This window comes from Apodemus sylvaticus, chromosome 1 (genome assembly GCF_947179515.1).
Source record: "Apodemus sylvaticus chromosome 1, mApoSyl1.1, whole genome shotgun sequence".
In the NCBI taxonomy this organism is placed as follows: Eukaryota; Metazoa; Chordata; class Mammalia; order Rodentia; family Muridae; genus Apodemus; species Apodemus sylvaticus.
Genome location: NC_067472.1, coordinates 965,982 through 1,038,070, shown reverse-complemented (window position 1 = coordinate 1,038,070; position 72,089 = coordinate 965,982). Strand labels below are relative to the sequence as shown.

The window sequence follows — 72,089 nt, the reverse complement described above, 5'->3', positions numbered from 1 at the left end:
CTCTCTGATACCTGTCGGGAATTTTCATATAGAAACTGCCTTCAGCATCTAGGTAGCCCTGGCAAGTTCAGCACCATTAATACCTGCTAGCAACGCATTGGTTTGAATGAATGTATTCAATAAGTGCTTTATACAATTTGAAATTTAAAATTACAGTTCCACTAAGAATATCTACAAGATCTCTAAAAAAAATAAAAAATAAAAAAATAGGCACACTCAGTAGAATGCATTCATATGCAGAGAAATTCATCAAAATGGCTTTTATCTTAGCTACTAAGCGTCAAGTCCCTCTCCCCATTCACTGAAAGGATCATTTGAATGCGAATACATTTTTTTTGGGTTAGGTTATTAGATTTAGTTCAGATTGCACAAATAATTATCATACATGGTTCAGATGAGAAATTGCTCTAGAAGTTTCTCAACAGGATGAAACTCTGATGAAAGAGAGAAAAATCATTTGTCAAGATGCTGACCCAAACTTGCCCAAAGAAAATCAGCATTGCCTATACATACACGTGAGGCTTGCTGGAATAGGGTGGTTTTTTGGTGGGTTTTTTTTCTTTCTTTCTTTCTTTCTTTCTTTCTTTCTTTCTTTCTTTCTTTCTTTCTTTCTTTCTTTCCTTTCTTTTTTTTTTTTTTTTTTTTTAGAAAGAGAAAAGTTATTATCTTGGAAAGAACTGAGTAGCCAGAAATTGCTATCATGGTCCAGAATGAACTAATCACTTTACCCTCTTCTCTGAGCGCATTTATCCACCTTCTAATTCCTCACCTAATTAGAGGGAAATGCAGAGCTGTCCTGGTCAAGGAGGTAGGGATTAGGGTTAAGAAAACACTTGTGTTTGGAACCCCCTGCCTCCCCTGGTCAGTGTGAAAGATTCTCAAAGAGTCTCCCAGCCTTGCTAATCCGTGACCCTCAGCAGGGAGGAAGTGCTAACAATTTAGTTTAAAACTCACACTCTCACACACATGCATCAAAAACGGCTTTTCTTCTTTGATTTGTAGGTATTAGTTGTTTTTCCAGGCCCCATTAAGGGCTCTTCATCCTGTCCAGCAAGAGGCATTAAGCTTTCGAGAGTTAAAGTTGTTCCCAGCTCGGTGTTATTCAAAGGCAATTTACACTAATTATTCGAGTCCACAGCATTACCCATATTAGCAGAATGAACCATCTCAGCAGGTAAAAGTACTTTTGAAATGTTAATTTATTACCGGGGTACAAAAATGTCCCTGAATTTGAGGTTTTTGTTTTGTTTTTGTTTGTTGTTGTTGTTTTAAAGCTATTTTAAAGGATGGAACTGGAGGCATTTGGTACCTTCCTATTACTTATATAAATGCTTTTCTAATTATTTGTCTTTTAAACATGTAGTCATCAAGGTAATGCAGTGTGTGTCTTCCAGTCTTGTGGATGAGATGTCTCTCGTCTGGGTTCACTGTTTTCATTTGGCCAAGGAAAGTCAAATGAATCCCCAGCCCGGTTACATGAAGTGTCCATGTAAGGCTTTTTATTGTTTGGGGTATTTTTGTTGCTGTTGTTCTCATGCCTCAACAACTCTGCTCTAGGGCGCTGGATCGTAATCACTAGCGTTTCCAAAACCTCTTTTATATGCTGTTGCTTGTCAAAATAGGCTCTCTGCTCTAAAATAAGCTGGTAAGACCGAGACAAGTTCTGCAGCTCATTTGTGACTTCCCACAAGGTGTTCATGCTTGGTGGCCTGGGGGGCTTCCGTTTATGGTTTCTGGAGAACCCTGGGCCCCAGGCATTTCACTATAAAGTCAAGACACTCTGGTTTGCCTTCTGGACTTTATTAGTCTCTTACTCATTCCAAAGCGATTGAAGAGAATGGAGAAATAAAAGGGGAGGTAAATGAAGTTAGACCTTTCCATGTTGGGAAAGCTAGATCTCTTTTAAGAAAGAAAGAAAGAAAGAAAGAAAGAAAGAAAGAAAGAAAGAAAGAAAGAAAGAAAGAAAGAAAGAAAGAGAGAAAGAGAGAGAGAGAGAGAGAGAGAGAGAGAGAGAGAAAGAAAGAAAGAAAGAAAGAAAGAAAGAAAGAAAGAAAGAAAGAAAGAAAGAAAGAAAGAAAGAAAGAAAGAAAAAATCCAACAGAAAAATGCTCGCCTTTACAGGAAGTTTCAACAGCGACCCCTCCTGGCGACCCAAGCAGCTTACATGGTACGAAACAGTGACTCCTCTCGGTGACCTGAACCATTAACAAGGTACTAACTGCAGTTGGCCAAAAATGAGTGTGACTTTCACTTCCTCCTTTCATCCAGGAGCTCTACAAGCATACAAGCATTCTTATACAGATGCAAACGCACACGCTCTGCCCTCCGGACGCTCAAACCATGAAGGTTATAAAGGTGGAAAACATCTAGTGAGATGGATGGAGAGGAGAGTGGGGCCTACCAGGAAGTGAGGTCACAACTGACCAAAGAAGTATGGTAAACTATTCACAAAGATAAAATTAAAAAAAAAAAAATAAATCAGGAAGCACGGGAAAAGAGAACCCAAGGTTGAAAAATAGCAGATGTAAAGACCCCGAGGCACACAATAACATCACGCATTCTGGGTCCTGGGAATTAAGTGGAATATCCCAGTAGTCCACAGCTATCCACCCTGACAAGATAATAAAGGGGAAGGAAGCTAGAGATAATACAGGGACTCTCCACTCATATGTCCTGGAGATATTGTGGGCCCTGCATTTTTTGAGGTCTCCAAACTCTTAGATCACCTATCAGCACACACCCCTCACAAAGGTTGGATCATCACCATACTATGTAGTTATTATGTGTACTTTAGTTTCAACCCACCTAGTGCTACCCAGCATTAATTGCTATGCTTCCCAAATTTTGGTTCTAATATTTCCCTCATGTCAATGGAATGTTGGCCGGGTCTAATGCCCCCAGGTCGATGGGTCCCAAGGACATTCCCTGATATCTTTACTGTCTATCTCTGCAAGACTTAAGTTCCTCCATCTCCTCTTGCCACCAGAGGCTTGCCCAGTCTCTAAGGGTCCTGACACAGTCAGAGCAAAACCAAATGAGGTCCAAAGCAATTCCAGTCAGTAGGAAAGCCTGTCCTATATGTCCTCTGCCCTTAGGGGAACCTGGGTCTACATCCCAGATTATCTCTTCCCTTCTCTTTTGAAGTGAATGCCTTTGTGAACCACTGCCAAGATCCCTAAAAGTATCCATAAATTCTAGAATCTAGACTATAGCCATATATATAACAAGTCCCTATGGGTTAACATGTAGGTCAAATGAATTCTGGTACAAATAAAAATATAAAAGTTAAAATAAAGCAGAATCTAATTAGTACTTTCCAGTTGTCTACTAAGCAGTCCTTCTTTAATGAAGTTCTCCAAATGAGATGTTTAAACACACACACAACTCCACTTCACTTTGCCTATTACCTAAGCTATCCCTGAATGATATTAGCATCCCATAATAGACTTCTGAAAGGTGCACAATGGGTGAACTACTGCTAGAAGCCAAGAGTGACTTTTCTCTTCTAAAACTTTGCTGTGCACTAGAATTTGTATGAGGTCATTGAAAGGATAAGCATCCCTTTGGAATCTTAAATGGATAATGGAATAGGATGCCTGATGCTGCACTAATCTATCATGTGTACACCTACACAGAACACATGGGGTTTTTTTTGTTGTTGTTGTTATTGAATGTCTTCTGTGTCAAGCACCCATATTCAGTATTTATAGTTACAATGGAAGGGACATGTTTTCACCTAGTATTAAAGTGTTACTTACTGGGAAGTACTAGGAGGAAGAGAACTAAGTGATCTCACAAACTAAGTGTGCTTCAGCTGCAACCCTAATCCCTCTAGAATCAGTGTTCACTTTGCACCAGGGGTTGAGAAAGTCCTTTTGAACCAGACTGTCTAGTTCTATGCAGAGAATGCAGTAAAGAGACAGTGCTATCTGAACTAGTTCTCCTTGAGTTTCCAGGAATGTTTTTCCTGTTGTACAGAGTATAAAGGAATAGGGTCTAGACGAGACAAGTGGGTATAAAAAGATGCTGAAAACACTTAGAGGGAAAAATTGCTTCCCATAACCTCGTGATACACCTTTGTCAGCAACTAATGGATAGTGGATCACAACCAATTGATTTAATCCTGTTTCTTAAAGACCTTTCCAGTCCCAACCCAGCTTTAATTACGCAACATCCATGGGTGTCAGAATAGTACAAGCACATAAAAAAAAAAATCTTTCCTGTGGTTCAAAGTGTTCCCTAGTTAAGCTGGCCACCCCCCACCTCACCACTCCCACCATTTAGTTTAAATTAAAGAGGGTAGACTCCCTGATGAAAGCCAACAGTCTTCTCCATCCTGATGAATATAGCCATTGGGAGCAACTCTTTAAAATAAATGGAATGCTGGTAGGGCTGAGGGTGATGCTGCTGGGATCAGGGCTGACGGCAAGAAGAGACTAAAGTTAAGTTGGAGCTGATGTTCCTGTTCTTCTTGGAAGGAAGGAAGGAAGGAAGGAAGGAAGGAAGGAAGGAAGGAAGGAAGGAAGGAAGAAGGAAAGAAGGAAAGAAAGAAAGAAAGAAAGAAAGAAAGAAAGAAAGAAAGAAAGAAAGAAAGAAAGAAAGAAAGAAAGAAAGAAAGGAAGGAAGGAAGGAAGGAAGGAAGGAAGGAAGGAAGGAAGGAAGGAAGGAAGGAAGAAAGAAAGAAAGAACCAGCACATTTTTCTTCCTATCAAAAGAAACATTTAAAAAAAATGATAAAATTAAAGGCCTGAAAATCTCTCAAGAGTCATTCATGAGCTTTGGACCAATGGAGGTGGGAAAAAGGTCCCATATGTAAGTATGAAGTTTGATGATAAAAGTTAGAGTCATCATTTTATGTATACAATGTGTGTGTGTGTGTGTATGTGTGTGTGTGTATATATATATATATGTGTGTGTGTGTGTGTGTGTGTGTATGTGTGTGTGTACACACCTTTAATGATGGCTTCCATTGGTAGTTGGGTGGATTTCCTAGGAAACTGCATTAAATAGTCTTAGTTCCTGCTTTAAACACATTCAGTATCACCCATTAAGAAAGACAACACAGGACATGGAGTGTGGGAGGGTGGAGATGAACCTGGAAGAGGTCCAGATGGACCGGGCTAGACAATCAAAATATGTTGAATGTACATGCTTCTAAGAATTAATAAATATATAGTTTAAAAGTCAAAAAAGAGAAAGAAAGAAAGAAAGAAAGAAAGAAAGAAAGAAAGAAAGAAAGAAAGAAAGAAAGAAAGAAAGAAAGAACAGTTCAGAGACACTGGGAAAGCTCTAGGTCTGGAGGCTTGGAGGCACAACCCTCTACTGAGCCAGTAAGGAGGTAATAAGCAAATTATTGAACCCCATCAGTCTCCTTTGAGTCTCACAGAAAAATAAAGATTTTTTTTATTAGCTTGGTCCTTGCATTCTGTTGACTGTAAAATTGTCCAACATCACAGAAGCATTTGGTATAACTATCAGAGGAGAGCTGTGTGCAAAAGTAAGTAGTTCCCAACCACACAAAAGGCTTTCTAACTTTTATACTTGTTTGCATGATACATGCATGTGTATGTTTACATGTGTACAGGAACATTTATCTATGAATGCACACATGAAAGCCGGAGATTGACTTAACATATCTTCCTATATGCTTCCCACATTATTTCTATTTCCCACAAAGAATTTTTCCCATATTCAATTTCTCTGAAAGACAAAGACTTTCACTGAACCTGAAGTTCATCATTTTTGGCTAGACTGGCTGGCCAGTGAGCCCCCCAGGACCAGTGTCTCCAAAACCCCTAAGAAATACTCAACCACTACTGACTTTTTACATGGGTTATAGGAATCTAGATTCAGGTCTTTATGCTTGTGCAGTGAATACTTTATATTGAGCCCTCTCTCTAGCCCTATATTTGAGTTGAACACATCATATGTACATACACACAGGCTTATAGCACACGTATTTTATAAGACCCAGGAGTTGTGTCTTTTTCCTAGTTGAATAAAATGTGGTTTTGCAGATCCTGTTGTAGCTATGTGTTCTGAACAAGGATATAGGTTCAAGCCAGCCTGTAATCTAATTAATACAAGTGCAGTAGAATCAGAGGGTGGAAGAAGAAGAAACTCAAGAGAATGAGACATTAGCTTAGATGCCTATCTCACTGCAAGTATCCATTAATCTGCATGCTAGTAATGATTCCCAATATGCAAACAGAAGTTTCTCTCATTAAATTGTATATGCAAATACTACTGGTGGCAGTGGAAACGTTGTCTCAGGGTTGAGAGGTCGTCGAGGGTAATTAAAGGTTAATCCGGCTTTCGGTTCATAGACTAGACAGCAGGAATAGTTGCAAGGAAAATTCATCATTTAACCTCCAACTCATCACCAACAGTGCATGGGTTTCCTGCTAAAATAACATAAACATGTGTGTGCTAATCATTACCCACCCATGTCTGATCAGAAGCAACCAGCAGTGCAGCCCTATTCATTGTATTGAGTGTTACCATACAGAACACCAATAGGAAAAGGCTGTGTCGCCTCAAAAAATGTTAAGCACCCATCCAGAGCTGTCATCTCCAGATCCTAACAGAAAAACACCCAAATGACAGAAGTCACATTCTGTAGCATGGCTTCATACCCTGAAATGTTGGGGCTTCTAATGCCTTGACCAAAATCACTGTTTGTTACTATGGGGTGAGTTGAAAATGTAATGGTTTGGTACTCTTTTAAATGGAAAAGTTTAACTCACTGGCTGGATTACTTCCATTTTCCATTTCGAGAGGGGGGTGGGAGAAACGTCCAGCAATTAAGGTCAGAGAAGTTTCACATTGGCAGGTCTGCAAGATTTGCAAGGCCAGTAGAAACTGTGCAGGAAGAGCTGGTGCAAAGGAGGCTTCCAGCATCTGTGGAATTACAAAGGAGGATTTATTCCCCAGATCAACAGTTACAAAGAGCTTACCTTTGGTTTAGTGGAAACCCGGGTGCTCAAATGGTAATCTCTTCTCTCCCCTTTACTTAGTGCTTGATTCTACAACAAATGCACAGCTATTCACTGTGCATAAAGACCCGCATGCAAAGCCAGCACGCAGAGTATCTGAGGTCTCCAGGCTCCAGTAGATGAAAAGCATGCCTTCTGCCCTCAACAAGCATGGAGCCCTACCAGATGCCCATCAAAATGAAATCGAACACTTCAGGGGCAGGCCGATCCCTAACTTGTAATCCTCATTATATGTTGAGGGCTTTTAGCTAAACCCAAATTTAATTTGAGTGCTATGCCACCAGTAAACCAAAGCTGCTTTCATGATCACAATTCTTACACTAAGCCAAACTCAAGTCTTGGAAATAAGACTAAGAGGTCTGCCTTCAACAACTCCTGAACTTTCTCAAAAGAAAAGTGCCAACTGCCAAGGCTTAAAAAACAAATGCCTTGAGAAAATGTATGTTTCCCAAGAAAATGGTCTATGGCTGCTTTGCCCTGAGCACCCTTTTCATAAAATATTAACAGCGCTGACTGACAAACTAGAGTTAAAAGGCAACCACTGTAGTCAAAGGGGAGGGGGAAAGTCTCACTATCCAGTTGTGAAGTTTTGTTTGCTTGGTTGCTGACCCATCAAACAATTTCACTTCTTTTTGCCACGATTTCATATTTACTGATGAGTTTTTCCTTCTTATGTACTTTTTTTTTCTCTGTTTGTCCTTTCCAGACAGAATCTGGGGCTTTTCAGTTTAAGAGAAGAAAGCCCATCCAATCACCATCCTTGGAAACAGAAAGGACCTTGTTACAGACCCTTCCAACGTTCCTAAGTATCTCTTAGCTGGAAGAGAAGGAGGGTGGCATTTTTCAGGACTGTGAGCCCTAAGTAAGCACAGCACAACTGCATCAGCAGCACATAATACACACGTGTTCCCTTGGGCACATATTAAAGAATCTGATCGCCTGCCCTCTCCAGGCTAATTTTGGATAACATTTGGAGATCTCCAGCCATACTCTCAGGAGGCTCTTTGGAAATAACATGGCCCTGTGCTTCTCTATTTGTTAAGTAATTGAGATGTAATGGTGATTATTACATATTAAAAAGAAACCAAATTCCCCTAGCACAGAGCAGCCCCCTAAGTGCTGTACTGCTCAGAACAGTAAAGGGATAGATAGCATCAAGACTAGATCTGGGGAGCTAGACCTTGGTTAGCAGTCTTCAGACAATGACAACTTGTTTTTATTAAAAATACCGGAAATATCTCCCTCCTATGACAAAGAGGAGGCTCTTGGTTTTGCGTAATTCTGCTCCTGTCCCCAGTACTCCAAAATATAAGGGTTGTTTATGGTTGATTTAGTCCATGTCTTGATATGAACCTTTTTATGGCCCTGTCCCTCTGCCCAAGGCAAGTTAACTTGGCTTTTTCCTAGATATGTGAAGAATCTAGGACATTTGGAACCCATCCAAGCAAGACTATAAAGACAAACAATAAAGCTAGAACAGCCCAATGGAGGAGTCTAGCTGATATAACACAAACTGCCCCAAGAGAATATCCCTAGGTGTCCCTTCCCCCTCCAGCATCGAGCTAGGCTTTCTAGCCTCTTCAGTCAGCTCCTCCCCCCCCCCCCCCAACTTCTTTCCACTTGTGTTATTCCTGGCCTTTGTTCTTCAGAGAACAATACAGCTGCTTTCACCTGGAAGTCATAGCAGCCTCAGGCCAGTCTCACCTGGAAGCATCCTTGACCTGTTAGACATGAAGTGCTCTGATCTTAGAAGGCGACTTGCTGAGACTGGGGCCAATGAGTTCTCGGATCTCTCCTTGAAGTCTGGGGGCAGGGATTTATTCAGAAGGCTATATTGACTAAATATTATTAAAGCTTTGGTCATGATCGGCTAATGTCGTCCTGACTCAGTTCTCTTTCGTCGCCTTCCTGTATATCCCCAGAATTTTCTTTCAGGTCTCCAGTTCACCTGTAGCTGCAGGCAGCAATACCTAGGGACCACTATGACTTTACCATTTCATTGGGTTTCTCTATATAAAAATACTCCAGGCTCTATAACTGAGATGACATAAGATGACATCCCTGAAACAAAACAAAACAAAACAACAACAACAACAACAACAAAACCAGCCAGTTTCACACAGCTAAAATGATAGCAGTTATTGACAAAGATGATGACATCATCCTAGATGGTGGAATAGATTCACTTAGAGCATCTAAGTTTCTGGAAGCTTCTAACATGTCCACTGTATTATCTCTGCAGAATGGAGCAAGTTCCTCTCCCCCTTAGAACCAAGCACCTTGTCATATTGTAGGCACAGCTACCAGAGATTTCCCCCCCTCCTCCCTGCCCCACACCATGCTTTGCTGACTGAATTTCAGGAAGAGATTATCCGCCAGAGCTAAATCAGATCTTTAAGTGGCATCACTATGGAAGCTCACCTTTCACCTGGTATCAAGCTGGACTCTGTGCAAACATCAGAAGAAGTCCAGTAAGTGTTAGGCACAAAGGCAGGTTCTCCAAGGTCCCCACCCCACTCCCTTGCTGGTCTGATTGGGCACAATGCCTCTCCAAGCCTTGATGTCCTCATTTGCATAATGACTGGTCCTCACAGCAAAAAATGGATGGAAGGATAAACAGAAGAGGTCAGGGAAAATGTTATACCAAGTGTCTAAGTCTTTCAGAAATGGCAGGGCAGCTGGGTTCTGTGCATACAGAGTTTCATCCTATAGTCCAGCATCAGTAATTGGTCCACTGTGTCCACATCAACATCACTATTCTTAACCCTAATGGTGTGTTAATTTAACTCATTAGAGGCTCTTAGCACTTGAAAGAGTGTTTAAAAACACAAACCAACAATTAGTCTTTGGGGATCAAAGAATAAATGCAAACATAATGTATCACTTTTCCTGGCTCAACAAACACCATTTTGATGTGCTAATGGCCCCTAGTGAAGGCAGTAATTTCCAGTTAATGCAAGCCAACAGTGCCAATACTGCCTCTCTGAGACCACAATCTACCTGATCCTAAGAGTCCAGACACGAATAAACATCAATCCCATACAAATAACATAAAACTGAAGTCCTTTGTGCACTAGAAAATGTGCTGTGAAAAAACCAGCCTCACGTGAAATGGGATCATTGAAAGCATTGGCCAGGAACTCAGGAACAGGGATTTGAGTTCACCCTCTGACATTCCTCTGTCCAGTGTCCTAAGAAACTGACGTCAGCACTAGCAAGAAGTAGCCCTCAGCAAAACGGAGGCACTGTCGCACATGGTCTACTCTGGAGGGTGGTGAGAAATCTGGTTCAGTGTGGGAGGCTTAGGATGGAAAAGCTTGCGATATTGATGGGTTCATATTTAAGATAACTTGATAAGATATCAAGAGAGATGAGTAATCTTAGAGAAGAGTGAGCTGGAGAAAGATGTTTGGAAAGTCTGCATACACAAATAGTTTAAATTGTGATGAAATACATGTAATACCCAATAAACTATTTTAACCATTTTCAAGTTTTTGCTTTCACAATGTGCAGCCATCATCTCTACCTTCTTCTAGAAATTTTCATTCCTCAAAAGGAAACCCTTGACCCATTAAATAATTACTCTAACCTGCTTCTGCCTCTATAGATTTTCCTGTAACGGACATTTACTTAAAAAAAAAGTATCATAATGCACGGCCTTTGGTTTCTGTGTTCTATCATCTGGCATAACTTCCCAAAGTCCATTGAGTCTAACATGTACAGAGTATTCATAGGTATCTTCAAACTACACAGTCAATAAAATAACCTATCATTACCAGGTACTGAGTACTACATTGTGTGTGTGTGTGGGGGGGGGGGGGCTAATGGCCCCTAGTGAAGGCAGTAATTTCCAGTTAAAGCAAGCCAACAGTCCAAATACTGGCTCTATGAGACCACAATGTACATACATGCCTATACTTGTATACTCACATCATCTTTATCATAAAATAACTATCATTTCCATTTTATCATGAGGAAACTAAAATTCAGAAAGGTTTAATGTCTTGTCTCAACCCTGGGTTGTCATATTCCAGAGGCCCCCCCACAACATGAAAAGAGACCACTTTTTAACCCTGCAAGCCTTCTCCTGGCTGGTAACCACAGCCAGTAGAAATGTTAGAGGCATTGTCTCTGAGGCTACCATTAGATCGGACTCTTGCTGAACAAGGCACTGTTCAGCATCCATTCACTTGGTTAAGTGCTGTGGTCCCAGCCAAGATGGTAGCACACACCTTTCTTCTCAATACTCAAGAGACAGAGACTTGAGGATGGCCAGCATGAATGATAGATAAATGAAAACCCTGATTCATCTTTCTGCCAAATGCTGTGGCCTTATTTCCAGGAACCCCCTGAAATTCACATTTGACTAAGTTGATAACATTTAGTTCTGAGAAACAATGTTTCTGCCTCTGCTAAATGTCCTGCTCACTTTCCCTTGCATGGCATACATATATAGACACCCAGAAGTGGAAGAGTAAAGAAGGAAGTCTAAGTCTAATTATGTGCCTTGAAGAAACACACAAAGACCTAACAGTCATGGGGATGGTGAGTGGTGTGTACAGGGACTAGGTCAGGATTTACCAGGACACTTACATAGGAAGAAGAGCTGCTTTGATCAGTGAAAGGCTAACATTAAATGGAGATCTGCAAATATCTTCATTTCCTTATGATGTTAGATGTGTAGGGGCCACATGCCATTCATCTCAAGCAACCGTCTTTTTTTCTCTTTTTAACTCCATACAACTGGAATGAATTTCAAAGATATTCACAGAAACATGGTTTCAGTGTCAAACAGGATGAGTTTAAAAGGGCTGCAGTTTAACTCCTGGGTCTACACCACATGCATGGAAAAAGACCTTGGGGAATTACTGGCTTCCTTGCAAGCTTCTCCCTCCAAAATGGGCCCAAGGAAGGGATTTGTGACTCTTTGTAGTGTGGATATTCCAAGATTTCAGTAGCCCAGTTTCTAGCAAGAACTGATTGCTCACGTGTCTCGCTGTATCCATTTCTTCTCTCTGGGAACACAACACCAAAGGAGAGAAGGAACAGTAAGCCTCAGATCACTTAATGCTCCTCAGACACCAGTTTCTCAGTTTTCTGGAGAACAAAACTGTGCATCAGTGAGACCAGACTCATGATCTCCCTATTTTTTCCTCAATGGTGCTGAGTTGAGATAAAACTCTCAGTTGGAGAGACTGAACCTATGTGGAAGCAGTTCAAAAAAAAAAAAAAAAAAAAAAAAAGAAAGAAAGCACATCTTGGTGTTATCATATGCAGTCTGGCTCAAGTATAAGGACTTGAAAAATTGACTTTTTAAAAAAATTACATGTGGTAAAAGCCAGTTTCTGACCTCAGAGGCACTGTAGCTGGAAAACGAGAGAGAGTGGATAGTTTCTGACACTTTACTAGGTGAGATGCTTCAGTGTGCTAGGAGAACTTTGGTCAGTTTATTCAGCCTGACTGATTACAGTGCACACCAAGGATTCAAGCCTAAGATCATAACTGATGGAAGCACATTGACTAGTGACAACTAAGATCCTAATTTCATGGGCATCAAATGAAAATCAAGTACTTAATTGAAAGCATGCCCTGTGATTATCTTCTATTCCATGTATCGGTCTTTGCATTGCAAAGTAAAAATATCCAGTTTTTAAAAATGTGGTTCTGTGTATGCCTATGTGCATGTTCATATGCGTGTGTACATTCATGTGGAGGTTGGTGTCAAATGTCTTCCTCAGTCACTATCCATCTCATATACTGTAGAAGAGTCTCTCATGTGAACCCAGAGCTTGCCAATTCCGCTAGCTAACTAGCCAGCTTGACCCAGGGACCTGCTTCCTAAAGCCGTGGGAGCTTTTTTATATCATGGCTGGCGATCCAAACTTTGATCCTTTGATTTTTGTGGAGAAACTGCTTTACCCACTGTCTGTCTTTTATTCTTATTTCCAGGAGATCTGCAGTCAAAAGAACCAGAAGAAACCAGATTGGGATTGGAACTGAAATCATCATTGTTTGAATCCAGTCTCCAGTATTTACTTATCTCTGTGACTAAAACAAATCATGCAACTACTCTGATATTACATTTTTTTCATTTATATAATGAGGACACTTAATATCTCCCGAGGTTGTCTTGGGGGCTTAAATGAGGGATGTCCAAGTTCTGCCTGTAAAGTCTTGCCCAACCTGAGGCATTCCTGAACTACACTTGGGGTCAGTAACCACATCAGTGGTTGGGGGTGGAATTCAGCATCAATTATTAAAAAAAAAAAGCTTTACATGATTGTTCTCCAAAATGATGTGAGCATATGTGTGAATGTGTACTGCTGGGCTATAGTGTGGTATGTCTATGTGTGATGTGTGTGTGCTTTGGAGTGGTATGTGTGTGGTGTGGTATGTGTGTGTAGTGTGTGTGTGTGTGCTGTGTGTGGTATACTGTGGCATGTGTATGTGTGTGATTGGTGACTGTGGTATGTGTGGTGTGTGTGGTGTACTGTGGTGTGTGTGTGCCTGCATGCATACACCATGCTATAGTGTGGTATGTGTATGGTATGGTGCGTGTGTGTGTGTGTGTGTGTGTGTGTATGTGTGTGTGTTGTGGTGTGTATGCTTTGGTGTGGTATGTATGTGGTGTGATGTAGTGTGTGTATATGTGTGTGCTGTGGTGTGGTATGTGTGTATTGTGGTGTGTGTGTATGGGGGGGTGTGGTGTGTGAGGTATACCGTGGTATGTGTGTGTGTGTGTGTGCGTGTGTGTGTGTATGTGTGTGTGTGCTCCTGTGCGCTGTGGTGTGTGTGCTTTGGTGTGGTATGTGTGTGGAGTGGCGTGGTATGTGTGTGTGCTGTGCTGTGGTGTGTGTGTGTGTGTGTGTGTGCTGTACTGTGTGTGTGTGATGTGTAGTATGCTATGGTATATGCGTGTGCTGTAGCATGTGTGTATGTGTGGGTGCACATGTGCATATGTTCATATATGTGCATGTGTGTGCTCTGAAGTGGATGAAATTTACCAACTTGCATCTTTACTAAAAAGAGAACTTCTGTACTTCTAATTGCAGGACTCTGCAAAACAAAACAGATCTCTTACCTGCTTCTAGGCAAGTCCAAGGGGGTTAATTTGCCACTCCTCAAAACAACTCTTTGGAGGGATCCCTTCTTGATTCTCTATTCTCACATTAATTAGAAGAAATGCCGCATGTACTTGTAATAGGAGACTGAGGGGGGGCACGCCACCCCTCTGGGGACAGTACTCAGCGCAGCTGCCACCTGGTGTGGGAGAGGGATCCTGGGCAGAATGACCATCATCCTAGTCAGCAGCTCTCCTCCACACTCCTCAGGGACACTCGGGCATCTTTGTTTGCAGGAGAAGTCCCATAGCTGGTATTTAGTAGGAAGACTTCTGTTTAAGTCTAATCTTCAGGGACAAAAGCTTTTGAGAATAAAATGGAAACTCACTGATTTCTTCTTTTTCAGCAATGGTGGAGGAGGATGAGGACTTTGCAAACAAACCAAGACTCGGGCACCAGAACCCGAGACTATTGTTGAGATCAAACATTGGATACCACTTGTACTTTTGATAATCTTCGGATTGTTGTTTTTCTTTTTCCAGATCCAAAACCTTTCTTGAAGGTTTGTGTTGATCAGATCTGAGATCTGCTGGAGATGTTGGCATCCTCTTGTTACCTTTCTTGTTGTTCGAGCAAAGTTTATATTGGTTCAGGACATTTCTGTATGAGTCAAATGTAAACGACTCTCTTTTGGAACATTCAAGGCAGTTACCAAACTTTCAATTCCAAGTAACAAAAGCCAGGGGTTGGGGTTGCAGCTCAATGGTAAAGCATTTGCTTGGCAATATAGTAAAATCCAAATAATGCCCAATTGCCAACTAATAAAATGAGGTTTTCTGATTAGATAGAGCATTTCTGCCACAAATTGGGACAGGCCACATTGTAAAGTGAGTGAGACTCTCCCTTACTGCCCACCTGACAGAAGCTAGCAAGGATGGATGGACACCAGACAGCCCGGTGTTCTCAAGCTTTTCAGGAGCCTGTGCCAGGAGGTCCTGGGCCTGACCTGATTACTTATGGTAATTACAACACAGACTTCCTCCTGCTGCCTCAGGAGAGGCAGCAAGTACTTCAACATTCTCTTCAGTCATAAGAATAGAGGGAAAAAATCTGGAACACAAACACCAATTCTCCTTTGCATTCAAAGGTTCCGGGTGAGTTTGAGAAGAGCAAGCCCAAGTTGGCAATCAGGCTAATGAGTGTGCTGTCCACCAGAGGAAGTCCTTCAGCCAGCCAGAAGGCAGGAAGTGCCCAGGTTTTTGTTCTGCAGTTGGTAAATATTGGGCCTTTATTTACATACAGTAGTTTTTCAGTCTCAAAATATATTCAGGGCTGTTTTTGCAGTCACTTTACATGCAGGGACATACATATATGTAAAAGTTGAAATAGATTTAGCCCTAATTAAATCTGTGCTGCCCTGAGAGTCTCAGGCCCCAGGCTCCTGGGGGACAGGAGTACTTGTTAAGCAGGTGAAGGTGGTAAACAGAAATGCTCTCCCTCTCTTCCTCTCTCTCTCCCTCCCTCCCTCCCTCTCTCTGAAATCCGAATTATTCCAAGATGCCATTTGACCCTTATCCTGGGCTCAGAGAAATCCCAAGTAGGTGAGTTTAAGAACTTTGAACTCCTGTTTCTAAAGGGCATTTCCCCTCCTGATACAGGCAAGTATGCTTAGCCCCAACCTGGCAACCCCATTCAAAGGGCCAGACTTTCCAGAGTTCCAGTTGTAAGCTTGTAGTAGAGAAAAATCTCTTGTAATGAGTCCCCACCAGTGACAGAGTTCTGCATCTAATTTGTCCACCCTCCCGGGTCGCCCTGCCCAGTGAAATGGTTTACAAGTCTTGAGCATCCGGGTGGGGGAGGGGAGAGGGGATCTAAAGGAATTCTCTGGAGAAGGAATGAAGTGCTATCATTGAAATCTTTATTTATGTGAAGAGAACTAGCTAAAACATTACATCAGCACGCAAGATTACAACATCAGTGGGATGTAAAGTAAATCTATTCTTAGTGCTGACACACCAGAAACCCATAATCCTTTCTCAAAGCCCTTTTGTTATTTTAATGTCCAACAAATTATCTTTTTTTTTTTTTAAAGAAGAAATCCACTTAGATTTGAGAGGTTCCTTTGGCTCTGGTAAAAGTAATTTTAGCTAAAAATTAAAAAAAAAAGTTTTAATTTTCTGCAACTGAGTCTTTATTGGGCTGGCTAACATACCAAAGAGACTTAACTAAGGTGATTTCTAGCTTCAGTAAACTGGGCACAAAATAGCCACCAGTATTGGCCTCAAGTTACTATGGTAACATAGTCCTAAAAAGTACTTTAGCAGGGTAATTTGGGTGGCTAAGTTAGCCATTCTGGTTGTTTTTAAGTGGACATATATGAATGAGTAAGTTGCAGGACATGGTGAATTTTCTGCCTTTTTATGTCAGTAACATCTAGACTAATTACCCTACAAATGATTCTAGTAGGTATCCACTAAGAGATCTGAAAACTGTCCAAAATGATTGGCATATCTATATGAAGTTTAGCCTTGTTTGTTTGTAATTGTATATGTGCGCATGTGTGTATGCATGTTCACATAGTGGGGCACATATATGCAGGTATACATGTATGTGTGTTGGTGGTAAGTGTCTTCCTTGATTTCTCACTTGATTTGACTTGTCTAGATAGTCAGCTTGCTCCAAACATCCCTAATCTAGCTTCTGAGCACTGGAATTATAAGTGGGCTGCTAAGTGGGTGCTGGGTACACAAATTCTAGCAGTGAGTGGCTGAACCTCCAGAATTCATCTGAGCAGCGAGCGTTCCACTCACTAAACCATCTTCCTAGCTCCTAAGCCTGCTTTTCTCTAGAAGCTATTTTGGTTGTCTTGGGGTCTGTGAGAATAGTCTCAGGTAGCAAGGCCTCTAGGTACCAACCCTGGCTTGTAGCAGAGAAAGATGATTGAGTCCTGGGATGGAAGTATGTGTAAATAGACACTTACAATGTGACAGATAAGGCTGGAAGATTGGTGGGAGAGGGGTGATCTCTAGGACCTGCCAGAGACCTGGTATGGGGAAAAGACCTCAGGCTGTCTATGGGGGCAATTCTGGCGAGACTCCTCTAGCTGTGGAGGATATGGCTCCTGAAGTGGCCACTTCCTGTAGCTAGGCAGGACTCCCAGTGGAAGGGTAAGAACAGTAATTCACCTGAAAAATCTTTGACCCAAATGTAAAAGATGTGCAGGAACAAAGAGCAGAGAAAGAGGGAATGGCCAACCAATGACTGCCCCAAATTGAGACCCATCCTGTGGGCAAGAACCCATTGCTGGCACTATTAGCGACACTCTGTTATGCTTGCAGACAGGAGCCTAACATAACTGTCCTCTGGGAGGCTCTTCCTAGCAGCCAGTAGAAAGAGATAAAGAGACCCTCAGCTAAACATGGAGCTCAGGGAGTCTTGTGGAAAAGTTGGGGAAAAGATTGAGGACTCCAAGGAGGACAGAAACACCACCTGAAGACCAACAGAGTCAACTAACCTAGACCCTTTGGAGCTCCCAGAGACTGAATCACCAACCAGAGTGAACATGGACTGGACCTAGGCTCCCCTGAAATATGTAGTAGATGTTGAACTTGTTCTTCATGCAGGTCCCCAAACAACTGAATCTGTTGGCTGCATGTGGATGCCATTCCCCTAACTGGGATGCCTTGTCTGGCCTCAGTGGGAAAAGATATGCCTAGTCCTGCAGTGACTTGATGGGCTCCCCCTTCTCAGAGGAGAAGCAGGGGGATGGGGGAGGATCTCTGTGATGAGGTACTGGGAGGAGAGGGGGCTGATACTGGGATGTAAAGTGAACAGATAAATTTTTTAAAAAGGACTAGAAGTATCATTAAGCATTCTGGTTTCAAGGATAATGATTATGGTTTGATTTTTCTTTGAAAATTCAAGAGTAGGAAGTCAATGACAGATATTTATTGAGTGTTAACTAGATGATCATTAAAAAAAAAAAAAAACTCTTGCACTAATGAGCAAATGTTTGAGACTTGAAAAAATCCATAGTAAATTGAATGGTGATGGAAAGGATGAATACATACACACATAGATACATAGATATATACATACATACATACACACACACATACATGAGTTGTCAGAAGACCAGAAGTCCTATTCTAGAGCCAGAACTAGGATGTGCTTAAGATAGAGAGGCCAAAGCAAGCCTTCTTGAGATTTAGGTTAGACAGAGGCTAGAAGATGGTGAGGAGTTACAGGAGGCAAACAGAGGGAGGGTGTGAACTATAAGAGAGAACTGATGGTCTGGGGAAGGGTGTGCACTATAAGAGAGAACTTACGGCCTAGAGAGGTATGCACTGTGAGAGAAAACTGATGGTCTTGGGGAGGTGTGAACTGTGAGAGAGAACTGATGGTCTAGGGGAGGGTATGCACTGTGAGAGAGAACTGATGGTCTGTGGGAGCATATGAATTGTGAGAGAACTAATGGTGTGGGGGGTATGCACTATGAGAGAACTGATGGTGTGTGGAGGGGGTGGACTGTGAGAGGACTGATGGTCTGGAGAGGCTGTGAACTGAGAGAGAGAACTGATGGTCTCGAGGAGGGTGTGAACTGAGAGAACTGATGGTCAAGGGGAGGGTGTGCAATGAGACAGCACATGGTTATAAAGCACTTTCTTTGTCTTTTACACATGAATCCCTTTGTGTTGGAGGCCATGCAACATCATAACTGGATTCCTTCATGTCCAGTTAACACCTTATACAACACTGTTGGTGAGTGAGGCATGAGGCAACCTGGAGAGTTTTCTTGACTCCAATGGTGCCCAACCCTCACCTCATGATTCTCAAGGATGCCAGAGAAGTGAGAGCAAAAATGACAACAAGCTTGCATGTTGAGCTGGACATTTCCACCAGAGCATCTTCAAATTCATTACCTCACTTGGCTTATAACAGTGACTCCCTCCACTAAACTTCACAGAGAATATACTAGTCCCCCATTTCCAGAGAGGTTGGGAGATCAAAATAAGTCAATCAGATTTGGCAGGAAAGAAACCCCAGTAGGTCTAGAAGTACTGATTCTTAACTCAGCACCCATTGCATATGATCAGAGGCTCTGTTTATTATGTACAATACCATCTAGGATAGCAGAAGCTTGGAGGTATCACAGAAATATGCTGGTCATGAGCAAACCTAGTTGCATAAGTTGCAAGAACCTATCATGTAACTGCAATGTATGAAAATGTGCCTAGAAATGGAGGTGGACTGTGATGCTTGGGAACTTGGGAACCTGATTGCTGATCTTGACAAGGTGAGCCATCAACACATTCTTGAACACAGTATTCCCCCTCTCTAAGAGTGTTTCCTCTGCAGTAAGAAGACAGGCCTTGTTAAACTACCTTTCTCAGATTATAGGAAGCAAGCAAAACTGAGAATCTAAAAACACAAAACTGCAGGGAGGAACTCCCAGTCTGTGCTCAACTTGAGTTGCCTGAGGCTCTGAGACTAAAATGGGCAGCATCAAGCAGCAAAAATGTAATAACATTGTTTCTAATGAATTATTTTTCATATCAAGATTCCTTTGAAAACAAATAGACTTAAGTACAGTGAATGGTGGAAAAGGAAAGGTTAAAATGCTGAAGGTGACTGGGGGAGGGGGATCCTGGGAAGGAAAAACACTGGTTCAGAAGACCTGAGGGACTCTACTCCTCTGAAAAGCAATGGAGAGTCATGCTTCCAGACCTGAGCTTCAGAGCTGCACCCCTGGACATTTGCTTATACATCTGGGCATTCACTTACACATCTGGAAGACTCAGAGACATTAGCCTCTCAGTACATCTGTTTCCTGCCTGTAATATTGGACTAATATCTCAAGAGAATGCTGAGGAGTGTTCTTAGGATAAACCTAGCTAACTATGCAGTTCTATGTGACCTGGGTCTGGCCTTCAAGGAGTCCTTGATCAGGCCATAGTCAAAAGGCTTTGGGAATCAAGAGAAAACCAGTCAGTATCCACAGACAACAGCATTCACTTACCAGAACACACTTGCTTAGATACACTACTTCCTGTTTCCGAACACACAAGGCCAGTGTTCTTCCTCTCTCCCCCTTTCTCTTCTCATGGGAAATCGAAGGAATGGGGTGGAGGAGTAAGGCCATCTGGCCTATTCCCTATCCACACAGAATTGGAAAAAGGTGTCCAGGTGTCACCTGTCTGCTCATCGTCTATCTAAGGGCCTGCAAAAGTCAGCTGTGAGCCACATGTTCAATCATTTGCTGAGCCAAGAAGACAAAGAAAAAAGGGTTGAGAAGCCAGAGCAGCAAATATGGCAGCTTGCCCACTACCCACTCTCCCAGGCTCTTCTCTCCACACCCACATCCTGCTCTGAGGGGCACTTCATATTTCTCTGTGACAAACTCTGGTCCTTGAAGGTTGGCATGCTGCCTCTTCTGAGTCAAGAAAGGTCTCAGAAGGAGGTGGACTGACCCTGCAGGTAGCCATATGCAGAACCTCAACCATGTCCATTTGCAGCTGGTCCATCCAAGCCCAGCTCTATTTCAGGGGCCACAGCAGTAAGCAGTAAGCAAAACTCAGAAATACAGTTGCTTTCTTCTGGTGCCCCGTAAGTTCCTCTGAACTCAAACACATGGGTAACATCCTTCTAAGCAAGTCCTGCCAACACTCAGCAAAAATAACAAAACAGTCATGCCTGTCTGCACTCCCTAGTGGCAGAGAACAAGAACCTGTTTTGTTTGTTTGTTTGTTGTTGTTTTTGTTTTTTAAAGGGACAGGCAAATCATACTCTTTTCCAGGAAGTGTGAAAAACCCTGAGAAAGCTCAGTGGTAGCATCTGTGGGCTTGTCAGAAGCCATCTTAAGGGTGTTGCTGGCAACAGTAGGAAGCAGGAAGCCTGCCACCAGTGGAGAAGAGAACTACAAACTCCATGCTCATTGTGATCTCTAGCACAGCAGGGGCTTCCAGATTCTGGAACACACTATTCTTAGCGGCAAATAAACCATCTCTACTACACTGCCTCCCTTTTATCTTTGATATTTCCTTTCATACTCCCACGAACAATTGCACAACAGTCATGGGAGCAGAATTTATGACTTAAAAGCAGAACAGTACAGTACTGATAAGGATGGCTTCTAAAGATAGACTAAGGGAATTTCACTGATGAGTTTCCTCCTACTAACTGAAAAACACGTTTAGCCTCTTGTTTTCTCATCTGTAAAATGGGAACAACAGTATCCACCTCACAGAGTGGTTGGAGAGCTTGAGTGGACAGACACATGTGAGTACTTTCAGTAGCACCTATAATGTAGCAAATACAGAAAAATGTCAACAACTGTTGTTTGTTGGAAAATTCTTCCATTAGACAAGTATCTCATAACTTGAGTGAAAGAGCCAGCCTCCAGAATGGCCCCCAGGTCTCTCTTGGATATCCCGAGACAGACCCATGGACTGTAACATTATTCTGTCACAATTTCTTCCATATTAAATAGGGATGACTGCTTGACCACTGGGTCATGGGGGATTAATGGAGTGACATCTGAGAACAGCTATAGAAAAAAACTTGAGGCTAAAACTGCAGGAGAGAAAAACAAGACTGAGGTTTCCTTGCCACCTGTGCAGGGATTTCAACAGCGCTGCTTAGTATGGCTTTAAATTAATATATTAAACATTTTTAAAAATTGGGAAAAAAACCCCACAGTCCCAGCCATAGACATGATTCCCTTGGGACATTTTTGGGTTTATTTGGATGTGATTTTGAAGCCAGCCTGTGAATTAGGCAGCACCATGCACTGCCATGTGCAATACAGTACACACACCCACAAAGTACTGCTTAGGTACCCTGCCCTGAGCTTGGGACTGTGGAACAGCAAGGGGTAGGGAAAGGAGTAGGCTGGCCCTTCTGGAGTTTGAAGTCTACCAAGGTAAAAGAACATAGAACAAGGAATTAATTACCACAAAATGGGTCAAGGTTTTTGAGAAGAGGTATGGGATTATGTGAGTACATGAGAAAAGGCCACCTATCTAGGTTATAGGGACAGAGAGGGCACCTGGAAGGAGCATCTACTCATAGGATATATAAGATTTAGACACATGCATACAAAAAATCCTGAATTTCTAGTTAAGTGGAAAGCAAAGTAAGGGTGTCCAGTAGGCAATGGGCTAATGGCACGAGCAGAAAAAAATGAAGTAATCCAGGCATCAAAACCCAGAGTAGGGGGACTTAGGAGAGCTGCCTGGGGAGAGTCTTCCTTGGCTCCCAACCTGTAAAGGCTTTTGCCTGCTTCTTGCAGCCAGGCTTCCTCTCTCAGGGGTTCATTGGCAGGCTCAGATTTGATGGCTCAGACTTGATAGAGGGAGACGCCCCCAGAGAGCTAGATTCCAAAGAATCAAAAAATGTTATCTTGGTGATACTAAAAATTTTGTTTTGAGATTTGTATATTACAGAATATACAGCTTTGGTGAGGTGTCATTGTCAGACATGCTGAACTGACCTGCTTGAACTCTTGATATATTGAACTTTCAGCTAGATCTAGTCAGGACATAGACATCAGAGATTAATACAATCGTTGCTGTGGCCTTCTTGAGGACAACCAACTCCCTCATTTCCCCTCCCCTTCCCCTCCTCAAAAATATCTCAGTTTCCATAATGAAATTATGAAGAGTCGCCATCCCAGTTCCCTGGGCTTTGGGGCTGGAGATGGTTATTCTAAGGTTTCCTTTCTAGGGAATTTAGTAATGATCATAATTGAAACAGGGAGGAAATAGCTAGAATTGATTGTACAGCCATAATCTCATTTGGTAGAAATCTTCATAACTAAGTTGAAGTCATAAGTTCTTATTTTGGTACAGAAATTATTTTGATGCAAAATCAAGGATTTCATTGGTATAGATTTCTATTGATACAAAAATTTAAAAGTACAGGGTTTAGACTCAGCCCTTCTATAACTGTTATTATAAACTGATCTCATTTAGTAGAAATCTTCATAACTAAGTTGAAGTCATAAGTTCTTATTTTGGTACAGAAATTATTTTGATGCAAAATCAAGGTTTTCATTGGTATAGATTTCTATTGATACAGACATTTTAAAAGTACAGGGTTTAGACCCAGCCCTTCTATAACTGTTATTATAAACTGATCTGTGAGTTAAGGGGCAAATAGCAAATTCATGGCTGTGAGTTTATTCTTAGAGTATTTTCAAGATATTTAATTAGAGTAGTTAACAGAAAACAGTCCAGATTACATAGTTGGTTTTCAAAACATGTCAGAAATCCACAAAATGTGACATTTAATTCTATTTATTCACTTGTTGAGGCAAATCTGCTCCTAACAGCTTCCAATTTGTGGATTCAAAGAAGCAGCTGAGCATCTATACCTCCAGGTGAGGCTGTACACTGTGGCTAGGTCGCCACTGGGCAGAAAATTGCCAATCTGTCCTGCAGATCTGTACTGTTCTTAAAAAGACATAATTTACAGGTTAGGACAATTTAGTTCTGCTGTGACAGAATAGGCTAGTCCTTAATAACTCCTGTTTTTCAAAGGTCTGTCAGATGATGCTGGGCCAGAAGGCTGAAGACAGATGCTCCAACTTCCTGAATTACTGGGACTGTATAGGTAGGCAGCTGTCTCTACAAATCAGTTCTGGAAGTTATGTTAGGCTTCCTATATATTTTCAGTTAATGTTGGTCATTCTCCAATTTCTGATGGGGTTGAAAGACTACTTATAGTCTTATAGCCAACCCAGGCTATTTACATTGAGAGAACAGATTCCAGAGGATGGTTTTCAGAGGGCATACAATACAATAAAATAAAGCCAGGACATAAGTCAAGTGTAAAATTCTAAGTTTTTAAGTTAGGATAAATGACAATGCTCTATTTTATTGACAAAAATGATGGACTGGATGTTAGATCTATCTTTTACCTTATGAATTATAAAATGATAAGTAGTACTCAATTTGTATTTGAGAGAAAAGTTTTTTTTTTTTATTTGAACAGGAAGGGTGATATGTGGCAAGATTTTTCCCTGTTCAATTAATTTAAATATTAGTGCAGCAGGAGGCCTGTGGTTGGACAGGGAAAAGAGAGGCAGAGCTAAGAGTTGCAGAGATGGAGCAACACAGGAGGCAGAAGAAAGAAGCAAGATGGAGGACTAACAGGATGATTCAGATTCAGCAAGTAGCCACAAGAAGATAAAATATCATACAGGGATAGAATAATTGGGGCAACGATTAACCTAGGTGGGAAGCTTGTATTATTATCAATTGTCCCTGATATAAAAAGGTCTGAGGAAAAAGCAGTACTTCCTGGCATGCCTACCTTCATTTCTTGCTGCATGCATGCCTGTCCTGTTGCTGCTGCCATTGGTGCTGCCAACATTAGCTGATGTCAGAGACTAGCTTTTGCTGATCCAATGTGGATGGTGCGCTCTAGGAATACTTCAGGCCTTCAGCACCAGACTGGGGACTACAGAGGATCCAGCCTTATAAACTGAACAATTTTGAGTTTCTTAGCCTTTCCAGTGTTGGGTTTCCTACTTGTGGCAGTTTAAATAGGTATGACCCCACAGACTCATATGTTTGAATGTTTGGCCCATAAGAATTGGCACTAGGAGGTATAGCCTTGTTAGGAGTAGCTGTGATCTTGTTCGTAGAAGTGTGTCACTGTGGAGGCCGGCTTTAAGGTCTCATTTATGCTCAAGCTAAGTCCAGTGGGACAGTCTCTCCTTACTGCCTGCTGCCTGTAGATCAGCTCCTTCTCCAGCACCACATCGGCTAGCATGTTGTCATGCTCCCTCCTGTGACGACAATGAACTAAACCTCTGAAACTGTAGTCCCAGTTAAATGTTTTCCCTTGCAAGAGTTGCTATGGTCATGGTCTCTTCACAGCAATGAAACCCTAAGTAAACACTCCTTATCTAATAAACTCTTTTTCACACCCTAACCCTAACCTATTCATTCTGTCAGTTCTGTTCTTCTAGGAACCTTAATAGATCAGGGGATATGTCTGGGTACTCTCTACCTATTCCCTCAAGTAACCTCAAGAGGTCAAGAGCTTTGTGGTTAGTGGACAGAGTCATTCTTAGAGGCTCACATAGATAGCAAGAGTCAAGCTACCAAACCTGGAGACTCTATACTCCAGATACTCAGGGAATGCTATCAAGGATGAGAACAACCAGCTAACAATGCTGATTTTCCAAGGTATTAAGACATACCATGCTCCAACAACCCTGACTCCCATTAGTTGCCCTCGGACCCCTATGCATGTGCTATGGCACAAAAATAGCCACAGACTCACACCCATATCCATACAAAAATAAATGAATGAATAACAAACAATTAAATCCCAAGTGGGTTAAGGCAAAGACAGGCAGATCCCTCTAAAAAGATTAGCCTATTTGAGAAGTTCCAGACAAGTGAGATATTCTGTTTTGACCTTTCTTGACCCCCCCAGTGCAATGATAGGTCTGTACCATGTGGAACCTGAGCATCTTTGTCCACAGTCCTTGGTCTAAACTTGTCTGACTGAGGCTGCTTCTCCAAGTAAGAAATCAGCAGGTCTCTTACCCCTCTGATCAGCTGTACAATGTGATACCTCATCTGCTCAAGAGGGCAAATTCAAGTCATTGCTTGAAAAATCTACTTAATGAAGGATTGTAGACTTGGAACTACCAAGAAAATAGTATAATGAATGCATTATAAAAAGAGTCCAGAGAAAGGCTTCTGGGGGCTGCCTCCCTCTACTACACACATCTTTAAAACTTCAAAACAAACGCCTTTCATTTCCAAAAGGACAGAAAAAACATGCAGCTAATGTTGCCTCAACTTCAGGATTTGCCTTAACAGTACATATATTCAATATAGACTATTATCATATTGAATGGTAGTATCCAATAGTCATAGGCTAGGAGATTCTATATTTTAAGTTGTCTTTGTAATAAAATTAGATCTGTGGTAGGAAAAAAAAAGAAATAGAATCATGCCTACCTAACACCCTGCCAGTGTGACACTGACTCTGCCACCAACGGGTCTACACACAGGAACCAGCTATTTATAAATCTAAGTCTTACTGGAACTTTTATTGCCAAATAAAAAGTGACCTGAAAATGTGCCAAGATCTGAAAAGGTGTGAACTCTGGGCTGAGTCCACTCTCTGACACTTTTAGTAGCTGAGTACAATAGAGATACAAGTAGACAAAGGGTTGTCCATTCCTTCCTTTGCCAACTTCTGGTATGCTTCTCAACGTCACAGTCTCAAGTACATCATGATAAGGAGAGCCACAGCTGCAAATATATGCATACTGAGCTATGAATATGCTTCCAGAAACCCAGATACCCAAAAGGTAGAATACATATTCCAAATTCCATACTCTTACTCCAGAAAGTAACCTGTGAAGGAAGATCAGGTCTGCATCAGAGGTAGGGGCTTAGGTTCTGGCTTCCCTGTTTTTGCTCCCAACTAGCATTCAAAGGTTTCTTTCTGTGTTTTCTCTGTGTTTGGGATATAACCTACAGAACTGACAAGTAGCTCTCCTTAAGCATTTCTTCAGTGTGCCTATAATTGCATGGAAAATAACATGACCTCCACCTTGAAGAATCTGACACAACTGTATAGTTGAGCAAAATTCATTGTCTTTACTCTGGTAACTGACTTTGCAATTTATAAAGAAGACAGCATTTATTGCAATAGAAATGTATAGCCTAATGGAGAACTGAAACAAAGTCCAACAGGGCAGTTGTGTATGGGAGTGGGGTTATAAAGGAGCAACTCTCTGAACCCACAACAGCCCATTGGACAGCCAATGGCTACACTAAAATCTACAAACGGTGACTACAGTGACTATCCTAACATAGCAAAAGACCCAAATTATGTCCATTTCATTCTGACTATGAAAGCACAAGACATTAGTAACTCATTCTAGAAGTATGTCTGTACAAATGGATCAGTGTTATTTTAAATGCTAGTATATTTAAGTTCCCTAAACTGTTCAATGTTCTATGTCCCATCTCAGAGGCATTGACTAAAATACATTCTTCTGTGTATGTGCCATATAGAATCATATGGGCACTCACATGTTAATTTGGAAGGAGAAAGAGAGCCAACTCCTTGCAAAGCACCACCAAATCTACCACAGCATAAAGGAAATGTGGGAATAAGAGTGACACAGGGACACATGAAGTTCAAGCAAAAAATGACTTTTCTTCTACACCAGTCATGGTTGCAGGACATTTGAAGTACAATGATGGAAGAAGGCCTTTCTGGAATAACAGGACAGACCAAAAGTAGAAAGCAATCAGAAGAGAGAAGGGTTATAGCTTATTTTAAGGGGTGTAGAAAAATGTCCATGGAATTTTGACATTAAAAACTGAGACACCACTGAAAGGGCAGTAAGCTCAGAGGTTTATCTTTGGAAGAGGAAGTGCTATATAGGTTGTATTGATGTTGGATTAAACTGCAGACTTAGGAAAAGGCTACTAAAATAGTTTGACTAAAAACTAATGAACAGGTCAGCTTCATAACAGCTTGTTGTGACCTGAAATCTTTTATGTCCTCAAAGGTCATGTGCTAAAGGCTTGAGTTCCACAGAACAGTACTATCAGGAGGCAGAAACTTCAAGACATGAAATCTATTCTGGAAATAGGTGATTCCAGTCACATGCTTGAAGAATATATTGGGATCTTCTCCTTCCCCTTGCTCTTATTTCATTGCTACTTCATAAATGCAATTTTGCTGTTATGAATTGTAATATAAGTATCTGATATGTAGGTATCTGATATGCAGCCCCAAAGGGGTTGTGACTAACCAGTTGAGAACCACGACTTTAAAGAGTATCAATTCAGAGTGATAGCCACCATGCATCTATTACATAAAGCTCAAGAACTATGAATAAGACAGTCTCATTTCCTCAGTGATATCCCAGTCCCTTCCTAGTGAGGTCACAACTCTACTGTAATCCCTTCTGGAAGCACAGATGTTATCCCAGGCATACTTTTTAATCTTTGTGGGTGATGAGTGAGTGATCTTTTAGTGAGATCATGCTTCTGCACTATAATATAAGCTAAAAAGAAATGACTGTAAGACTGTACTCTATCCTGTAACAGATTGGCTCCTAGAAAACTGCTATGTAGGACTAAGGTTGTGTTGAAGAAACAGATCACTAAAAAATTCTTCTGATTTTGCTGAATCAAGACACCCAAATCCTCTGCTTCTGATTTTTTCTACTTGTCTTGACTATTCTGCACCAAACAACCAATCATCCTCGGCTTCTAGTCACCTGCAGGATTTCAGATGCACATTCCTGTAGATCTTCCTACAGAGGACACATTGCTAACTGTGAGCTAGTAACATGAACTGGTTGCATGGGAAATGATGATGATCTAATCACATAGATGCTGTTTGTCATTTTTTCTCTGGGTGCGTCTTCTAGTTTTATGCCTCATTGGCACACCAGGATATGACTGGGTCCTTAAATTTTATGCAAACGTGGTTTGCACAGGCCTTCCCCTTATTCCTAGAAGGCCTAGCTGGCCAAGGCTAGGAACACGATGATAATACAGTCCTGCTTTGCCATTTACCTGAGTTTAGTCTTGGAAAGTTCTAAAACTGTCTTGCATATGTTTCTTATGTATAAAAAGAGGATAATTATAGCTATCCCACTACTTCACAGACTTTTAAGATTAAGGAAGATAATGCATATGTTTTCCATTGTGATATCAAGGAGAAAAAAGAAGAAATAATAATAATAATATAATAATAATAATAATAAATGTGGTGGTGGTGGCAGCAGTAACAGCTATCTCAGCACATGGGAGCACCTGATGTACAATGCTGTCATCTGTTCTGACAGGGCCTTGCACCACCATTGCAGGCATTAATATACTGGCCCACCACTGTGTGAAGGACATCATACTCCATAGAACAGTGTCCACTTCTGTTAAAGAGCCCTTTCAGATGGCATTTGGGAAAGAGACAAAGGGCAACCTGAATTAGCATTCAGACACATAAACAGCAACAACCAGGCAATAGTTATTATTACAAGTGATCAACATCTATGTCTGTTGTTAAATCCTCAGGACAGCCCCAACAAAGTAGTTATTATTATCACTCATACATGAAGAACGAACAAACAAACAAAAAACCTTGTCCAAGGCCTCAGAAGTAGGAAAATCAGAATCAGAACACAGCTGTCCACATACAGTTCTCCACATATAGTTCTCAGGCCACATAGCCATTTGGTGTGTGTTTTATCAATCAAAGAGCTAACTTCATGTGTATAGTAATAATTTTTAGCACCCAGTCCATGGAATCAACCACTGACTTGCCCAGAATCCCTTCCAAGAAAGGTCCAATAAGCAAAATGCTGAACCCGCTGATACTTACAAGCACAGGCTATGAACAAAGTAGATGACAGGCTAGAAGGAAATCTTTTGTAATGCTGATTGTATATACATTTTTGTTGGTGACCTGTTTTGTCTTATACAGGTCATTAATGTCTAAAACTGGAATGCAAATAGGTTCCTAAATAAAAACGATTCTTTTCCTAACAGATACGTTTCTCTTTATGAACCTGAAGCATTCCAGGTGCAGACAGGTGTTGTTTTCACATTCTTCTTGTATCTATGCATCCTATATCTTCAGGTGTCTACAGAGTGAGCAGGCTGAAAGGGCATGTTACCTACTGCTGACCAAACTGTACTGAAGGAGACACTGCTTTGGGTCAAGCTGTAGTGAGGAACAGGGTATAGCAGAGGATGGAGAATATTCAAACTAGATCTTGGGCTTGAGTTCCACAGTATCTGAGACTATCATCATTTCTCATGTGTGTGTGTGTGTGTGTGTGTGTGTGTGTGTGTGTGTGTGTGTGTATACTATGAAATATGAGAGGACAGGTGATAAAATGTTTTTAAGATTTCAGCCAACTGTCACTATCACCAACTATCCCACCAAGAGTGATATAACCTTTATAAAATCTTCACATTTTTCACTGTTAGTATCACTGCTAATTCTGCTGCATTACCTTTCTTGTTTAAAAGTAAATTAAAACAATCTAAGAAGGCAGATAATGTTTAATGGAAAAGGGCAGCAATGGGCTAATGGTTGCTTAGCAACCACTAGATACTGTTTGCTGCTTCACTCCACAGAAGCCACAATGGTGGCTGTAATCCTTCTGCAGCCCCCTGGACAGTGTACAATGCATGACAATTCCCTCTGGGCCCAAATAATTCCATTCTTTGTCTTGTGGATGATTTCTTTTTCAACCCTAAATGGAGAAAACTCACTGCTTAATTCCTGAATATCTTAATGCTTCTATCTTTACAGAACTCCAGCTAAACTTTCCAGATCTTCCTTTGGGTGGCACTACTTAAGGATTTGCATTCTTCCTCCCCTTTGGTTTCCCCTTCCTGTGGACCAATCCCTGTTAGGTATTTTTGGAGGTCAAGCAAGGTACTTGATATGGTTGTTTGCCTTATCTTCCTTCCTGCTTCCTGGAAGGTCTGGAATGCTCAGTTTTTAAAGGTTAAAGGAAAATCGTAAGTGGGAAAAACACAGAGAATTGTCAGGATTATAAACACAGACAATAAGAAAAAAAAAACACATTTCTTCTAGATAATACTTACATTAGTTTGTTTGAACAATCACAAGAAGACTAAAAATGTCCGAAGTACATTTACCTTTGCCGTCCTTAAGTCCCAGTGTGACTGAAGTGGGTCTTATGTGGCCTCAACTAGAACATAATTACAAGTGTGGTTGTCCATGATCGACTGCTGAGCAGGGCAGTGTACATAGGAGCCAAATTGTCAGCTACAGTTTAACTAGGCAACCAGGAGTACTTAAACAAGTGTTTTCACAGATGTAAGAAACTTAGGCATGGGTGGACTGATGCTGTATACAAAGTAGTATTTATGTCTATATGCACATATACAGAGAAGTTCTATTACAGCCTTCAAGCAGCTTAAAATTCAGTAACACAGAAGATGAGAAAATAGTATTGTAAATGATCTCTGCTTTCAGAAAGACATACCAAGAACAATTTAGTGCAGAAATATCTCAGGAAGAGTAAAATTTAAAAATCTGTTCCTAAGTTCACTAATTCTATCAGTAGATATTTACTTAACACTTTGCCATATATGTGAGTCACTGAGAAAGGTTTGTGATACAGCATAAAAAGTAAAAGGCCTGCTAGGCCATGGACCACAGCCTTGGGCAAGGACTTGTACAAACAGAGCATACTGCATGCTATATTTGTGTATATTTATACCAGAGCTTGTTATCTGACCTTAACCTTGAAATATCCTCTATTGGCACCCAAACAGTTAAGACCCTGTAGCCCTCCCTGCCTCAAGGCTGGAGAGGTAAAGGGACTGGACAAGGATCTTGCAGGCAGTAGCAGGAAGATCACTTCTAATGGACCCAAATCGTTTACAAGTTTCCAACTGCAAAAATGGTTGCAGCCACTTCTGGTAATGTACTGATTGCATAAAAATGTCTTCCAAGATACATAGACATATCTGAGGACTTTGGGTCATTCACCACTGGGAACAAAATTTTTACACATGTGGACTTTGGGTTTTCTTTAGGAGCTCTGCTGGCAAGGAAGCAAGTATCAAGTGAGGATTCCAATGAAATCTGTGACATGGATGGAGGAGGCCTTCCTTTGCTTTTTCTTTGCAATCTGTTTTAGTGAATCGAGCCAGTAATAGACTTCCTATTTGCACTATATAGCGGCTGGTTTGTCTGTCTTTCCTATTCCTATTTCTCCATGTAGGAAAGAGAGCCTGTCTTTGTTAGGATACAGTAGTCACAAGATTGTGTACATGTTTGCACATATGTGGAGAACAGAGGACTTCAGATGCTGGTTTTTGTGCCATCTACCTCTACCCCCAAAAGGACTCTAACATTTACATTTTAACATGTGATTTTGTAACAGGAGGGTACTGATGGCACTGAGGACCAAGTGCATTATAAATCAGGTTATTTGGTATACTATTCTGGAGGTCAAGAAGCCCATCTGGCATCTGCTTAGCGTCCCAGTAAGGGACTCCTTACTGCATCACACAGAAAAAGCATACCTGCTAGCTTCAGTCTCTTCCCCAACCCTCACAATCTCATCTAATCCTAGTTACCCCCCACAGGCTCCTCCTCCAAAGACCATACACAAACTTAATTGGGGGTTGTACTGGCTGGTTTTGTGTGTCAACTTGACACAAGCTGGAGTTATCACAGAGAAGGAGCTTCTGGTGAGGAAATGCCTCCATGAGAACCAGCTGTAAGGCATTTTCTTCAATTTGTGATCAAGAGGGGAGGGCCCATTGTGGGTGGTGCCATCCCTCAGCTGGTAGTCTTGGGTTCTATAAGAAAGCAAACTGAGCAAGTCAGGGGAAGCAAGCCAGTAATATCCCTCCATGGCCTGTGCATCAGCTCCTGCTTCCTGACCTGCTTGAGTTCCAGTCCTGACTTTCTCTGGTGATGAACAGCAGTGTGGAAGTGTAAAGTGAATAAACCATTTCCTCCCCAACTTGCTTCTTGGTCATGATGTTTTTTTGTCCAGGAACAGAAACCCTAACTAAGACAGGAGTTAAATCTCCAACGTTCAGGGGACACACAGAACACCAGAACAGGGTACTGCCCAAAGGCCTGTGTTAAGAGCTCTAAATCCTCCTAACACCTCTACTTCCCTCATCCACAGGACAAATGTTTCCTCAGGATAGTACAAGGGTTCTGTATGCAGGTTGCTAATCTGCAGCTTCAATGGGCCCAACTCTCACAATCTCACCTAATCCTAGTTACCCCCCACAGGCTCCTTCTCCAAATACCATAAACAAACAAATCTATCTGGATTGGGGTCAGAGAATGTGAGCACCATGCTAAATACCAAGCAAAATCTGGAGGACTAAGCATAACCCAGTTTCAGGAACTCTTGAGTCAAGTCAGTTTAGCTTCAGACTCAGCAGATGTTCATCTAGCCCAGTGTATTCCTCATCTAATCCTAGCCACCAGGTAGACTGGGCATTATCTAAACCCTTCTGGTTTCAACTTCATCACTGCATATTGCTTTGTTTACATAGATCTCCCAGGGCAGAGGCTGATCCACTATCCACATCCAGGATGTCTTGTCCAGGTGCTTGCTGTACATATGCACACTTCCCTCTTCAGAGTAGCTATCATCTTCACTACACACCAAATAGCTACCTTAGTGGGTACATTCTCCAAGGCTGTCCTGCTTGCTAAGTTCATCCCTATTTTAGAGAACTGCCCTTCAGTGAGGAAGACCTCTCCAGCAGGCATTGCCTTTCCATAAGCCCTGCCTCTCATGTAAAGAAACATGGGCAGGATTCATGTGGAGCCCTTTCTGCCCCTGGGTGCCAGTGTTGCTCTGTTAAGCCATTTCAATCTTGTCGGCTCTGCATCATTCTCTTTAGATTTTTCAAGTACTTAAGTGTCTACATCATTTTCAGAACAGACTTGAAGTACCACTTCAAGGAAACCCACCTAAGGCACCAGACACTTCCAATGCAGCTTAAGGTTTCTTGTGACTATAACTCTGACATCTGATGCAAACTTCTTTACTGTCCTCTTGCTGGAAGGTCTTTTGCAGCAACCTTTTCTGGCCCCGATGTCTCTGGAGCTGTCCATTTAGCATTTCTGGCACATTCCCTACGGTCCTTGATGTAGCAAGTATGACTGGTATTCCTTTGACATTAAGATTAGAAACCTGCTATCTTCCTTTCCTTGCCATGCGTCAGGATCCCCCAAAACACCCCATTCCAAACTCCCTGGATCATCTACATAGCAGGAATCGAGTTTAGGCCAACTCTGAAGCTTCATAACCTTTCTGATCATCTTCCTTTGTTGCTCCCCAAATGCATCTCCTGCTTCTTCTGCCTGTGATGCTTTCTTCAGATGTCTTCCTGGTACAGTCCCACAGTCCTTCATGAGACTTGGCCCTCTCGGTGCCTCTGCCTCGCTCCCTGAGCACAATGATGCCCATTCAGCACTTGCTCACCTGCCACCACACACAACATTGTCAACCAGGCTATTTTAACAAAGCTTTGACAACACAGCTCAGCGAAAACCACAATATCAAATTACAAAGAGTAGTCTGTGCTTCATATCAGCAAAGCTTATCTCACCACAGCATGGTCATATGTGATAAAGACAATGCAACAGATTCTTCCAGCCACTCATTAAGTTGATTTCCTCTTCTTCCTGAAAACAGCAGTCTGCATTCCCCAGCCTCCCTTGTTGTAACTTCTGGATGATTAAGGTGGTGACACTTATGTTTCTTAAGTGAAGGTAGAACTTTGCTGGCAACCTGGATCTTTCAATGATTGCTTGGAGCAGAGACTCCTGGTTGTGGAACCAACCTTTGGCCCTCAGGTGAACAAAAGACCAACTCCTACTGTGAGTTATTGTATTTTGGAAAACACACTCATGACAATTTTCTAACATGGGCAGGCACTGAGACAGCCTTTCTAATGTAGGGACACGCTAATACCATTGAGAAACTCCCAGCTTAAAATTGCAAAGGGATGTACAAAGCAGTATGTTCATTCTTCAACACACCCATTCCCCATGAGCACTAGAGTATCAGTCATTAAGCTAGACAACTATAGCAGCTAGGAACTGGGACATGTAATAAATGATCAGTAACTGCAGTCTGTAGGCCTGGGCTATTTCAGTTAACACATCTGTAGATCATTTCTCTATATTCAGCAAAACAACTGAATCATTATTAACTATGTAAATGCTAAGCTGTCTAAGATGCAGTGTAAAGTATTTCTATTAGATTGCATTTATTCATCTTTGCATACACCAGAATCACTTCAGAGCTAACAGAGAAAAATGTTTCTCAGATATTACTGGGGCAGAAATTCAAAGGAACTCAAAGCTTCATGGTTACATCACTCCCTGTGACATTCATAATTACTTCTAGTATCATCCACTTTACAAATAAATATACTTTTCTTTCTGGGCAGTCATAATTGTATGCTATCCATCAAATAATAAAACCTCGAGAGCTGAGACATTTAGCCTGGAGATGAAGTGATATATTAACTTCTAAATCAAATGCCAGAGCTTGCAGATGAAAATAAAACAGACATCAATAATTATGGCTTGTACGGGAGTTGGTTTCTTAAGCTTCAGGTTCAATGAACAAGTAACAACTGGACAGACACACCCTTCAGAAATGAGAGGTGGGAAAGGATTACCTCATTCCATCCTCATACCTGGAACTGAGCAAGCCCCTTACAGCAATTTAACAAGAGGTGGCCCACAAACTCAGGAGGGGGTAGGTAGCAATTGCTCAAGTGGTACCAGACAGACACAGGGAGAAACCTGGCACAAGAGCATTTGGGAATGGAAACGCAGCCCTCCCCTTTTTATTTCTGTATATTATCACCCTAAGAAGTCTCATCTAAACGTGAAAGACTGATACTAAACACCTTAAGAATGCCATCTCACTTAGAAGTTTTTATTGTTTTTTCTTGAGTTTAAAGAGGGATTACTAATAGCAATAAAATGCAATTATGTCTCAGTTACTTCTTAATTTTACAAGATCTGAAAATATACGGTATTTTGTGACATTTCATAAACTGTCCCCCAGTGTGTAGCTGGGTTCCAGAGATCAGATTCACCAAAGCCAGCAGACAAGAAGCTACTCTGAGGGCATTACTACAGTTAAAGACACTGTGGGAACAGCCACAACCACCTGCAGAACACTCACCAATGAACAGAAGGGAGAGATGGCAAAGAGGCAACATATTTCATTCCAACCCCAGAGCAAAGAGCAGTGACTCTAAGTTTCTTCATGGCCACCACAATTTGCCACTGCCTTGTTCTTCACTGAGTTCAAGGACTTCTTCTCAGGCAGTCTGTTGGCTCCAGCCACAACACCAATATGTATGTGAGGATTTTTTTCCTTTCAAGATCGACAGTAAGGACAATAAGAGGACTGTAAAACAATACAGACTAAAGAATGCAGCACTGCATATTTATCAAAATTCTGAAATTCTTAGGCAAATGGATGGAGCTAGAGAACATCATACTAAGTGAAGTAACCCAGTCTCAGAAGATCAATCATGGTATGCACTCACTAATAAGTGGATATTAGCCTGGAAAACTGGAATACCCAAACATAATCCACACATCAAATGAGGTACAAGAAGAACGGAGGAGTGGCCCCTGGTTCTGGAAAGACTCAGTGTAGCAGTATAAGGCAAAACCAGAACAGGGAAGTGGGAAGGGGTAGGTGGGAGAACAGGGGGAGGGAAGAGGGCTTATGTGACTTTCGGGGAGTTGGGGATCAGAAAAGGGGAAATCATTTGAAATGTAAATAAAAAATATATCGAATAAAAAAAAACATACTGAATTTCCAACATGGAAAATGGTTGTTTACTATCTTATGGAGAACAAGAACATGTGTTCAAAGCTCAGTAAACATTGTAGATGAGGGAACTAAAGCAAAGAAAGACCCAGGGGATAGGGAGGATGCAGTCACATGCTACTTCCTAGAGCTGAAGCAGTGCACATAAGGCCTTCACAAGATCAACCCAGTCAACCTTCCAACACAGGCAGGAAGAAGCTCATGAGGCCCTGCCCCTAGCTGAAGAGCTATTGTCTGTGATGGCTGCTGGATGAGGACATTTCTTTGGGGTAGTGATCATCTATAGATGACCAAAGCTCTGCTGGAAGGACTCACACCCCTATGTGTGTCGGGAGCACTAATAAGACCCAGTAGGTTATCATCATCATCATCATCATCATCATCATCATCCTCACTGACATTTGTACGTAGATGAAGGTGAAGGGGACATGTTAGGGAATGGGAGGGGAGAACTGGAGTAGATATAGGCAAGAAACATTGTCTATATGTATGAAACTGTCAAAGAACAAACATATTCTTTGAATCACTAAGAAATTTTAAAAGTACACAAATACATTAATAAAATGCCTCAATAGACTAGGATAACAATAAGTTTGAAAAATACAGACATGTGAAGAATTGAGTTGGGATTTTGATGGGTATTGCATTGAATCTGTATATTGCTTTTGGCAAAATGGCCATTTTAACTATATTGATTCTACCGATCCATGAGCATGGGAGGTTTTCCCATTTTTTGAGGTCTTCTTCCATTTCCTTCTTCAGAGTCTGGAAGTTCTTGTCATACAGATCTTTCACATGTTTGGTAAGAGTCACCCCAAGATACTTTATACTGTTTGTGGCTATTGTGAAGGGGGTCATTTCCCTAATTTCTTTCTCAGCCTGCTTATCCTTTGAGTATAGGAAGGCCACTGATTTGCTTGAGTTGATTTTATAACCTGCCACTTTGCTGAAGTTGTTTATCAGCTGTAGGAGTTCTCTAGTGGAGTTTTTTTGGGTCACTTATGTAGACTATCATGTGGGAAGGGGTGGGTGGGAGGACAGGGGGAGAGAAGGGGGCTTATGGGACTTTCGGGGAGTGGGGGGCTAGAAAAGGGGAAATCATTTGAAATGTAAATAAAAAATATATCGAATTAAAAAATATAGACATGTTCTGATTAATTCATAATAAAAGTAAATCAAGTGGCCTGAGGAGATAGTATAGTGCTGCAAGTTAGAGGCCTAGAATTCAGATTCCTGGGATATACATAGAAGTTGGGCATCCACGGTGGTCTTCTAGTCCTAGCACTCAGTGGGTAGAGACAGGATCCTCAATCATGTTGACTAGCTAAACTGAATACAGACATACACACAAATGCACACCATGCACATATACATGATGAGTGAGGAAAAGCACATAAAACGTGCTTGCTGCCTTGAGTCTGTAAAACTCCCATCTTTACCGAGCACTTTAGGCTTGTTACCAGGTTAGAAGGCACTGATGCCACAAATACCAATCTACTCTTGCTTCTGGAAAAAGATTTTGCACATTTTGTCCAAGTATTGCTATTTATTTCATCAAAGTCAGAGCTAAGACCTTAATAGAGTGTAAATTTTAAGCCAATAAATAAAACTGTTGGCTTTAAAAATATTAAATTGACATGCAAAGTATTTTTACCCCTGCCAGAAACAAAAATAGGCAAATTCTGCCAACACAAAAACTTTAATTGTATCAGTTGATTCTGAATTTGATGACCATGTTTCAAAATGGAACCCAATACAACATCAATTTATTGCACATATTTAGTTATTAAGATATATACTTCCAAAAGCATAGCCATTCAAAAAGAATGCAGACTTTTTGAAAATAATATTCATATTTTAAGAATTTTAATTTCTTGGGCTGGGGAGATGAGTCAATGGGTAACAGCATTTGCTGTGCAAGGAGGAGGCCCTGAGCCTGGATCTCAAAACTCATGTAAAAGCTGGGCATGGTCATAGGCAGTCATACCTGACAGGCTCTAGCCTTACTCCAGGTTCAGTGAGAGACCCCATCTCAAATGAGGTAGAGGACCAGAGAAGAAAGCCCAGGCATGCAGCAGCACACACCACACACATACAAACAAGGATTCCAAGTTCTCCCCAGCTGTTAATAACCTAAGTTACTAAAGTACTTCAAAGACAGTTTAGACAAAGGTGTAAGTGACATCAGATTTTAAGTGTGAGGTTTACAGTTGTTACCTAACATTCAAACAGCATTTTATTTCTGTCAGAGGCCTGCCCTTCCTTCATCTGCCTGTCCCCAAAATAAGTGCTTGAGATTTATTATCAATGGCAGAAGTCAGAATTTAACTGCTGATTTACAGTCTTGGCTGAGGTATTTAACTGTCATCAGAACTAATTATAGCAAGCTTGAGATTACATATTCATGCTCTCCTTTTGGTGAAAGAAATAGAATGTTCTGCTGAAATCATAAACACCCTGAGGGCTTCTAAACAAGAATGCACTACCAACTTTACTTCTTAAAACCAAGCAGTAAAGCTCAAAATTACTGTTCTTCAGTATGCCGTTCTGGCTTCAAGTGTTCAGACAATAAATCATGTTACATTAATGCCATACCAATGGCCTAAAACATATTAATCTCACTCAACAGTAACTGACAATCACATTACTAATCTAATTAAAATGTTCTGGAGGTAGTAAATGCACATGTTGAAGCTTCAGGGACCAAGATTATTACTGGTCCACTAAGAATCCTTATTTTAATGTGGCCAGAATATGAAGGACAAATGACTACACCCTGTGGGCAACACTGGTATTCTAGGAATAATGCTACCATTTTATTGTTCTAATGAGTAAAGTATCTATAAATTATATTAAAGCTCATCTCAAATAAAACTAAGACCAAACAAGAGACCAGCAGATATATGCAAAAGCACCATTCTCCTTCCTCAACTCAATCCTTCCTTCTTACTTTCTGGCCACAGCAGTATATTTTAAAACTCTCTACACTCCATGCCCACAAGAGTAGGAAATTAGGGGCTGTGACTTCTCCCCAAAGTTTCCTTCTCTGTCTGACCTGACTGACTATTCTCCACTCATATTAAAATGCCCCAATAGACACAGCCAGCCTCAGAATGTGGAACTGGTATGGTTAAGGTCCAGAAGTTAAGGGCACTGGCTGCTCTTCCAGAGGATCTGGGGAGCCACATGGTATCTCACAACCATCCATAACTCCAGTTCCAGGGATATGACACCTCTTTTTCTGGCCTCCATAGATACCAGGCATGTACATGGTATACAGACATACATGCAGGCAAAACATCCATATACATAAAATGTAAATAAATATATCTTAAAAAACAAAACAAACCCTAGAATGGGCATTGAGAGGCTAACTGCTAGCACTGGTGTGGGCAAAGAGGGCTTTGGTGACTACACTCAGGCTTCTAAATCTGACCCAAATGGAAAATATGTTGTCAAAAGTCATTAGACCTGGGCCTGGTGAGATGGCTCAGCGGTTAAGAGGACCAACTATTCCTCCAAAGGTCCTGAGTTCAAATCCCAGCAACCACATGTAGCTCACAACCATCCATAACAAGACACACTCTTCTGGAGTGTCTGAAGACAGCTACAGTGTACTTACATATAAATAATAAAAAAATAAATCTTAAAAAAAAAATGTCACTAGACCTATGGAAGTAAATGTAAGGAAATACAAAATTAAGGCAGAGCCCCTAGGAGAACTCAGGTTCTAAGGTCTTACATACAAAACCATTTGTACTAGGAATTAAGTGGGAAAAAATATTCCTATATCATTAAACACATATTCACCCACTAGGAGTGAACCAAAGTAGGTTGCTATATGTAAACAGTACTCAGGAACTGAAGATACCTTTTCATTAAGACAAGTTAGTAGATATCCAATCTCGTAGACCTTGCTTTTCATCCACTGGCTGTTCTCAATTAAATGAAGGTTAAGATTTGATATTTAGACTAATTTTTTTTTTTAAACTCAATGGCTCCCTAGGGTTTATTTATTTATTTATATGAGTACACTGTAGCTGTCTTCAGACACACCAGAAGAGGGGGTCAGATTCCATTACAAATAGTTGTGAGCTACCATGTGGTTGCTGGGAACTGAAATCGGGATCTCTGGATGAACATTCAGCACTCTTAACTGCTGAGCCATCTCTCCAGCCCCCGATATTTTGGCTCTTTACTCACTTATTCTTCATATAAAGAAAATTTACATGTCACCATAAATTAATAAAACAATGTCTATTTTAAGTCTAAAATGATATAATCATGTTCATGACTCACTTTTCACATATGGTCTTGCCAGTTATCAAATGACTTCCAAAGCCTCTTTCCCTTAGGACTGCAAACACACACCTAAGGACAATGACATCTCAGTGCCAGTTCTCTCTTTTGTCTCATTAATTCATTCCATCTTCCAAGGAGAGGCCAGGGGAAGGGGTTAAAACAAATGGGCCCTTAGACAATCCAAAGTTATGTTATCTTGAGTTACAACTATCTGTCTAGCACAATCAGACCATTTCCTTTTCATAAACAATCACAATTTAAAGAATGATATGGTTGAGAGATACTGAGAAAGGCATTTTCTAGGTAAATCTGAATTTAAATCATTCTTCAGATACTAAAGTATGTCCATCTTTTACTCTATTTCCACTGACATTACACAAAAAAGTCAATAAACTGCTTTTACTATGTGACTAATATTAATTTTATCTCCAAAAAGAATCAGTAATTATTTTTAAAGCATTAAAGTAATTAAAGTTATTTGTAAAATATGTAACAATTGAAAAAATTTCTATTTATGACTAATCCATTATAAACAAAGCCAATCTTAAAAACACGATCCTAGAAAAAAGTGCAGTCATGCTAAGAACAGATAAGGAAGTGCAAGGACCTCACAGGCTATGCTAGACCAAACAGATCAAACACAAAACTGCTTTTTAAACTCTATGCTTATACAAACAAATAAATAAAATCCTACCCTTTTTTCTTGTACATATGCTTAAAATTTTTTACACAAATATAAAAATGTTCTTTTCCTTCAAAAACTTCTGAGGAAAAAAAAAGACTAAAAAGCGTTTATAATCAGCTCTGAAGTTTTATGCTTATCTTTTTCTACCTTTATCAATTTCCTGACATATTTAACCTAAGCAGGAGAATCTTTTCAGCAAATGAAGCATGACAGCCTATAAATAAATGTCTTGAAGAACTCTGCAAGGTCACATATATCCCATGTTGCTTTTGGTTTCCCATCTCTTCTTTGCTTCAAACCTAAAATGAAGAACAAAAAATCTCAACTTATTTTTAAAATAAAATACTCTACTAAAGTAACATGTTTAGTAAGCACCCAAAGCACTGACATTTTCACAGACAGCACTGGCTGAGGCAAGGCCTCCACATTTATAACCTCACAACTACTTCACTGCCACAGAAGACCCTGGGTGAGCAGCCTACAAACTGGATAGCATGGATGAGCAGACTTTCTATAATTTCTACCAAGTCAACAGAATCATGATTTTTTTTTCAACTTTTAAAAATTATTATTATTTTGTGTGCCTGGTTATTTTGCCGGCATGTGTCTGTTACAATATGCACGCCTGGTCCCCACAGAACCCAAAAGAAGGCATCAAATCCCCTGGAACTGCACAGTTGTGAGCCATCATGTGTGTGCTTGGAACTGAACCCTGGTGCTCTTAAATGCTGAGCCAGCTCTTCCATCCCAGGACACAAGTCTTAAGTGAACTTACCCCCATGCCAGTTTTTTCTTCTTTCGAGCAGCCTGTGAATTTTCAGCCTCCTTTTTGGCTTTAACAAACTTGTGGCAGGCAATTGCTTTGGCAATTTTTACACCGAGCTAAGAATTATGGAAGAAAAAGGGGAAAAAAATGTGAAAACAAGTATTCTAGCTAGTGCAAGAATTATAATAGTACAAAAAACTGGGAACACATGGTTCAGAAGTCACGTCTAAAAATAAGAAATTCTATGCTCAGGCCCCTTGAATGAAGCATAACATATCTAAAGATATGGCCTCAATTTCTCTCCACTACCCAGATACTCTATCCTACTTGCCCCATCTCCCGAATGGAAATCCTTCCCAAACTCAGACCCTTCAAGGTCCACTGAGGTAGTCATGAGACCCTTCAAGCTCCCTCAGCAAGTCTGTTGCTGAGCAGGAATTTGCCCTGATAAGGCTGAAAACAGACTGACAGAGACGTCAACTTTCTTTGCTCTGGGCTAGAATTACAGCAGCTCAGTATGGTCACACCAGTTATCTCATGCTGATCAGAGGCTCTGATTGGCAGTCACAGATGGGATTAATGAAACATGGGGAAGCTAATTACTACTTCATAAATACACTCTGCATGATGGGCAACAGCTTTTAAGTCTCTGAGAAAAGAATATAGGGGGAATCAGAAAGTAGAGAAGCTGGACTCCAGGACCCAGCTGTTGCTGGGCAGCAGTCCTGCTCATGCTTCCCTGACTGCTAACTGCTGCCCTACAAGATTCACTTAACATGAACCCCAACCCAGATGTCTTCTCTAGCTCAGCCAGTAAGTCTCTGCTTCTGCATTTCTCTAGCACTCGCCAAGTTGCAAAGCGTTTCCTAGGAAGCATCCCTAGGCAGCTTAATGTAAGTTTAATGTAAACTGTGTGTGTGTGTGTGTATGTGTGTGTGTGTGTGTGTGTGTGTGTGTGTGTGTGTGTGAGAGAGAGAGAGAGAGAGAGAGAGAGAGAGAGAGAGAGAGAGAGAGAGAGAGTGTGTGTGTGTGTGAAATCCATTAAGAACTGGGATGAAGCTGGGTTGGCATGGTGGGACACACCTGGAATCCCAGTAAAAGGAGACTACCCAGTGAGGCAAAGCTGCATAGTGAGCACCAGGCCACTCAGGGATACATAGCTAGACTCTGTCTCAAAACAAAGAAAGCCTTATACCAACAAAAGCTTTCAATCTTTCTGATGTTTCTTTGATTTTCTATTCTTTCATTCAACTAAACAGATATCAGAAGACAGGCAGACTCGTAGGACAAGGACACATAAGCAGCCAGTCAAATTAACCTCTCAAAATCTGAGTTTTAGACATCTTCTTGGCAGCTTAGGAAGGGAAGATAGGAACTGAAGAGCTCATGTACAAGATGACAACTTAGGAAGGTGAAATCTGCAATACTTGACACATCTCTCAGCTGATCTTCGCCAATCTCTAAAACTCAGAAACACCTTCTCTAGGGCAAAACACACAGCCTGCAAGGCAGGGCAGGGTAGGGGACCATGACAAAGAAATCCTGTCTCAAGCAAGATGGAGAGTCTAAACCAATATTTGAGGCTATTCTCTCTCTACACCTGAACCATAAAATGTGTGTGTGTGTGTGTGCTCAGAGAAGGTACTGTGGTGTCATTTTTCACTAAGATAAAATTCCCTTCACTGAAACCCTATGTACCTGTCACACACACACAAAAACCCTTAAGTTAGCACCTGCTGCTCAGATTAGTGCAGTGGTCAGTGTAGTGTCAAACATATGCACAAATAGCAATGGCTTAACTTTTATTTGTTTCACTTAAGTCCCTGAGGGCAGGCAAGGCCCTCATACATCTTGTGGTACCAGAATGTGGCAGAACCAAAGGGTCTTGTATTGGCTCAAAAAGTAACACAGACATTGTTTCTGATCAGAGTAAATCACATAGCTGCAGCTAAATTCAAGGGGACTGAGAAGTATGAGAATAAAACTGGACATCTGAGGGGTACTAAGTGAACCTAAGAAGTTGTCTCTGTCACAAAAAGTAGCTGTGACTTATGTTTAAGATGCACAGCAAGATGCCAACATTCATGTGGATTACAATCTCTTTCCTGCCCTATTCCCTGAATATCTGTATTTCACTGTTAATTGGACCTCTCTGTATTATAACCAAATATGATGCTCCAGTTGTGCAATCAGTTAGCAATGGTACTTATACAATAACCAAATAAAACAGGGATAAGTGATACAGTTTACTAACTTACTAACTCCCCCCAGGTCAAAGTCCTATTTATCTCTCAGCTACTCTGCATTATATTTAAATTCAGTAACTACCTTAGGTAAGAAAGAATATGATGGAAACCATATTTGCTATATACCATTGAAAGGTCTTTCCCAAACTGTTGTAAAACCAAGATACAGATCTATATTATTAAATTGATGAAGCTCCTAGTATGAGTTGCCCAGATATACTACAGACAAGTCAAGATGCTCCAATAAACTGACTCTCCACCTGAACACAGCCAAACTGAAATGCTTCCAGTATTCTTACAAAGCCAAAAATAAAGCCAAGCACAGCATCACCAGCATTGTGATAAAGTTACAGAAACCACAATCAAGGCACAGAATAACCTTTTAAGAATTCTTTATACTTTATAGTGGGCTCTATACCAGGCTCCTAGGAGCACTTTGACACAATAGTCCTAAAGGCTGTGTTTTCTACCCACTTTAGACTAAGGGCCAGGTTAAATGGAATGTTCTTCACTCAACCAATAAACATTAAAACAAGGCTGCTCTATGTAGTGCATGTGTGTTTACAGAAAAAAAGCTTTTGTTTTTTATGGATGGTGAAAATCTATAGTAGTTTTGACCTTTGCATGCTTAAATGAATGTGTTTTACTTATCTCTGTGGAGAAAGAAACGAAACAAGGATATCTAGAAATACAAAAGGATAATAAGGCCTTTAATGAAGAGCCCATCAAGAAGAAACATGTTTTTTTTTTAGTGAAGATGACAACCTGAGTTTCAGAATATAAAAGAATATTGTGCTGTACATCCTATGAAAAACAAATAAAATAGGCAAACTAAAATTACCCTTTCACTTCAATAAAAGGAAAAATTCATCTTCCTGGCCAACGTAAATACTCCAAAAGCTTGCTCAATGGCTTTTATATTAAATAAAAAAAATAATAAAGACAAACAGTTTGGGGTCATCAGATAACTATAGTAACACAATGTGAGAAGACTTTTTTAATGAAAAAAAATGCATACGGAATTTCTTGTATGTGTAGCCAAAGTATCAGCATTTTCCATATAGAACATCCAATATTTTGCTGCATTTTAATTAAGGTGTCTAAACATTATCACAAAGAACTGCAAATTGGTCAGAGCATGCGGTAAGGAAAATTAAGCTCTAAAGGCTTTTTATCACCATATTTCAGGAACCAAGGGTGTAAAATGTTCTAATTTGGGATATATTAAAAGCCATAAAAGGTCTTTCAAAAAGATTAATGGTACTTTGCTTGGATTTAAGATAAGAGCTTTAGCTGGTTGGAAAAGCAGGGCCCTGGCTGGACCCTTGAGGCATTCATCTTTACAGCCACTTGGAAGATTTGTGAAGGCGTCTGCACAACCTCGAGCAAATGCACCGCGACATTTTTTTAATTCCTTTCAATTTTACAGGTTCAGTGTGTATAAATCATATTGGGTCATAAAATAGATATAATGGCATATCCTTATAAACACAGTGGAGATTAAAAAAAGAAACACTTCAAAATAAAGTTAGTACCTCTTGAAAATGTTGCCATAAAGTTTCCTGATAATCATTTGAAGCATCTGATTCCTACAGCTTAATTTAACACAACTATAAACTGCTTATCCGTTTTATAAAATATTTTAGTCATCTCAAAATTACTAGCTTGTAACAGAATCATCAAGTTTTTCTCCCTTTTGAACACTTTCAAGGCACTTATTTTAAAATACCAATTATCATACTTTAACTTTTTATAGAATAATAGGTCTCTATGAAAAATATTTATGCCATTGTCTTTTGTTCTTTAATTAAATGAAAACAGATGTTTTCTGAAGTAAAGCGGAACCATTACTGGAGTACTTAAAGTGTTAAGGTCTTTAATTTTTATATCAGTTTGGTCGACAATTCCTGATTGTCTTTACTCAAGCTCAACATTAATGTCAAGCAAGTTACCTAGGAGACGAAAGAGATCAAAGAGACAAAAAAACCCTCCAATGTCTGATTAATCAAGCCTGCAAACAGCTTATTTCTTTTTGCCTGCATGCAAGTATGAAAATGAGATTCTGGGAGCCGAACATTGTGCAGATTTGTTCATTCTTATCAGAACAAAGCCAGCGGCAGCTTATTTCATGGATCATTGGCACTGTCATCAGCGCTACACAGAACGGGTGACAGCTCCTCATTTTGAAGCTTGAACAAAATTAGCAAAAAGTCGGCACAAATTAGCCTCTCATCTTTTTAGTAATATGACATTATTCATTTACTTTTTATCCAATTTTTAATTTTTTCCTTGTCAGCTATCCCTTTCTAGTGTCTCTCGCATGCCATCATAAAATGCCTTCTGAAAAACAAGCAAAGAAACAGTAAAAGCTGAAATAACACACAAAGTTCAAGAGCAAAGAACAAGCATTTCCAATGGCCAGTTCTGTTGTTTTAAAATTATGTTTCAAAACTTTGCAATAATTGATTTTTAAAAACAGCTAGGCTGCCAATATATTTTAAGAAAGGGCATAACAAGGCTAAACCTACCCTAAGGTGTCTCTCCCACAGTAAATTTTAGATGCTTATGTCACATTGGTCTTTCCATGGTCACACCTGGGATGCCAGAGTTCTCACATTAGCCCAAGCTATGGCCCACCTCATCACTCAAATGACTTTTCAACCAAGTTCTTTTCTTTATATTATTGCTTCTTGTTTCACTGTCATCTTGAAGTGTGTATTCATACACAGACTGACAGATTTGCCTCATTACTATACCACATTAATCTACACCACATTAGTGTCTAGATGTACAACTAAATATATACTTATTTACTTTTCTAATAACCTATAATTTCCTGCCAGTTTATTTCAGCCATAACCAACAAGTCCCAGTTTAAAACATACTAGGAAAACAGATACACACACACACACACACACACACACACACACACATATGTATGTATGATATAATCCATATACTTAACTCTCATTTAATAGTAAAATAGTTTATATAATGCCTGTTTTAATGACTTCAAATTATATGTAAATTACAGTACTCTAAACAAAAAGGAAAAAAATGTTACACTGTTGAAACTACTCCTAGATATTGACATTTATATTCAAGCAACTTATTCCATTCATAAAGAGGAAAAAGGCATTAAAAAATTAACCATAAGCTGTTAGATGCTTTACACAGCCCCCATAAGAAAGACAGTTTTTTGAAAGAACTGTAGTACTGTTTTCAGCAATTTCTTTATCTCTGTTCTTCTAAGTAAGAAAGCCTATTAGCAAGCTTTGAACTTAAAATCACATTTACAATAATGTGCCATCAACAGTTTTATAAGCTAATTAGAAAAAGATTAATTAATGACTGGCTGCTAATAAAATGGCAATCATGAAGAAAGAAACCAAGGGTGCTAAGCTTCAACTACCACCAATTAAGAGCTAATTACAAACAAATTATATATGTGTTTTGCTGTGGGCTTTAATTTACTAAAATGGTTTTAATTAAAAGAGAAAACATGCTGATTAATTGAACTGCAGAAAAAAAATCTACAGTATAAACTGTGCTTTGTCTGTCTCTTTAATTAGACTTGTAACATCTGAAATCTTTTTTAAGGTTAGTTAAAAGCACAGATAAACATAATTAAGACACGCATAAGGAATGCCATTCAAGGTGAACACCCAGCCAGACCCCAGAGGTTAAGAAAGCATCCACAATGCAATGAGATGTGAATGAGCACACCTGAAAAACACAGAGATGCCCTTTGCTAAATACCAATCTTACTTTTCTGAGGCCAACAAGCGCTGTCTTCAAAGCTGCAGGATTTTTATGGGAAAGAAAACATCTTTAAACTAAATGTAAAGGAATTCACTCAGTCCTTCCCTCATGGGGTCAGACAACACTTATTTCATGCTCTGTGCTAAGTTCCTCTACTTGTAACAACTGATTTATTTGTTAGAGTTAGGGAGTATAAGACTTAAATAAATAAATAAATAAATAAGGCTACCATTTTAAAGCACCCCAGACTATGTGCATACAAGAGGATAACATGGAGAAATGTCTGAATTTAAAAATACTGAGAGATGGCCGAAGTATTCGGTTCTAGATGATCCTCAGCAGACACATACTGCCCAAAGGACAGAGCTCCCAACTCCACTAGGAGCTGGTAGAGTTGCCTAGTTGCAAAAACCCATTCCCTGAGAGGGTTTTTTTTTTTTCTTCCCAGTGCCCTATCTTCTTTCCTACTGCCAATCTACCAGTGAAATATACCAAAAAGAAAATGGTGCTAAACTGCCCTTACTAATAGAAAGAGAAGTCAATCAAGAAAAAGTCAGGACTGGAAAGCAGAACAGTATTAAGACACAAAATATATTTTGCCAGAGTCTGCAGATACCCACATAAAAGGACTGTAAGTAAAACCTACCACCTGCTTTTAGAGAAAACTCATGATTGACAGCATTTGTCAAGCATACCTCTGGCTAACTGGACAGTATCTTTCCATGAATATAAAATTGTGTGTGTGAAGAGAGAGAGAGAGAAAAAGAGAGAGGGGGGGAGGGAAGCTCATAAAATCCATACTGTATTTTTACCCACTCTTCAGATGCCAGAAAACACAATATTTATAACTAAAGAAAAGATCTGACCTTCTTTAGCAGGGCTGGATGTTCTAGCAATAAAGTTTTATAATGGCTAACTGGAATATATTGTTCAGCACTGTATAGGAACAGTTTTAACTCAGAAATTTAGTTTCAAGATATTTCTTCACAAAAGAGTACTTATGAAAATAGGAACAGGCCCATTTTATCTATCTTGACACTGGACAGATAGACTAAAGTGTATCTGAGGAATATATTTAGTTAAGGAGCAAGGACTCATCTGAAGGTGGGAACATTGCTTGGCTACCAAGTGAAGTTGGTTTTTATCTCTACAAGCTAAAAGATTCTTAGAAAAAAGTCCTTTTTACAATATGTAATACTCCAACTGACATTCAGGCTTTAGCACTGAATTTGTTTCTACAGGTCTCTAAGACTGGAGTGTGCCTCAGGATGAGGTCAACCTCAGATAACAGCTGAGGGTAAAAGGTAGAAGATGCTATTTTCAAGGATCACAGTCAATGAACAGAGTGTCCTGCCAAGTCAGTTCAGCCAGACATGCCCCAAATGAGAGTTTAAAGAAAGAAACTTTTTTTCAAGTTGGAACAGCTTCATCAGTGTAACATAAATATGGACCGGGCAGAGGGGCAGGAAGGGCATTTTCAGAGCAGTCTGCAGCTACACAGCAAACCCTGAAATGACAGCCCAGCTTAGGCTTAGACACCAGACACTTAAGTCACCCTCTTCCCCCAAACCAGATTCCATGCAAACTCAGTCATCACAAATGTGAGGGACATGTTTCTGGGAAATTATGTGCTTTACTGTGTCCTAATGAGAGTGTACCAAAAGCCTAATTTTGACATACTCTCTTGAGGGACTATTCAGGTCTATTCAGATATGGTTCTACTTTTAACTTCATTTTTCTCAAAATTGATGCTTCCCTACTTGCTTCACAGGCTTTTAAATGTTAAACATCAAAATGAGCTTCACCTACGGCTGGAAAGGGCTTTAAGAAGTCTGGGGTCTGTGCCTCTGAGCAAAGGCTTTATCAGCAGGTCCCAGTCACTGTTTCTTGAGAAAAGCAAATGATGCTGTTATTAAAAACCAATCTACCTGAATTTCAAAAGGACACCTACCATGCATACATACACTCTATTCATAGGTTTCTACCCCAAACACACACTTCTCTAAAATCCCATCTCATCTTCACAGTGACTGGACTAAAGGGATGAATATGAGAATCTAAAGTTGGCAACATTTCCCGCCAAGGCTTTTCTTGACTAGACATTCCTGAAGGGTGCTCCAGGAGTGGACAGAGCACTGGCATCTTTCTGAATCTGTGTCACAACAGCAATCATGTCCCAGCTGTCCTTTCAGTTATCCAAGAAATAAATTACTTGTTCTTCTTTTGACCAGAATTCATTAAACACAATACCAGAACACAGCTTTACATAATATGTATCAAAGTAAAAAGACAATTGAGAAAAATGTTATCTTCACATCTGCTGAAAAGTTTTTCTAAAGCAATCTCATTTGCCATACAGTATGACAGGAAAGGTCAGCCTTGAAATAAAATGCCTAGTCAGCATTATAAAATTTTAACTTCTAAAACAGCAAAATGAGAAGACACCAAACTATAATCCCAGTGTCCTCAAAGAAAATCCCCATTTCTAAAACCCTGGAGGGACAGCTCTGAATGCTTTTTCAGGTAGTTGAACACATACATAGCAAGGAAGCTCACCAGGACCAAGGTGGAATTACTAACATAAGGCTGGTACACAATACTGCATGCAACTTCTTTCCAACCCAGCATACCATTTAGAAAACTGCCCACATTCATGAGACTTGATGTAGAGTCAGAAGGCAAATCTATAATATAATACCTAACACTGAAACTAACTATTAATCTTGGTACCGTCAAGAGGAGCTTGAGAGATGGCTTAAAGTTAAAAGCACTTGCTACTCATGGAAAGGACTAGAATTCAGGTCCCAGAACCTACACCAGGAAGCTTATAACTCTTATAACTCCAGCTCCAGATCTGACACCTCTTCTGGCCTCCTTGAGCACTTACACTCACTTGTATTTTCATGAGCAAATGAACACACACATACATGATTAGAACTAAAATAAACTTTTTTTCAAAAGTAAAGTCAACTGTTGCTTTAAAGACCTAAAGTCATTTAGCAACCACAATAATAACTTACAATAAAAAACACAATAAAAGAACCAACAACAGATGCTGAAATAGATGAAAGTATAACATGGGAGTGCTGTAGCCTCAAACTGTCTCTCCACATGGTACTGGTACTTATTCATCACAAAGGGGAAAATCTCAGCGCTATCACCCTCATCAAAGTCAAACCATCAAACAAACAGTGGCACAGAGAAAGCATGTGTCTCCGGAGAGTCTGAGAAGGGCTCATGGCTGCTGCTGTGACACAGCATGAGGAAATACTAGACAAAACAAAACTGAGGGTGTGTACTAACTGGCCTCTCCTCAAAAACAATGCCTTGAAAAATAAGGAGGAACAGCTATTCTAAAGTAAAGGAACACAGCAACAGAGTACAAGGTTAGAGAACAGGATATGCCTTTGCTAGTATGCAAAGTAATGGAATAAATGCAAATTTAAAGTATATGGATTAAAGAAAACATTTTTTTTTGCAAATTTTACAATTTTCTTCGTTAAAACATTCAATTTTTGTGTACGTATGTACACATCTAGGTCAGTCCTCCCCTTCTACCATGCTGGTGTCAGAGATCTAACTCAGGTCCTCGACTGAACAACTTGTTATCGCTTTTTCTGATTAACGTTTTTATATGGGTAGGCATGGTGTAGATTTGGAGTCATTCACTGTGTATGAGGATCAGAAAACAACTCTGTAAAGTTAGTTCTCTCCTCCCACCTTCACAAGAATTCCTGTCATCAAGCTCAGGCTACACTGAGTGATCTCCCTGGCCTCAAATTGCACAATGTCCTTAATAACAAATAAAACTCTGCTAAAAGGAACTCAGAACCTGCAATGAAACAGATTACTTGTTCCTGGTTTCAAGTAGAAGGGCTAATAAACTATGCTTTGCCTTGTCTTTTCTTCCTCAACCAAGACAAAAAGTCAGAGACAACTGACTGAGGGAAGGAGTCTGCTATAGTACTCTGTAGCTGGAAGAGAGCACACAGTACATAACTCTTGGGTCTCCAAAAGAATGATGGAAGAATAAAAAGAGAGTACTAGTTTGCATCCTGCAACCCTGAAGAGTGCAATGAAGACAAACACACAGCATTTCTAAAATCCAGCAAGCAACCACATACCAGAGTCCTGCTGGTTTTCTTAGGTTGTGTCTTGGGCTTTACCAGAACAATTCAACAGCCCCAGTCCACCATTGAAAACCTACATCGAACAGTCCTGGAGCCTTTCAAGCCACTCAAGAGACACACTCAATATGTGGCACAGGGCAAGTGAGATACTTCCTCAGTAGCAAAACAGCTAAGCACCAGCTCTCTCAAAGGTTTCATTCCCAATCCACACAAAGCTGTCACCAGCTTCTAAACCCACAACTTGGTAAGGACACAACCCTACTGATTAGCTACGAGTGCCCTATGCGCTTTCAACCTCATTGGATCTCACTCTTCCCTAGTCCCATCCTGATGTCCTCCTCAGTCTGAAGCTTTAGATCCAAGGTAGAGATCTAACACCTAAAGTCCTGTCCAAGCCCATAAGCACTGTTCCTCACCACCATTTCCTCATGTGTCCATGGCCACCCTGTCAAATTCTGCAGGTGACATTCACTAATAAATTGGTATAATCTTGTTATCTCAGAAATTAACTATACTTTTAAGAAACCCAACTACTACTAACAACAGCACACCTATGGATGAGTTCTAAGTACCACACCACTAACACACATATCATGTTTGTTGAGTGAAAGCAAAGATTAACACATAAGGATAAGAAATAAAGCAGATTGACATGTAGGGGTCTTACACTGAAAAAGCCACAGGAAAGTCCTACTGAACTATCTAGAAAAGCTATCAGGAAGTCCTACTGAACTTGTCGCACAATTTAATGCATCTTCAAGTTAATTTTATTAAATGAACTTTTATTTTTCCCTTCCAAAATAGTGATGAAATACTACTGTACCAAACAAGAGCCACACCCACTGATTCCAAATACAGCATTTTTAAAAATAAAATAGATCAATTGTCAAACTAAGCATAAGGAACATTAGAAGATGTAAAGAGTAAAATATAAGGAAAAAGCAAATACAAAGAATATTTCATTTCAGCTACAAGATGGCCATGCTGTGTCATAGCATCCTCACAAATTAAAAACATACCAAATGCCTGGCATGCATTTTTCTTTCTTAAATAATACAGCAATTTTGTTTCTGGTTATAAAGAACAGTCAAACAGGGGTTCAAACAGATGCTAGTATACTCATATTTACAGTTGCATGTTCACTATAGTTAAACAGTGGAAGCAGTGTCTACCAGCAATTAAATGCACATACAATGGCACCATACCCCAAATGTGGCACAGTGGCAACCAGTCTTGAAATGGACAACCATTCCAATATATACTACAATACAATGATCTCAAAAGATGTTATGCTAAAGAAATATTCCAGACACAAAAGCATAAACATATGAGGCACCTACAGAACCTGACTGCACAGACAAATGGGCCTTCTGTCAAAGCAGAGTGGAGAGCAGAATTCAGAGTAACAGTTTAAGGTGCAGAGCCTCAGTTTTCCCAGATGAAGAATTCTAGAGACGAGTAGTGGTAGACTCTGCACAGCAGTGTGGGCATGTTCGATGCTACTCAGTTACACACAATTACACTCAGTTACACACATACATACAGAAATATTATTGTGACTATTCATAAAGACTTAAAATGGACAAATTTGAAATCCTTAAGTCTTTCAGATGATTTTAGAATCATCCTTCTGCCTTTCTTTTGAATCTGTCTATTCCATACATAAAAATCCACAAGATTTTAAGGGCTGCAGCTAAAAATAGGCAAAAATTCACACATACACACACTCAAACCCACGCATATTCATGCACATTCACACCCACAAACACAATCACAATGGCCATAAATGGTGGGTTTTTAGACAACTGATGATGGGTAAATGCAACAGTATTCCATCCATAGAATAATATACTGAAAGAGACCTTTCTCATTTCAGATTGGAAAACAGAAAAAACAAAACAAAAAGTCTGTGAATTACAACACTAAGAAACAACCAGCAATTTACATAGATGAGTTATGATGCTTTTTATGTGACTAAACACCAAGGAGTGTTATGTGCTAAGGAGTTAGGGAATCAAGTACTAATTTAATAAAAACAAGGATATAGATTTTTCCATGTCTTTTAGTCTATAAAGAGAAAAAAACCATAAAACAGGAAAAGGCATTAAGTATGAGTGACAGGTCTGCAGGACCCCCACCTCCAAGGGCATGAATCAGAGGCATCTTGTAGCCTTCTACAGCTGGAAATATATTAAATTATATTTAATTTTACACTACTACAGACCATGTGACAATTAGCTGAAACCCCACAAGACTGAAGTATGTACAGAATCTACAGTAAGAGCCTGTAAGCAAGGATAAAGCAAAGACTGCAGGGTTGTGACTATAGAACACATAGCTGTCCCCAGTGAGGATAAACTGAGTTAGACACCATGGGAAAAATGAAGGCACCCTTCAAATCATACCTGAAAAACAACACCAACCTCAAATACAGATAAAGCAAAAAATCTGCCATAGGCCAGGGAAAACTAGGGTCAAATATCAATTATGCATAATTTTCATCCTAAGTTTTAGACCAGAATAAATTTAAAGCATTAAAGTCAACATAAAACCTAGATTTCAAAATAAACAGTAGAATGGGATATAAGTGTGAAAGCAATAGAAAGCTGGACTGAGTCTGTCTTACCTCTCGAGTAGCTAGCTGGTTGCTGAGCTCCTCAGCCTTCTCAACATCCCACTCCTCCACAGCCTGGTCAATCCTCTTCTCAAGGCCTGACTACAAAGAAAAACAAAACACAAACATGAACAGGAAAGAAACTCAATCACTTGCTAACCAAGGCTGTCACAGGTCTACAGCAAATGTTACTTCCATTCGGCCCCCTCAATAACCCGACACAGGTTTGCATCAATTCCCATTTATGGATGTTTCTGAAACATTCAGTGATTACTCAAGGTCTCCAAATTTCTCAAGCTAATAGTAAAAAGGAGATGTAAATTCAGATTTGGGGGTGTTGGGGAGGTGGAACCAGAGATTTTGATTCCCTCATAACAGTAATGTTAATGACACCAATGAATCAAAATTATGGAGTGTTCACCAGATGATAGAACCTGACCTTATTCTACAAAAGTTATCACTTGCATCCTTACATCTCCATGAAATGCCAAAACTACTTGACTTGGTTGACATCAGTCTGTAAGATATAAAGCCACCCACATCCAGGTTTGTAGTCTGAATTCTCAACCACAGCCCATTCCTGCAGCTCAACATTTCACTCCATCTTCAGTTAGGTCTGCTATGCTGACTACTATACAGAGAAGAAAGCAGCCAATGATTATTTTATTTTTCTGTGGAAATATTTTAATTTACTAAAAGTACTTCAAGAAATCAAACATTTAAATGTCACAGAACTACCAAACTAGGTAGGGCTCCTTACACACTTATCAAAAGACACTCAGATATAAACAAGGCCTAGCTGTGAATAGTTACTAACACAAAGTTTTAAGTGATCTAATATATGATTCTTGGAAGACAATTTTATCTTAACAGTTGCCTCCTATTCCTATATTTCAACACAGTGAATCTTGGACCTCATAAAAACTTCCTCCTCCTAATATAACAGCAAAAGTGCTGGAAAAAGCTCTTCTATCAGTAAATGCTTGATCATAGCCATCAAGAGAGGGAGATTTTGCTCCTGTATTGTTGAGATGAAGACTTTAGCAACTGCAACATAACCTACCTAAGGAGACTAGAAGCAGAGGCAGGTGAATACTTCACCTGACATCTGGGATAAGAAAAGATTTCTTTATCACAACCCATCCAAGGACTTGAGTAGTCAACTAGTTTCCCATGTAGCTGGAGACTTTTATTAAACCGTCTTTCGTTATCTCTGACTCAGGCCACATGATTCTAAAGCCTAGTGTACAATTTCCTTGTCTTGTATGTCTGCAGAATTTGTCTCAGGCTGGTGCAAATACTGTGGAAGACTCTTTCTGAATACTTTTCATTCCCAGGAAGCTGTGACTGTACTTGAGGCCTGTACCACTCCAAGTGAGGTGTACCAGCTCTCACCTGCCAATAGTGCAAATCTACAAACTGTTTATTTGGGTTTATGCAAAGCTAAGCTAAGGATCTTGTACCAGAATGTAGATCAACTACCTTGCTAATAGGTTTATCTAGATACCTCTTTCTCAGCCTCATCTACAACAGTGCTAAATACTTTCTAATCTCTGGTCACATGTGCCATCTTTGTTACCAGCACCTCTGACATACTTCCCTTTAAAAAAAACTCCTCCAATGTTTTCAGGCTCCAATCAGATATTACTCTGGATGCTTCCTTATCTACTGACCTTGCTACCTTTCCTCATGTCCCACACCAAGACTGCTCTCCTGACTGCATCACTAAACTTTGTATCTGTCCCTTAGACTTGTTCCTCTGACACACTTTCTCCTTTCTTGGGTTCTATGTTCAATAAAGGCAAATTCTGTGTATAGTAACTAGCTGGGAGTATCCCCAAATCGCACCCAGTTCCTTCCACATAGGAGGCACTGACTTAGTCAGTACTTGTGCACTCCAACTACAGTGCTGTAATCCATGTCTGCATTAATAGTAGAAGGACTAACCTATACTGCAGCCCTGAAAAGAATTCCATGACAATAACATTGAGGTGATGATGCTCTTACAATCAAACAGGGATCACATACTATCATGCTTATCATACAAAGTTACCTGCAACAAATAAAAACTGTATTTCTTGGGACTGGACCCATGCTCAGCAGTTAAAAACATTTCCTACACTTCCAGAGAGCTCAAGTTCAGATCCCAACACCAAAGTCAGGTGGCTCACAACTGCCTGGAACTCAAATTCCAGAGGATCTGACACTTTTTCTGACTTCTGTATCTCTTCAGGGTTCAAGGGTATCTTTATCTTTAGCTCTCAGTATAGTACAATTTGAAATTTATAGTCTCCATTTAGAACTTCATATTTAATCTATAATGGAAATGAAGTTATTTATTTGCAAAATGCAAATACAATAGCATTTACTCCCTCTGCAAAATAGAAATTTCCTCAAATGCCTCTGAGACAGATAAAGTAAACATTAATATCAAATTTAATTTTCTTGTATCACAGAGTCAGAGGTAGCTGAATACCTCCATCTCATTGTTTACCCAAGCAATCACCCAGACTAGCTCCATTCTTCTACCTTAGTAACCGGTCTACTAATCCCCCCTTAAGACTGTCACATATGTTATACACAGTACCTGTGCTCCCTTCCAATTATCTAGACTTCTTGCCTTCCTGTATATAGTACCCAGAGTAGCCCATAGATCCCAAGACCTGAATAAGTCCACATACTGAACCACTCTATTGAATCAACTTGTTAATGTTCCTCTGGTACAAAGAGCCATAGATGAATGCCACAAAGGGAAGGGAAAACTCCTCTATCATAGAAAAATCTTATAAATTGCTGAGCTTAAATAAAGGTAAAGTTTCACTTGAAAATAAAATCAGGCTGGGGAACATCTCTTAGTAGTAATGCCTAGAATAAATAAAACCCTGGGTTTGACCCTTAGTACTGCATTTAATCTAGCATAACGGTGACACACACTTGTAATGTGGTCAATATAGGAGAAATTCAAGGTCCTTGAAGGTGCATTCCTTTAATCCCAACAAAGGGAGGCAGAGTTAAGGCCAGTGGTTTCCACAGTAAGTTCCTGGACACCCAGAGAGAAAGCTAGTAGGAAGATCTTGTCAAACACAAACAACAAATAAACAAAAGAAGAATCCTCCTCGGCTACATAATAAAATATGAGGCCAATCTGGGTTTGTCTCAAAACCAAATAAAGGAATCAGTTAAAATTACCAGTCTACCTTACTGCTATTCAACCAGTCCCCATTCCCCTAAGTATTCAGAAGAAATGTGGTCACAGCTCTGTGTGCTTACTCTTAAGCCTCAGCTTCCCAAAGACAGTAAGATTATTGGCTCGGATGAACAAAATTCATTTCTATAAATAAAATCCTAAGTTTCTATTACAATTTCAACTCTGTCTCTAATAATGGTTCTTTTTAAAAAATATAACTGATTCTTGTATTTTTTCCTTCTTTCATACAATCTCAATCTCTCTCTCCCTCCCCCCAGCCCCCACAATTTCGTTTTCAGATAGGTCTCACACCTTACCCCAGTATTTTTAATTCTCCTGTAGTATTCTCCTTACTGCCTCCACCTGCTAACCTAGGCCTGGTCCTGGAAGCTTCTAGCCCCTGTTTATCTAAGCCTAGAATGCTATCAGCCTCTGCGACTTATTGCTGAATAAAGCTTACCCCTTCCTAGTTCTTTCTAAGCCCTGGTTGGCTGGTCAACTCAGTTGTTCTGGCTCAACTCCTTTTCACACTGGCTGATTCAAAGTGGTTTCTCTCCTTGGCCTCTGGCTTTTGCTCTGCTAGGTCTCAAACTGTGACAATATGCTCTCATCTTTTGGCTCCTCCTCATTCTCTGGCTTATCTGTCCTCACCTGTGTCTAACTTGTTCTCTCTGTGTCAACCTGTCTCTGTACAACTGTCCCCATAAAACTGCCTCTTCTCCCTCTCTACACTGCTCTTCAAGTAGCTTCTCTTTCCTCTCTTCTTATGAGAGTTGGGCACATCTCATTTTGTCAACTCCTTCTCTAATTTGCCACTCTGTCTGCCACTCAATTAAACATCACTTTCAAACACTTTCAAGATTTCAAACCTTCCTTATTTGGAATTAAAGGTGTGTACTAAGAGTGTGTCTGTATTCCGGACAAAGGGATTAAAGGTGTGTGCTAAGGACTGAAACACAACACAACCAGAAATAGTTCTTTGTTTTTGTTTTGTCTTATTTTTCTTCAGTAAATAACACAATCTCAGGGTTCACAGTGTCATTAAATATCCTGGGACACAGGTTGGCTGGAAGTTATTGCACTACTCATGCCTCAGAGTACTGAGTTTATAAGCATAACGTATGTATGATACCTGGCTTGTTCTTATATTTTTCTAAAAGTAAAACAGAAGAGCTTCTTTGGGTTCTGAAAATTTTTTTATTCTCCTGTATCTATTAAGAATAAGCATTTAAAATACATTCAAAATTCCTTTATCATACATGCCCATCACCATAAGAAAACCATACCTTCATAGCCCTTAGCCTAGAACACTACTGAGAAAGTCAAATGAAGTAAATCTACTCAGGAACTGAGCAATCTGGAGTGAGTCTCTAAACATCTATGACTGTAGTTCTCTCATTGAAATCAAGTAAATATAAAGCCATGCTCTCTAAACTATTTAGCCAATTGTTCAAGTAAAGCAACCATCTAGTAAATATTAAATGTTGCTCTTTGATATCAAGATGACTTTCCAGTGAGTGAGGTTACAGACTTCAGGGGCTTAGATCCTAGACTCAAGAATCCAACTCTAGGTTAGTAAGTTGTTTCATCAAACAGGATTTAAGATTCCAAGCTTTTTAGACTTTCAGGAAGACCACCCCCCCCAAAGTAATTCTGACTTACACAGAATTTTCCATACCAGAAGAGAAACTGGAGCTGCAGGCTACTGCTATAGTAGCAGTGCCTTACTGTACTCTCAACATTTTTTACTTGAATAAGAATTAAGCATAAAACATCAGAGAACAGGCATGTTTAGGAATGGCAATTTAGCTACAAGTGGAAATTTTACCAAAAGGCATTATGTAAAAGGTTCCCATAAGACAACAGCTGACCTCTAATCAATAAAGCTGTCTACAGATGTCGAGAATGTACAACAGCAAACGTGTACGTAGGATTTCACTAGCACTAGGCTTAGGGACTCACTCCACATGTGCACATGAAGGATTCCTTTTAATATGTGACTAAAGCTCTTCAAGTCCAACTACATCACAATGTATTTTTATATAAATCTAACTGCTAAGTATTTATTTGGATAATATATCCAATCTCTAAAGCATAATACAAATAAATTGTCTATTGAAATTTGTTTAATTATGACTGAATTTGAATATCCAGGAGCAAAATGATGCAGTTTTTCCATTAAGAAGAGGAAGGAGAAACATATGAATATAAACCTAAGCATATATTAAGAAGTCACATGTGATGATTTTGTTATTTTATATATAAGTCATACAAAACTTAGTTAAGTTAAAAACTGAGCTTACTTTAGAAAAATTCAGATTGGGGCAAATGACTTAAGTTTAAAGTCTTACATCTTACCTGCTATTTGCTTTTAAGCCAAGTAATACTAACCTTCTGCTTCTTTATCTATCTTATGAGGTTCACACTGGCCCTCCCTATAGAAATCATCACAGGATCATAAAAAAACACTGTGACTCTTACTCCATAAAGTTTTTCCCAAACCCCTGTGCCTACCTCCCTATGCACTCGAGACAGTCAGGTTTTGATCTAATCTATGTACTAGAGTTCCACATAAAGGTCTAAATGGGAAAAGTATTCTACCACTAAAAACAAAAAACCAAAAAACCAACAAGTTTGAAAAACCTAAAACCTAATCTATATAACAGCACTTTACTCTCATGAACAACTTTAAACAAACATTGAAGACAGTAATTCTAAAGAAAAAAAAATGATAAAAGTACCTGTAGTTTTCATGCCCAGTGTCCATTTGACATACCCAGGACTACTTCAACAATGATGCTAATAAAACTGAGTCAACTACGGAATACTTTAAACATTTATAGTAAAATGAATGAGTACAATTTACTCTTCAGGAATTCCCATGTAGATCTGAAATAATCATGCTTTAATTACAGAATTATTGACATCTAGTACATCTGTATTTAATACAAAGAATACTTTAATACAGCATTGAAAATCAGGAAGACTATATGTAAAAAAAATTTACAAGCGTCTCTGCATTGTCTGGCAAGCAGGTGACAGCAGTGTTACAGTACACATTCTGGGCTGAGCATCAGTTTGGCTTGGCAGGACTCCAAGGAAGGGAATGATACACATGAGATGAAGAAGTTTTGTTTTGCTTTACTGTTCTTGAGGGTTGAGTGAAAACAAAATAAAAAGACTTTTTGGTAACAGACCAGCCTCTACTCTAGAGAATAAATGCTAGGCTGGAAATCCATATTTGTTTACACTGCACTACGTGTCTACACAGTCCTCACCAGATTCCTAACTATCTGTTGGACTTACATGTATTCAGAGCTTTTATTGTGGTGTCTCCAGTATGGACATTTTGCTTTTACTTTTTTTAAAGTTTATTTATTTTGCTGCTCTCACTGTAGCAACCTCGGCAGGATCCCAAAAAGAAGCATCATGTAAAAACCATGACCCCAACCTAAAGAGTGAGTGCAGACTGCTGGCATGCAATTACACTCAACTCCCAAGAGACGCTGAAATCATTCAGCTGCACTAAATCCTTCCTTTCCTTTCATGCCTGCACTTACTTGTAGAATATTAAGCGCTGGCTAAATATAAGCCTGGCCAATAACAGTTTCCCTGGTTAGAAGACCCATAACTTTCCTCGCCAGGAGTCATTTATGCAGAGGACTCTGCAGGAAGAGTCCAAACTTACACAATGGATGCACCTGTGACTACAATCAGACAGACTCACAGCAATTTCTGTTTAACAGAATTCATACTTTTTAACTGCTGTTTTGACTTTTCTAGAATGCATGTGAGACAAAGTGCTAGGTGCTAAGATGGAGTTATTCAAATGAATCCTCGTAACTCCATACAAACTCTAAATTCTACATGAATAAGAGCTAGTCATATCTAGCCAGTACTGAGATTATACAACTTCAAATATACAGTAACAATAGACTTTTTACCCCAACCCCCTCAGTCCTCTAACCCTAGGATAACACTGGTTCTCATGCTTAGATTCTACCAATACTGCCTCCACAGCCTTGAATATGTGGTTTGTTCCTTCAAGCCCTGTCCTCATTTCCAGAGATTAACAACTACAAATACACACCACAAGCTCACACACTGCTCTGAGGCCCCACCTCATTAGTCATTAGTTACTCTGTTCTTGTGTTCTGATTAATGCTCCGGCCCCAAAATGAATTCTGAATAGGTTCTACTCTAAATCCTCTCTCCTAACTTTTCTCAATTTTCTAACTAGAATTATTGTGTGTGTCATCACTTGGAAAAAAAACTAATAATGCAAAGGTAAATATTTTCAATTCTACTTTCACATTTAAACTGCAAAGCACTCACACTTTTCTCCATCATCATCAACGCTGTTCTCACTCAGGACCATTATCTTGTGTTGAGTCTGCTGTTCTCATTCACTTTTACTAACTATGTCACCACCAACTTATTCTCCACCACAGTCAGGGAATCTTTAAGCATGTTAGATCATGTCACTCTCTTAAAGGCCAAATGCACTGTAAATAAAGCCCACTTCCTAAGTCTCTGAGGTCCCACCCATGTTTGTCAGTTCTACAGGATTATCTTGAATCTTGAGCTACCTTCCTCCTCCTCCTGACTTCAGTCCAGCCAATCTAACCTTCTAACTAAAAAACCAAACAGGTCTCACATTAACCCTTCTTCTAGAATCCTCACCTAGGTTTCAGTAGCCTCAGGCTGGTCATTAGGTAGAGGCTTCACCACCCTTCACCATCTCAGTAAGATGGGCACTTATAATAGTTTTCTTTCACTACCCAAGGCAAAGGGAATGAGACTCTCGCAATAATATTTTTTACAACTTACACTTGTGAACAGTTTTAAACTAGATAGTCACTTGTTTATTAAGTATACAACAGGACGTTTTAAGTTTCTAATTATATGAATTAATGAACTATTATTTTAGGCATGGTTAATCAAAAATATCTCGTGTTAGCTAAGATGAAATAATATAATAAATATAAAAGGTTCTTACCTTCTCAACTTTTTTCTGTTTAACAGGGGGTTCAAATCTATCATTGGCTCCAAAATACTGAGTGAGCTCTTTCCACTGGATCTCACTTGAGGACTGCTCACTGCAAGAAGATAAATCTGTGTACATAAATTACAGCTCTCTTTACTTTGTCTATTTTTAACTGGTTGCAATAATTACACTCCAATGACTACTTCTCATGTCTGATCATTACCAAAGGTAAGAATTGCAGCAATCTAGAAAATTCCACAACACTGCTGAATAGTAACTACTTTAAATCTACCTACCTGTGAGATTCCTTTTCATTCTTCAATTTGCCTGAAAGGAATTTAGAGTGTTAATACTTAATTATGCAGCTGTTATTTCAAAATCATGTTTTAAGAAATTAACTCACATAATCAACTTAAGAGTTGTGCTAATAACTCTTAAACAGCCTAAATTAAAAAATAAACACCTTTTTTGGAGCGTTTTCTTTTTTTCTGTCTGAATCTTGGCGTTGAATTTTTCTGTTCAGAATTTTTTTTATGCAATTCTTGAAATTTCTATGTAAAAAGAGAAAAGGGGTATGTGTGTGCACTGAAGATAAACATACAGTTTAAAAATGAACAGACATGTTAAATAAAATCCTTATGCTCTGCCATTTCTAAAGACATCAAGTAAGGAATTCTGTTCTTGAGATACTTCAGTCCTTACAACTCTCAGATGAACTGGGAAATTCACTGGTTTTGATATAATCTGTTTGATAATGGAGAATGAAGCTCAGTAAGTAACTCATATAATTAAAGGAAGAAATAAAGAAATAAACTCATTTATCATGTTAGGTAGATAATCCTATGAAATAGATAATATTATGAAGGTTTTACAACGTCTACTTATGTAAAATAATACTAGACTCCAGTTAGTATTCAACAGTAGAAGTATTCTGAGGCCCTTCTGCTGTCTGTTGTATTCCAACATATTTTGCCCATACCACAGAGAACACATGTACACATGTGTACGTTCCTAACCACACAGAGGGAAACCTACATTCCACATGTTTAGGGGAATCCCAGAAGGACACTTCTTATATGCATCTGCATCAGCCTTTGTCTCCGTCTCTGGCTGGCCTGCCGGGAAGTCTGACACTGCTGGCTTCGTACTGCTGCCAGTCTTTCCATCTTCCTGTAAATTAAGTTCTGAAGGTTCTGGGTTCTCTAGTATGATTTCATCTTCAGAATTTGATTCAACATCACTCTCATTTAGTCCAGGAGGTAACAGCCCACTCCACATCTTTTCTTCTAATAGGAGAAAAGGGAAGGATGAATTCAAACCCAAATAGTAGACACAGAAACTATTTTAAAACCATTAACAGATACCTCAGGAGACCACTATGTCTGCCAATGACCTAAGGACAGCCAATTTAGACTTTAAAATCTAAAATGGGTTTTAAATTTAAAATGGATAAACGGAACCCTGATTTTCTAAAGTATGGATTATTTTGCCTAAATGAAACTCAGTAAAGCACTCATGGCTCAAGAATGCCAGTAAGAACTAAAAACAATGTAATTTTACATTTGTATTTATATTTTTTTATTTATTTATTTTTATTATTAAGACAAGGATTTACTCTAGAGCCCAGGCTGGCCAAGAATTCCTGAAGACCCCCCTGCTTCAACCTCCTAAGTAATGCAATTATATACATGAAGCTTCACAACTAATTTAAGGCTTAAAATAACATGCTTCTTAATGTACCTATAAAAGAATAAAGGTGGATGTGTCATCTATACTGAAGCATATATAACTTTCAAAAGGTGGGTATATTGTCTAAGAAGCAGGGAAACAAAAAAAAAAACTAAGTTGTACATCTATGTTTTAAAGGGTGTAGCAGTATGTGCCAACAAGATGGCTCAGCAAGTAAAGGCACTAGCCACCAACCCTGATGACTTGAGTTCCAGCGCACACGGTAGGTGAAAAACAACTCCTGCAAGATGTCCTCTGACCTCTATCTGTGTGCTACGACATGGATACCCACATCCATACACATATATAAATGTAAAATAATAATAATAATAATAATAATAAAAAATTAAAAGTGTGGATATATATAAAAAATCCTAGTTTTAAAATTTACAGTTGGTAAAATTAACTAAATGAAACATAAATCTAAAATTTAGCAAGAATACAGCTTTCTTGAGTAGCAATAGTATATGTATTTGGGAAATATGTTCAGCATAGTATTTGGTATTATCTGTATTGCCTAATGGTATAATCATTAAGTTTCATGAAAATGAATTTTAGAATTCATGTAATCACATGCAACGATTATCAAAGTTTCATTTGGACTCCATAGTACAGCCTATTTTTTCATACAACTGAGCCCAAACCAGTTGCATTTCTCATGCTTCACCATCAGTGAAGAACAGAAAGCTGTCTTGCTGGGTCTCCTCATTCTCTGCAGATCACAGGTATCAGGAGCTCTCCATTATTCTGAATTACATATTTCTTTTAAGGACCTCTTCAGATTTAAAAAGAAGCAGTGTTTTTGTGTTTTAGGACAGGTTTAAAAGTATTTGATTTTCTGAAACATTCTCTTACTTTTCAAGAAGACTGAACTGGACTCCTGACTCCAGATCCTCTAGAAACAGAAGGAAATTACTTAACAACCCTGATCCTCAGTTTCTTCATCTGTAGCACAGAATAATTACCCTGGTAAGTCTGAGGATTAAATGAGATACAACACTCTGCAGCATTCAGGGGGTTCTAGGGGGGGTCAATTAATGTTTAGTGTTAATTTTTTAAATAAACTTTAACTGTGCATAAAAAAAGGAAAAATATAACAAATGTTCAGTGGTTTTTGCTATTATTTCTGTAGCCATGAATGCATTTTTTTTACCACTCCTAATATGGAAGAACCTGTAAGATAGCTTTAAAATTTTTATTTGTAGTGTTTCATTTATCAACTGATACAAATCATGTTCCTCCCTGATTGATCTCCAGTCTGACATGAAGCTTCTCTAAATAAACCTTATACTTGGCCTTCTGAATAGAGCAATGAAATAAGAGGCAGAAAATCAGACAATGAGATTCAAATATTAATGCTTCTCATTTATAAAGGTTTTCTCTAAACCACTGTGTGTGTAATTTTCTATCCAGAATTTATGTTCAGCTCAAAGTAGAGACCCCAAATTATATGTGTGTGACTTATAAAACCTGCATTTCCCTCTAAACTTCGTCTGTAGGTTTTAAAAGACGAGATAAAATATGCCGGCAAGGAGAACAGAATAGTAAAGCATCTACAACATCTTTAGGCTCATTATCTAGTTGAAGATATTAAAACTAATATCTTCAGACATTTTTTAAGCATGCCTGGGACCTACTATAGAACAACTGCCCATGGCAATTTTCACTGCATGCTAGATACTCTCCAAGAGACTGGGAACCAAAGTACACAAGAGGAGAGAACCAGGAGCTTCACAGAACAGTATCTACACCATGGCATGGAAATGTCCCTGAGCCTGGACCTTAGATAGCATGGCAGACCTCTGTTTGAGCACATCTGGAGTTTCAGAATCTATATTCTGGGCATTCAAATGTGATTCCCCAACGAGAGCAGTCTCAGGTACCCTACAGAAGGTATCTTTTCCTCATCAGTTTTCAGGCAGCTACCCAGTTTTCATGGCTTTTTGAACTTTCTCAGAATTACTTCTATTGACTGTTGATATGGCATTTAATATGGTATTTTCCTGGCTTGACAGTTTCTTAAATGGACCTGAAGAAAGAAGAAAAGATCCTTCAAATCCATAGTACAAAACTCAAGGAAGGTATTTTTAAAACTCACGAGTTCCTTATCTTTAGTCACACATCAGTTTCCTGTGGTACTGGGAGTGGGGGTGGCACAAAACAAAAAAGAAAACAAAAACAGATGGAAGAGATATTAAGGTTTCTGCTGATAAACACAGGTAACTGCTGGTAATGAGCCTGCAAAACAGAGCTGTCCTGTTAAGAAGCAGCTCAACTGTAAACTAGCCATTATGGAGAGGCTGCCTTGGGCTCCTGTTTGAAGATACTGTCTTTCTATTCCCTGCATACACATGTCATTAATACATTTTCCAATTGGCATCATATCTGGCCTCCTGTTACTGTTTGGGATTCTCTGAAGGGTGATTATTTCTTTGAAGTGTCTCTTTCATTCCTTTCAGGCTATATGTCTTTAAAAATCCTAGATTAGTCTCTGAGAATATTCACTCAGCCATTCTAGAAAGATGTGGAATACCAGACAAACAGAAACTCAATTCTCCTATGTAGATTATAGTCAGGCCCATAGCACAGAAAATGAATTAACTTGTAAGCTTTCAGTTTTTAGCCTGTAACCCAGTATTTAATTTAATCATATCCTCAAGGAAGATGTAAGTGAGCCATATTCCTTCTTTTTTTCTAAAGTTTGAAATATCACTTCTTCATTTCCTACATTCATCACCACTGCAGGTACGATTTATTCCATATACAAACTATTTTGTGTACAACATAGGACATATCTTCTAGTTCTGGGCAGAGATTTACTATAAACTGAATGTATTTATGTACTGTTCTAAGTCTAAATGAAGAGGACTTTCTTTCACCCTCGAAAAAACAAGCATAGCCATTACTAAGCATAATTTGGCAGAAAACAATCCATTTAAAACAAAGTGGTTCAGCACATAGTAATCTATGTATTCTTAACCAAGTTTTATAATGAAAGTACTGGAAGTCACTAAGCTAAATATCAGTATTTTTTTTTAAATCCAATTATTTTACTTTCCCCCTGGTGGCACAGTTTCATCTACCTTTTGGCAAGAAAACCTATATCCAATAAGGCATTATTCTTTACCTGTTACCAGAGATGTTGACTATACATCTCATTCTTTCTAAAAAATTTTAAAAGGATTTAGTAAATACCATCTCTTGAGATACAGAAACCATAAAGATAAAAGAAATACCAATTGTAAAAATTCTAGTTTGTGTCAGGTCTGGAGATAACTAATTATAGGGGCAAAAATAGTCTTGAAAGTCAGATGACTTCCATTCTGAGCAAGCCATTGTATTTTCCTGGGTCTCCATTCTTGCTAGGCTCTAAAATGAAGTTATGGTCAGATACCAGTGAGATGTCTCACATATACCTTTAAAATGTTTATGATCTTAAAGGTCTCAGTGTCCTGAACGCCCAGAGCTGCCTTATGCCTTACTCTTTGATCAATATAAATGTCACTTCTCTCCTCTACCTCATAAAATGACCAGTTTTCAGAGGCTCTGCACATGGGACCACTGAAAAAGGTCAGGAAACCAGTTACAACAAAAGACAGAAAAACAGTAGGAGAAAAACAAAGCAGACCTGTCACGAATGGCACACAAACCAAGAGGCATTAGAAATTAACAGCAACCCTTTTTACAACTGGCCAAAATCACTGTGATCTACTTATGCCTGACAACTTTAAATTATGAACTTTTAGAGGGCAAAGTTGGTGATGAATTCTTGGAGACAAAGATTTGGAAGATGGGCCAAAACAGTGGTTCTAGGCTGTAATTATATGACTGGTAAAATTTACTAATAATTTTTCTGCACTTTTTGCATATGAAAAACCAGGGAAGATATATATTATACTAAGTAACACACTCAGAGTCGCATTTAGAGATTTGAGAAATGTATTTCTAAACCACAGAACTGCTCACAAGCACCCAAAGGATATAAAATCTGCGCATCCAACAAATTTTCTGTCTCCACTATGCCAGAATCTAAACTTCATTTCCATCAAGTGATTGTCTCATGTATTCGATTTTAAATAATCACAAACATCTAAATTTAACCGCATTTGTAAAATAATTATAACCGCTATCCACTAACCTATAAAAGCATAATAATTTAGTTCCTGAACTTTGGAACTAGTTAACTAACATACTTTTAGGCTTAAGATATCAACATCTATTGTAGAAAATGTGTTCCTTTTTTTTCTCAAAACGGCACAGAAAACACGAGGGGAATCAGGGGCCTGAGTTCAGATTTACTCCAAATAAACGATTTCTTTTTGGTTTTTATTCTCAAGGGTGGGTGAGTTTGAATTAAAACAATGTTTACAGCAAAGGCCTGGAAACCACTTTTACCCGGGACCCTCTCTACCTTGTGTGTAAAGATTTTAAACCATGCAGTCCACGCCACTGAACAAATACTTACAAAGTTCAAGACTGAGAGGGTGGCTCTAAAAGGCACACCCCTTCCCACACAGCCGGACTCTGCAGCTCTCGCCGGGTGGGAGGCCGCACCACCTTCAGCTCTCGAGCCGCGTCAGAATCGCACTAGGACGGCGGCGGACGGCGACCCGCGAGACTTGCTTTGGTTAGCCGGAGTCGCTGTCTGGGAGCGTACCAGGAGCCCGACTTCCGCGCTCTTCGCTTGCCAGGGACCGGTCGCCTAAGTCACGACGCCCTCGGAGCCCAGCGGGGTAACCCGGAGTTTTCCTAGCCCGCTCCGGCGTCCGTACGGAAGATCTGCAAGGACAAGCCGACCCAACTCCTGCGCCGCCCTCACTGCCTCGGAACACAACCCGACAGACCACCGCGAATCCTGCCGCCAAGTCGCGCCGCCCGAAGCCGAACTTACCGGGCAGGAAACAGCGGCTCGGCTGCCATCTTAGAATCCGGCCAACATCGTGCCTTCTGATTGGCCCCGGCTGCTCAGCCAATCAGCTGCGGACGTTCTGGCTCTGTGATAGCCTAGGGAACAGTCTACCTTGCCTCAGTTCCTCTGCTTGGAGGAAGCTGTTGGGTTTTTGTTTTTTTGTGTATTAGTTTGTTTTTCTCCTTTTTCTCACTTTGACTGAGCGATTTATTTTTTAAAACAGCTTTGTTCTTTCCTCGCTCCTTTCCTGTGCTGGTGAGCCTGGCTAAGAAAAGTGCTTACTTCGACGCCCACCTGAGTTCAATGGAGAACTGTAGATGATCTCTTCAAGGAATGATTTGCTTCCTTCACTTCCTCACCAACCTCCGACACCTCTCCCCGCCTTTCCTATCTTTTTCGTATATTTGAGTGTCCACTGTGTTCCAGGCCTCATGCAATTCTGAACCTGATTCCTGTTCTCCATGGACTTACCAATCTGGTTGACAGAATTCAATCCAGCTAAGCATCCCCTACTCAGAAGTTTGTTTACAAGGCTGGCATATTGTATAGGTCCTGAAGAGGAGTTTACAGGCGTATAAATGAGGAAAAAATCAGAAATTTTCACCATGTGAAGATAGTAAATCCAGGCGATGTTACGGGGATGAAGTAGGACCACTTCAGAAATGCTTCCATTTTCTGTTCTGTAATCAGAACAGAAATGTAATCAAAATGTTCCTATTTCCTTGTGGTGGTTGTATAAGACACTGTAGGGCTAAGAGATAGCTCAGTGAAACCTTGCTGAGCAAACTGGAGGACCTGAGTTCATTCCAGAATCCATATTTTAAAAGCCAGGGGTGGCAGCCAGCCCTGAGGAGGTGGACAGGTAGACTAGGCTACTTGGCAAGCTCCAGACTAGTGACCAGAAAAGACAGGTGGAAATCCCCTAAGGGACTACACTTGGGAGTAGTCTTCTGGACTCTATGCACGTACATTAGAACATACATGGCATATGCCCACACAAAATATAAAGCCTTGAACAAGTTAAAAAAAAAGCTTATGACAAATTAAACTTTGTAGAATTTTATTTGAACGAACAGCTGTTTCATTAATAGAGGAGTACTCTGGCCCAGTCAAAGTTCAGAGTGCCCCATCAGTGAGCAAGCAATCTTTGCAGATTAAAAGGGGGGAAAGAAACTGATATAATAGTGTGGTTGGTCATATCTTGGTATTTACCCTGTAAAAACATGGTCTGATCAGCTGTCATATTGACTGGCTAAAAGTCAACTACTATGACAGACTTAAGACTCAGCAACATTTTAAAAGAATACTAACATACTCTTAAGTGAGGCTGCAATTCAAGCTATTTAGTTATTCAAAGCAAGGAAGTTAGTTGTAGGCCAAACTTAATGCACACATTGCTTAACGTACAGTAATTTTCAGTTATTAACTTTATGAACAAGAGCCTTTTAAAATATTCTGACATACAAAATCATTGCCTATATTAATAATGTGAATGGATTAAGCATTATTACATATTTAATCCTAATATTTAAACACATTATAACCCATGTATTGTCCAATATCTTCTGGAAGATAGGCCAAGTTTATGATGTAGTATTCTAGGATCCTAATTTGATAAGTTTTCATGGCAGAAGATCCCTTTCAAGCATTCCCAGATTATAGAGAAAAGCAAAGCTGTCAGTATTGAGCAGCTAATTGCTGTTTCAGTTTGCTGTGAGTTACTGTAACAAAATACCACAGACTGCATTTCTCCAGCTCTGGATACTGTAACATCTGATAGCATGGTCTTTTCTCTTGGCTTGTAAGAAGCTACTAGCACTGTGTGCTCACATGACCTAGTTGAAACACAGTTTAGGAGAGTGCTCTAGAGTCCTCATAAGGATACTAATGAGAACAGATCAGAGATCCATCCTTTTGATTTTACTTAACTTACTCCCTTAGAGATCCCACCTCCAGATAAAGCTATGTGGTAGATTAAGGCTTCTGCATGGATTTGGGGGAAAGAATACATCTATTCCATAACAACAGCTAGAGGCAGAGGCGTGACTAGAATAGTGAGAGGGCAGGGAAGAAGCTATAACGTAGGGTAGAAAGAAGTAACACCAGCATGATTAGTCCCTAGTTACTTGTACATATGTCACTCTCATGAATGCTCATTACTTACTGCATGTGACTGTGCATTGGGCAGAACTGGAATAAAAATGCCAAAGATGTACAGTCTTAGCATAGATATGTTTATATATGTATATAATTACATGTATATTTTTCCAAACTTTAATATTAGATGTCTTAAATACCCACTTATGACACGAATAAAGTTTGATAACATAAAGCCA

The 72,089-nt window shown here is 39.7% G+C and overlaps 1 protein-coding gene across 3 annotated transcripts; it reads right to left on the bottom strand.

The window, feature by feature from the left end:
• Window positions 1-38,290: 38,290 nt before the first annotated feature.
• On the bottom strand, window positions 38,291-69,811 carry Fam204a (family with sequence similarity 204 member A). 3 transcript variants are annotated; one of them, XM_052182459.1, is made up of 9 exons: window positions 69,736-69,811; window positions 69,310-69,623; window positions 64,152-64,402; window positions 63,580-63,667; window positions 63,413-63,443; window positions 63,129-63,228; window positions 54,955-55,044; window positions 42,200-42,306; window positions 38,291-41,723 (listed from the first exon to the last, which is right to left on the bottom strand). In XM_052182459.1, the coding sequence occupies exons 3-9, from the start codon at window positions 64,392-64,394 to the stop codon at window positions 41,672-41,674; spliced, it is 711 nt and encodes a 236-aa protein (XP_052038419.1). In that variant the 5' UTR covers window positions 64,395-64,402; window positions 69,310-69,623; window positions 69,736-69,811; the 3' UTR covers window positions 38,291-41,671. The 3 variants fall into 3 exon arrangements, with proteins under 3 accessions (XP_052038419.1, XP_052038424.1, XP_052038415.1); XM_052182464.1 differs by lacking the exon at window positions 69,310-69,623 and having other exon boundaries at window positions 69,736-69,802; XM_052182455.1 differs by having other exon boundaries at window positions 69,310-69,793.
• Window positions 69,812-72,089: the final 2,278 nt, after the last annotated feature.

Excerpts from the sequence above, each read along its gene's own strand:
- Fam204a (XM_052182459.1), bottom strand. The coding sequence starts at position 64,394 with ATGTGGAGTGGGCTGTTACCTCCTGGACTAAATGAGAGTGATGTTGAA. Across the intron at positions 63,668-64,151 it reads TTCCCCTAAACATGTGGAAT|AAATTTCAAGAATTGCATAA; the intron begins GTAGGTTTCCCT and ends CTTTTTACATAG. Across the intron at positions 42,307-54,954 it reads ACCAGCTAGCTACTCGAGAG|CTCGGTGTAAAAATTGCCAA; the intron begins GTAAGACAGACT and ends CATAATTCTTAG.